The sequence below is a fragment of the Varanus komodoensis genome, unplaced genomic scaffold, assembly GCF_004798865.1.
Source record: "Varanus komodoensis strain SLA01 unplaced genomic scaffold, ASM479886v1 scaffold39, whole genome shotgun sequence".
NCBI lineage: Eukaryota > Metazoa > Chordata > Lepidosauria > Squamata > Varanidae > Varanus > Varanus komodoensis.
In genome coordinates this window covers 5,991,671-6,061,543 of record NW_025335922.1, presented here as the reverse complement: position 1 = coordinate 6,061,543, position 69,873 = coordinate 5,991,671, and the positions used below count along the sequence as shown (strand labels likewise).

The 69,873-nt window shown below is 41.6% G+C and overlaps 5 protein-coding genes across 12 annotated transcripts in view; 3 read left to right on the top strand and 2 right to left on the bottom strand.

The window, feature by feature from the left end:
- Window positions 1-5,220, top strand: part of HSP90B1 (heat shock protein 90 beta family member 1) — a 12,832-nt gene extending 7,612 nt beyond the window's left edge. Inside the window, exons 11-18 of the mRNA XM_044441175.1 lie at window positions 79-144; window positions 605-874; window positions 1,265-1,510; window positions 1,596-1,732; window positions 2,745-2,823; window positions 2,989-3,144; window positions 3,874-3,984; window positions 4,967-5,220. Coding sequence (XP_044297110.1) covers window positions 79-144; window positions 605-874; window positions 1,265-1,510; window positions 1,596-1,732; window positions 2,745-2,823; window positions 2,989-3,144; window positions 3,874-3,984; window positions 4,967-4,996 — 1,095 coding nt within the window. The 3' untranslated portion in view covers window positions 4,997-5,220. The remainder of the gene's footprint in view (window positions 1-78; window positions 145-604; window positions 875-1,264; window positions 1,511-1,595; window positions 1,733-2,744; window positions 2,824-2,988; window positions 3,145-3,873; window positions 3,985-4,966) is intronic.
- A 9,221-nt stretch (window positions 5,221-14,441) lies between these two features.
- CUNH12orf73 (chromosome unknown C12orf73 homolog) lies at window positions 14,442-18,770 on the bottom strand. 2 transcript variants are annotated; one of them, XM_044441326.1, is made up of 3 exons: window positions 18,574-18,770; window positions 15,382-15,508; window positions 14,442-14,642 (listed from the first exon to the last, which is right to left on the bottom strand). In XM_044441326.1, exons 2-3 carry the CDS (start codon window positions 15,487-15,489, stop codon window positions 14,547-14,549), a joined length of 204 nt encoding a protein of 67 aa, XP_044297261.1. In that variant the 5' UTR covers window positions 15,490-15,508; window positions 18,574-18,770; the 3' UTR covers window positions 14,442-14,546. The 2 variants fall into 2 exon arrangements, with proteins under 2 accessions (XP_044297261.1, XP_044297260.1); XM_044441325.1 differs by lacking the exon at window positions 18,574-18,770 and adding an exon at window positions 18,333-18,545.
- Window positions 18,771-19,740: 970 nt separating this feature from the next.
- TDG (thymine DNA glycosylase) lies at window positions 19,741-32,405 on the top strand. 7 transcript variants are annotated; one of them, XM_044441243.1, is made up of 11 exons: window positions 19,894-19,980; window positions 20,549-20,737; window positions 21,718-21,860; window positions 23,816-24,024; window positions 24,920-24,989; window positions 25,549-25,684; window positions 25,789-25,871; window positions 25,963-26,057; window positions 26,252-26,423; window positions 28,497-28,625; window positions 29,316-32,405. In XM_044441243.1, the coding sequence occupies exons 3-11, from the start codon at window positions 21,767-21,769 to the stop codon at window positions 29,453-29,455; spliced, it is 1,128 nt and encodes a 375-aa protein (XP_044297178.1). In that variant the 5' UTR covers window positions 19,894-19,980; window positions 20,549-20,737; window positions 21,718-21,766; the 3' UTR covers window positions 29,456-32,405. The 7 variants fall into 7 exon arrangements, with proteins under 7 accessions (XP_044297176.1, XP_044297179.1, XP_044297174.1 ...); XM_044441241.1 differs by lacking the exons at window positions 19,894-19,980; window positions 20,549-20,737 and adding an exon at window positions 19,741-19,822; XM_044441244.1 differs by lacking the exons at window positions 19,894-19,980; window positions 20,549-20,737 and adding an exon at window positions 19,741-19,822 and having other exon boundaries at window positions 23,816-24,035.
- Window positions 32,406-32,408: 3 nt separating this feature from the next.
- On the bottom strand, window positions 32,409-44,762 carry GLT8D2 (glycosyltransferase 8 domain containing 2). Its single transcript, XM_044441245.1, has 10 exons — window positions 44,513-44,762; window positions 42,002-42,044; window positions 41,313-41,411; window positions 39,417-39,585; window positions 38,480-38,597; window positions 36,747-36,831; window positions 36,412-36,524; window positions 35,673-35,839; window positions 33,771-33,883; window positions 32,409-32,968 (listed from the first exon to the last, which is right to left on the bottom strand). The coding sequence occupies exons 2-10, from the start codon at window positions 42,018-42,020 to the stop codon at window positions 32,796-32,798; spliced, it is 1,056 nt and encodes a 351-aa protein (XP_044297180.1). The 5' UTR covers window positions 42,021-42,044; window positions 44,513-44,762; the 3' UTR covers window positions 32,409-32,795.
- Window positions 44,763-50,289: 5,527 nt separating this feature from the next.
- HCFC2 (host cell factor C2) overlaps window positions 50,290-69,873 on the top strand; it is a 32,986-nt gene continuing 13,402 nt past the window's right edge. Inside the window, exons 1-11 of the mRNA XM_044441101.1 lie at window positions 50,290-50,467; window positions 54,638-54,786; window positions 56,212-56,372; window positions 57,104-57,312; window positions 59,617-59,701; window positions 62,151-62,254; window positions 62,962-63,150; window positions 65,129-65,308; window positions 67,001-67,050; window positions 68,546-68,657; window positions 69,547-69,747. Of these exons, the coding sequence (XP_044297036.1) occupies window positions 50,302-50,467; window positions 54,638-54,786; window positions 56,212-56,372; window positions 57,104-57,312; window positions 59,617-59,701; window positions 62,151-62,254; window positions 62,962-63,150; window positions 65,129-65,308; window positions 67,001-67,050; window positions 68,546-68,657; window positions 69,547-69,747 (1,606 nt within the window). The 5' untranslated portion in view covers window positions 50,290-50,301. The remainder of the gene's footprint in view (window positions 50,468-54,637; window positions 54,787-56,211; window positions 56,373-57,103; window positions 57,313-59,616; window positions 59,702-62,150; window positions 62,255-62,961; window positions 63,151-65,128; window positions 65,309-67,000; window positions 67,051-68,545; window positions 68,658-69,546; window positions 69,748-69,873) is intronic.

The window sequence follows — 69,873 nt, the reverse complement described above, 5'->3', positions numbered from 1 at the left end:
GCTTCAGGGATATCATTCAATGTCTAAATTGCCTTTTTTTTTAAGAATTAAGCCTCAAAGTTATTTTTCTAATTGTAGGTAGATTCAGATGATCTTCCTCTAAATGTATCTCGTGAGACTCTTCAGCAGCACAAACTATTAAAGGTATGTTGGTTACTGTTTAAGCTCAACTTTAACTAGAATTTTCTGGGATTATTTTAGTACAGTTCTCTATAGCATGGGGTTTAGAACAAACAATACCTAAAAATAAGGTGGGAATGTGAAGCCTCTCCCTCAAAGGGTCAAAGACTATCTGAAGGGTAGAGCATTATGTAAGTGAAAGGAACAGAATAAGGGCAGTTCCTCATAATAGTCCAGCTACCAGCTTATTTCAGGTTCTCGTAATGCAGGATTAGCGACAAAGAAGAATATTGATTCTTTTTCAGGCTGGGCAAAGCAGTATATTTTAAGGCCTTTTGACATGCTAGTGTGAGGCAAGTAGGCATGGGAATATATTCATTGTAACTTACACTGTAACTTGTTATCTTAATTTTCTCAGTACTCGGTGTTCTAAATATTGTCAAATGCAATTGTGCTTACTGGCATTTCTCTCTTGTATTTTTAGGTTATCAGAAAGAAACTTGTCCGCAAAACACTTGATATGATTAAAAAGATTGCTGAGGAACAGTACAATGACACATTCTGGAAGGAATTTGGCACAAACATCAAACTTGGAGTAATTGAGGATCATTCAAATCGTACTCGTCTAGCTAAACTGCTTCGTTTTCAGTCTTCCCACCATGAAAGCAACCTTACTAGTCTAGACCAATATGTTGAAAGAATGAAGGAGAAACAAGACAAAATTTATTTCATGGCAGGCTCAAGCAGAAAGGAGGTAAAAAATGGATGTGTTTGAATTCATCTTTTTATTCTGTTTCTGTGAAATTAAAATTATAACTGTTAAAAAAAGCTAGTACCCTGTTGAAGCTGAATACAATTGTGAGTAGTAATACTACTGTATTTTTCCATGTATAAGATGCTACTTTTTCTTAAACATGTACTTAAAAATGAAGTGTCTTCTACATGGGGGGCTGTGGTCGTGCTGGGGGGGGGGGTGGCAAGGCACCGCAGGTGGTGGCATCTGCTTGTTCACTGGAGATGAGTAGGAAAAGTGGGGGACGTCCTATACATGGGGGAATTTTATAGACGGAAAAATATGATACTGCAGGATTCCAAAATACTGACAAGTATTGTGTTGTACTCACGTTTTGAACTTGCTTTCTAGGCTGAATCTTCACCATTTGTAGAACGGCTTCTGAAGAAGGGTTATGAAGTAATCTATTTGACGGAACCTGTGGATGAATATTGCATCCAGGCTCTCCCAGAGTTTGATAACAAGAGATTCCAAAATGTTGCTAAGGAAGGAGTTAAATTTGATGAAAGTGAAAAATCAAAGGAAGCCCGTGAAGCTTTAGAAAAAGAATATGAACCCCTTCTAAATTGGATGAAGGATAAAGCTCTAAAAGATATGGTATGCACATTCTGAGGAACGGAATGTTCTCCAGTACTGCTTATTCCTGTGCTTGACCCTTACAATAGTGTTTTTTCTGTTTTAGATTGAAAAAGCAGTGTTGTCACAGCGGTTAACTCAGTCTCCTTGTGCTCTTGTGGCTAGTCAATATGGGTGGTCAGGCAACATGGAAAGGATCATGAAAGCTCAGGCTTACCAGACTGGCAAAGACATCTCTACAAAGTAAGGCATTAGTTTTTCACAAGTAGCTACTTGAAGTATACTATTACTATTAACATTTTTATTCAAACATTTTAATTGTTAATATTTATTTTATTCTTTGGCCAGGGCAACTTAAATTATACTGTTAAATTATATTTTATATTTATGTATGATTGTGAGCTGCCCCGAGGCTTCAGCGAATGGAGCGGCACAGAAGTTCTCTAAGTTAATAAATATTTAGATTTATGCATGCTTATCTTAAAGGTTTTTTAAAATGTATTGGAAATAGTCTGGTGCTGACTTTACTGGATAAAGAAATATAGTTGGAACCTGTTTCAGTTCCTGTCCTTTCTTAGACTAAAGAATACAAAATACAAGTGTTAACTAGACTAGGCTTTTGTTTATGTAGGCTCATGACACAGGAAAGCAGTCCAAGTACATGTCCCTGGTTGTTCTGCCTACAAAAACATTGATTATTTCTGCACAGAATCAATATGAATGGGGAGTGGGGTTGTCGGAGGTTTTTAATCGAGATATAACCAAATATTACAAAGTAGTTCTACCCGATACAAAATGCTTAGAAACTCTTTGTATTGAAGAATAATTTCAATTTTAATATTAAACTCTATATTTAGAGTTCCATTCAGTGTTGCATGAGTAGAAAAATTGGACTACTTGTTTTGCCTCTGTAACCCTGCAGTCTCCAGAACTGTTTGTGGGTCCTAACTTACTTTAGACTTGACAGTAGCGGGGCTATTAAAGGAGTAAAATCCATTCTGTTAACAGTGTGTATTCTCCTGGTGGACAGACACTGGATATAATTCTATGAAAATTTGGTAATGATGGAACTATACTTTCAAAGTTTTATGCTAAATAGCACTTCACAATATGTCATCCAATTAACTGCAGTTCTGCTTTTGCCTGAAATCAATGACTTGCCAAACTATTGGTCCTCTTTGATGTAGAATATATTGCTGTTGAATGCCATAATGTTTGTTTAGTTGCCTTTAAATATTCATTTTCCCCCTTGTAGTTTCTATGCAAGCCAAAAGAAGACATTTGAAATCAACCCTAGACATCCTATCATAAAAGACATGCTCAGGCGTGTTCAGGTAAGATAATTTCAGACTTAAAACTGTATTAAAACAAGATTGTCTTCTCACAGTACTAAATGCTGAGAACACATTGCTGCAACTTGCTGGACTAATTGTATACCAGTCCAATTGCAATTCTGTAAATATTTTTATTAATTCCTGTGTTTTCTTTTTTTAAAATAGGAAAATGAAGATGATCAAACAGTTGCAGATCTTGCAGTAGTTCTGTTAGAGACTGCTACTCTTAGGTCTGGCTATATTCTTGCAGATACAAAGGAATATGAAAAAAGGATAGAAAGAATGCTTCGTCTGAGTCTGAATATTGACCCAGAGGAAAAGGTTAGTCAAAACATCAGGCATGATGTATTGTCCCTCAAACTAGGACTTGTGCTTAAAGCTTAAGTAGGTCTCTATTCTAAAAGCACTTCGCAGTACTTGAACTTTTTTGCAACTAACTTAACATAAGGATCCCTGGAACATAACTTAATTTGGTCAAATGTTAAAGCTAAGAAAGTGCTATTATAGTAGGCCGCAAGTGTTATAACTCTTTTCCTTACAGAAAGGAAGAGCTGTATTAGAATTGATGAACTGGAAATACTCAGTTCCAGTTAAACTTTGTCTATATTTGCTTTTTCTAACCCTGGAAATGCATTCACTTAGAATACATAAAACAGTACAGCTGCTCCTATCCCGGTAGAATGAGGGGGCGGATCATTGGTCCAGGAAAAATCTTTGTTGCCAGTGATGTTCCTTGAAATCTAGTTGAGTTAGTGCACACATTTGATAACTTGTTCCTTAAAATGACACCATAGCATATAGTTCTGTGCACATCTAGACAGAAAAAAGCATTCAGTTCTTGGTATTCTGCACAGCATGGTTGGCCAGGGAATGCTGCAGTTCTGGGCCTGACTTCCATCTGAATCCTGCGAGTATTTAGATGTCAGTCTAAATTAGGAATCCTGCATTGTCCTCAGTATCTTAATTATACCTAATATTGATGCAAGTTTATCATATGATAAAGAGGTTTTTGGTGTGGAAGTCTTTCACTAAGTACATGATTTCTGAAAGGTGGAAGAGGAGCCTGAAGAACCAGAAGAAACTGTTGAAGAGGTAGAACAAGAAGAAGTTGAAGCTGATGAAGATGTTGAAGATGTTGACGATACAGAAACAGAGAAAAAGGTTTGTACAGTTGAACAGAAGAGTGGGGAAAGTTGCTTAGCATGTCTGAGCACAGATTAAGCTTTTTTGACCACTCTTGAGTCGGCAAACCACAAGATAAACATAACTAAAATCACATTGGACCTCAGATGAACTTAAGGAATCTATTTCTAAAATAGAGGGCAGAAACCGTATTAAAATTGAACTAATTTCTATTGCATCTGCAGTTTTTGACATAAGCTTCCCCCAGATGCTGTGAACTACAATGCCTAGTATTCTTCACTGTTAATGATGCTGGCAAACGGGAGTTGAAGTGAGAAATATCTCGGTGTTGGGTTGGGGAAGGCTCTGATGTAAAGGCCTATTTCACATTGAAATTACTGGAGAAACTTAAATCCTGGTTCTTAGCATTGGTCCAGTATTTTTATTTCTCTGTCGTGGTCTGTGCATCACGCATATGGGGGCTGTACCTGCGGAGTCCCTATTTTCGGGAAGATTCAGCTATAACAGTTTTTGGTGGAAACTCCACTCCCCCTCCCCCTCGTATAAATGGGTGGAGTCTCTTCCCTCCTGCCAGTCTGCTTTTGACCCAGTATTTTTAGCGATTTAGAGAACTGCTTTTAGGAGCAAGATGTAGATTCTAAACACATCAGTGTTTATATTCAAAGGAAACCAGATCTTAACATCCATAAAGATTAGAATTCTCAGCTTTTTTTTCCTTCTATTTTCCCCCTTTCCCCAAAATCATGTGACTCTACCTACAAGAGCAGTTGTCAGTGTAAGATAAAAATCTTTTGGTATAGTTACATTTAGCTGATGAGAACTGTATCCCTTAAGTTGTTCCAGCAAGCAAAAGTAATATAAACATAGTGTCTTATTTTCATCCCTATTCACCATCAAGCATAAAAATATTTGACTTAAGAGTCCTTCCCAGAATTTCTTTGTAGAGAGTTAAATCCTATTGTTACCGGACATTCAGTAATCCTGTCTTTATCTCTTGCAGGAGTCGACAGATGTAAAAGATGAATTGTAAAATGCACTCATAATCTCCTGTGTCTGGGATGAAGCAGGAATGTGAACTAAATTTGTGTTTTTTTCACTGTAAAATGTTTGGGGGGAGGCTTTGGGTTATGGGCAGAAGAGGATTTTTTTAAGTTGCATTTTTTAAACATTCCTCACAATGTAAATTTGTACTATTTAACTGACTATTTGGTGTAAAATCTTGTCATGTGTACAAAATTAAAGTGTTCACACCAATTGCTGTATGAGACATTGAAGTACTTATTTACTTAGAAGTAATCAAATCAGTTTGCTAGCTCAACTAGCTCAATATTTTGTTAGTAGAAGAAACAATTGAAAAACTGAAAAGGGAAATTCTTACTTTACAATAGCTACTTTAAAGCAGCTACCCTTAACTTACATCCCACTCTTTGGTTGACAGTACTCATAGCAACTTGCATGACTGAGTCATGTTTCTATTTAAAATTCCTAGTCGCCTAGAACCTCAAGTTGTCCTCACAGTTTAAAAAAAAACACATTTGGGAATGGAAAGCTATCAATATTTGCTTACAGTTGCGAATTCTTGCTTGCATTAGCCATTTCTGAGTTTATAGAATTTAACATTTATTCTAGTTTTAATCTTGGGAGCAAGTTTGCTGAAAACTTATTTTGTGTTTCTAATTCATGTAAGATGGGTGCATCACTTTCAAGGGCTGTAAGTAATGTTGGATGGAAAGGTAGGAGCCCTGCTCGCATTTCCCCACCCCCAAGAATTGCTGAGAAATTTTAATCTTGCTTTCCTCCTAGTGATCATGAGATGACTGAAATTAGTGCTGTGATGGGGAAGTTTTAACCTCTCCACCTAGCAGTTTTGCTGTGAAACAGGCAGATAGAATGACTTTTCAGAGGCCCTGTATGGCCAGTGTACCAGTGGGGAGATGTGATGCGCAGGGCACACACAGTGGGCCAGTGGTTGCACCCCACCTTATGTAGAAGATTGCCCTTTGTGTCTGAACAAATCTGTTTTGTTAAATTCTAACACACTTTGTTCCCATGCTATTCAATTCAAAGTTAACGCTGGTATTTTCCCTTTGTATGATTAGTGGTGTTAGTAGGGATACCAAGAAGCAGCAATTCTCTGGTAGAACTCTTTGAGATAAATTAAACCATATTTGTTACCAAAGGATAAGCATATGCATACAGTTCTTCCCACACACTATCCTTGGCTGCACACACACATGGAGCATATAAAAGTGTTGCAGTGCAATTTGCATACCTTGCCTTACTAATAGCATGTTATGCTAATCTTAAAGGTACTGAGGCAGAAATGAACTGAAGAGGGACAGGTTCACTGATTTAGCTGTAAGCCAGTTTCTCGCCTTCAGTGTAAACTACTTTAGAAGCTTGTTAAAAAAATACAATTTGGATGGATGCTGGTGTTCTGAGTATCCTGAATGAAACAAGGGTGAGAAAAATATTAAAGCAGGAGAGAAAAATAGGCAAGTGGTGCTGTTCCGCAAATGTCTGCAAGTAATAACTTGACCCACGTCATAATGGACATTTTCCTGTACTAATTCTCATGCCTTTGTCTTGATATCTAGTTTAACTTCCTTATAGCTTGTACAATGCTAGGGCACTACTGCTTGGCTTATGAATAAACAAAACCTGTCTACTTGAAGTTTCAGTACTAAGTTTTACTGCACTTCTGTCTTCCAAGAGCAAACATTTAAATTTCATTGCCAAATTTATAAAAAGCTTTATGCAGGAGGGTAATTTAAAAGGTACTACTACTTTCCCTGGTTCTTGTATGAAAGCGAGCTACAAGTTTAATAAGACTTAAATTACATAGGTGGACTCGAACTTACACAACAGAAGTTTTCTTCCTTTTACTTCTCTGAGCCTTTGAAGCAGATGTTGAGAACACACAGAAAGGAAAATTAAATTTATAGATGGACACTTGAATACAATTCAGCATATTAAAATATGACTAATTGATATGAGATACAATTGGGCAGAAATAGTATTCTAAACAGTTTGAAGCTGTCACAGGAATTTTTCCACAGATAAGGGCAAAATTTTAGCTGGACAAGCATTGATATGAGAAATCAACAAATGTTTGTTTTAGCAGATGTTATATGCAAAGATATGAGAGCCTTTAGATTTTAACTGAGAGGAAGTAAAGTCCATTTTAGATCAAAAAGTACGAAAGTAATACCACCTAATGGCTGACGGTACCTTTGACGAAAAATCACATCAGTAGTAAGTTCAACCAATATGCATTAGAGCAAACTTTCCACATTACAGTTGCTACATTTTGTGTAAGCTATTGTTCTTTGTCGTGCCCTCTGTGCATCACACATGGGTGCTGCGCCTGTGCAGTGCCTAGGCCGGAAGATTAGAAAGCTAACGGTTTTTGGCGGGAAAAAGCTCTGCTCCCCTCCCCCCACAGTATAAATAGAGCGGAGCGTCCGCCATTTTACTCAGTCTTTGTGACCGCCATTCACTGCCTCGTGCCTGTTTGTCTCTCGCTTAGATTTTCGCCTTGTGCTCCTAATGGTTATACCTTGTTCTACTTACCTCGTTCCTTGTTATATTCCCAGTTCTTTCTTTTCTTCCTCATTGTAATTTTTTCTTCTATCCTCTGAAAAAAAAACCAAAAATATTATTCTTACCCTTTGTACTATCATCTCTTTCTTCTTTTTCGCGATGGCACAGTGGGCGGCATTCCGCAAGTGCAGTGAGTGCAGCTCCAAAATGTCTCCCGCCGACCCGCATGACTTATGCCTCCTCTGCCTCTGCAAGGGGCATAGGACCAACAAGTGCAAGCATTACCTGGCCTTTACTAAACAGGCCAGGGAAAATCATCTCTGAAAGTTGCTTTGGGATCAGGTCTTGCTCCAATCAGACCAGTTGGTTCCAAGGCCTACCCCTTCCTCGGTTGTACCACCGCAGCGCTCCACCTCTGCTTCAGCCGCGCCTTCTTAAGTGCCCCGCCTCAACATCGGCCGCGCCACCGCAGCATCCTTCGGACAAAGGCACTGCTTCGACAAGCGCAACAGCTACCTTCTCCAGCTAAACTAAAGGAGAAGCGTAAACATTCAGATAAATCCTCTGGGCACAAGAAGCCGAGGAAAGATAAGGCAGCTAAGGCGGCCCGTAAGGGCAAGAAACTCAACCGCCCCAAACATCAGGGCTCGGTTTCGTCAGGGTTCTCTGTACCGACCGCCGCTACGGTACCAACTCCCTCGGGACCGACCCTGCAATTGGCAATGCAGGTGACTCCGCCGGGATCCCCCAGGCCTGTGGTTCAGCCTGAGAGCGTGTCCCCCACCGGAGCCACCACTTAGGGAGTCCATCTCCGATGGAGAAATCAGAGATTCCCCACCGACGCAATGTGCTCCGACTCTGATGCCTACTGCTGGGCCACCTGAGGGAACATAGTCGCCGCCTAGGCGTAGGAGCCACTCATTGGAATGTCAGGGGGATGATTGGCCTATGCCCGGCTATGGCAGCTTCCCAGGCTGGAGTGAATATCCACCCTATGCTTACTACCCTCGGGACCGTCGTTCGCCATTGATCCCGAGAGAGGTGCCGTCCACGTCCGGCCGTACGGAATGGAGACCTCCACCTTCTCCCGAGACCTCCTCGTCTAGCGAACACTACCGCTACCAACAGGACTCAGACGAGTCGGAAGTAGACTCCACGTCCCCGGATGTGGCCATCACTTCCCAAGACCCCGGATCCCCGGACGAGCCCCATGTTTCCTTCTCGGAACTTGTTTCTCGTCTGGTTCGGTTGCTGGAAATAGAGGCCTACCATTGCCCCGGCCCTAGCACTGACCAATTTTACGATATCGTCTGGGGGGAGCAGTCCACAACCATTGCCTTGCCTCTTATTACCACGCTCCGCCAGGCAATGGTCCAGCCCTGGGACCAACCGGCACAACCGCAAGCGACGTCTTATCACTGCAAGTCTATGTACCAGGTCAGAGAGGAAGATATTCCATTCTTGCTGCGCCACCCTAAGCCCAACTCTATGGTGGTCGAGCCGTCCCAGGGCAGGGAGGCTCGGGGCCATACAACACCCCGAGATAAAGAAGGGAGGAAAGTCGATATGATTGCATGTCAGGTCTAAGCGGCTGCAGGACTCGGCATGCGCATATCAAATTACGAAGCTACTCTGGCACGTTACCAGTGCTTCATAATGCAGAAGCTGGATAACATCACCTCCTCCCTCCCAGACAAACAGACAGACCTACCCAGGGTTTTTATAAAAGAGGCGGTGCAGGTGGCCATACAGCAGTTGTCCACCGCAAGACATCATGTGGACACTGACTCTTGGGCCATGGTCAGTGATATTTCCCTGCGATGACATGCGTGGCTCAGGAATTGTAACTTTCCTGAGGAAATGAAGAGGAGGATAGAGGAAATGCCATTCGATGGCACTGGCCTCTTCCACGCGAAGACCAATCGAAAACTCAAAGCCATCCACGAATCCCGCATGACAGCGCGTCACATGGAACTCCCACAAACCAAATATAAGTGGTCATGGTCCAGGCCTTATGGATGCCAGCAGTATCAACCTCGCCAACAATATCAACAGAGGCAGCAGTGTAGAAGGCAACAGCCCCAACAGCGCTTCTCTCAGGGCCATCGGCGCTTCAACTCCGAAAAACGCCCTCATTGACAGTCCCAGTGAACCAATTCATCTTTCCACCTCCCACCTTCCCCTCTCCCTTTTGGGAGCCGGCTTCAAAGCCGACTCCCCATTTGGGAGTCCATTACATCTGATAGGTGGGTGTTGTCCATCATTCAGCTCGGATATAGAATAGAATTTGACATTGTTCCACCGTCGAACCTTATCCGATTTACGCCACCACCTTCGGTTTTGTGCGATGAGGTCTACCAACTTCTTCATAAAGGTGCGGTTTGACAACTCTCTTGCACCGATGGGCTTCACAGATTCTATTCTCAATATTTTACGGTCCCCAAACGGGACGGTGGTCTTTGACCTATCCTGCATCTGAGGAATGTCAATAGATACATTAAACCAAAAAAGTTCCAGATGACCACCTTACAGAATATCCTTCCGTTGCTGAAAAAGGGATTGGTTCACCTCATTGGACCTGAAGGATGCTTATTTTCATATCTCTATCCATCCTTCCCATAGACACTTCCTGTGTTTTACTGTTGGATCCGATATTTTCGAATTCAATGTACTCCCGTTCAGTCTAGCTATGGCACCAAGAGTTTTTACAAAATGCATGGCCCAGTATGCGCTCACCTACGGCTTCGGGGTATACAAGTCTACCCCTATTTAGATGATTGGCTCATTGTGTCACAGACTAAAGACAACCTCCTTGCGGCTGTCCATACGACTTGTACTTTGCTTGATGACCTTGGACTATGCATTAATTTTAAGAAATCGTCACTTATCCCAACACAGGTCATCGATTTCATCAGGGCACGTATCGACTCCATTCTACAAAGAGCGTTTCTTCCTCCATCCCGTGGAGCCACGCTGTGTGCCCACATCCATCAGAACCGACGACTGAGGACAATGCAAGCCGTCACTATACAAAGACTGCTGGGGCACATGGCGGCCTCAGTGGCCATTGTGCCTCACACAAGACTCAGACTTCGGCCACTTCAATTGTTCTTCAACAAATCGTTTCACCCGCAATGGGATTTACAAACCAAGCTTCTTCAGATCCCATCCTTGATTGTTCACTCCCTGACATGGTGGACTGTTACACGCAACCTATTTACAGGCATTCCGTTCCATCAGCCCCAACCAACTGTGACATTGTACACCGATGTGTCCCTCATCGGATGGGGTGCGGCATGTGCAGGACTTCGGGTCCAAGGGGCTTGGAACTGACAAGAAGTGGGGAGGCACATCAATTTCCTCAAGCTTCTAGCAATTTTCAGCGCTCTCAAATCTTTCGAAACTGTTATACACAGCCAAGTTGTGCAGATTGCGTCCGACAACATAGCTGCTGTCTTCTACGTCAACAACCAAGGCGGAATGAAGTCTCCGCTCTTGGCCCGATTGTCAATGCAGATCTGGGATTGGTGCATCCCAAGGGACATAATGCTACTGGCGGTACACCTTGCGGGGACCAACAAAGTAGAAGCGAATACACTGAGCAGGCGGATGTCAATGACCCATGAGTGGGAGTTGGACTGGATGATTTGCAACGAACTATTCCAGTTGGGGGGGGGGGGTACCCAGACATAGACTTGTTCGCTACCCGAAAAAAAGGGTACGCAAACTGTTTTGCTCCAGAGCGGATATCGGACAGGCCTCTAGGGGAGATGCCCTCATGATTGATTGAAGCAACCTGTTTTTCTACGCATTTCCTCCGATTCCCCTTCTGATGAAGGTGGTATTGAAGATTGTTCAGGACAATGCTACAGGAATTTTGATAGCCCCATGGTGGCCGAGGCAACCCTGGTTCACTGCTCTCCTCATTCAGTCCAAAGGTGTTTTCCGTCGACTTCCACCGGTCCCTCACTTGCTCACACAGTGCAACGGAGCAATCCGGCACCCAGACCTAGCTTTGCTCAAACTGACAATGTGGAGCATTCGCTAGATTTGGTCTATCAGTTCCGTTACCATCTCGATCCACGGAATCCTCTCAACTGCGTACCCGACTGACTCCCCCTTCGGGATCGACAGAAACCGTCTTGAGACTGACGTTTTTACATCCTGATATCCAGACGATTCTCGAATCTGCGCTAAGACCTTCCACACGTCGATCTTACTCAGCAAAATGGAAAAGATTTTCCTCCTTTGCTGGCCGTCATTCTTTTTCCCCAGAATCGGCATCTATTAAGAACATTATACAATTTCTGTTTGAACTTCACCGTTTGGGACTTAAGCCTTCATCTATAAAGGTTTACACAGCTGCCATCTCACATTTCCGTGGTACCATACAAGGCTCATCGGTTTTTTCTCAACCTCTGATTCATCATTTTCTTAAAGGACTACAAAATTTACACCCGTCAATTCGCCTGGTCATGCTGACTTGGAGTCTTTCTGTTGTACTCCAAGCGCTAACAAAGCCACCGTTTGAACCTCTGGCAACGATGGATCTACATCTAGTATCATGGGAAACTGCCTCTTCCGTGTTGCGGTTACTTCAGCCAGAAGGGCCAATGAACTTTGTACTCTACACATAGACCCACCATTTTTGAATTTTCACAAAGAAAAGGTGGTTCTTCAAATGGACTCAGCATTTCTTCCTAAGGTGGCAACATCGTTTCATTTGAATCAGGATATCGTCTTGCCTGCATTCTTCCCGTCTCCATCGACTCCGATTGAACACTCTCTTCACACACTTGATGTTCGGCACTGCCTTGCCTTTTACAGATCTCACACAGAATCCTTTCGGAATTCTAACAGACTTTTCGTTAAATATGCTGATAATGACAAAGGTGCTCCAGTCTCATCTCAGCGATTATCTAAATGGATTGTACAGACCATAGTGTTGGCCTACCAGTTGGCAAGAATGGACTTACCTACACTTCCGAGAGGCCATTCTACGCGAGCAGTAGCGACTTCGTCGGCTTTTGTGGCAGGTGTTCCAATTCAAGATATTTGCAGAGCTGCAACCTGGGCTGCTCCGTGTACTTTCACCAAGCATTATAGGCTTGATGTGCGCACCAGACAGGACTGTTCCTTTGGCAGAGCAGTGCTCTCTGCCATTCTTCAGTGACGACACTTCCCTCCTCCGAGTCTGGTAAGCTTGCTAATCACCCATATGTGTGATGCACAGAGGCCACGACGAAGAAAAGCAGGTTGCTTACCTGTAACTGATGTTCTTCGAGTGGCCATCTGTGCATTCACCCAACCCACCTGCCGGCCCCGAATGGTGTCGGTGAGTGGACTTGTTCTTTTTCTATCGGTTCCGTACTAATCTTGCGGTACTGATGTTGCTTGTTGTGGTACTGTCATTGACTGCTAGGGGGTGAACGTCGGTCTTCCAGACTGAGTAAAATGGCGGACACTCCGCTCTATTTATACTGTGGGGGGAGGGGAGCGGAGCTTTTTCCAGCCAAAAACTGTTGGCTTTCTAATCTTCCAGCCTAGGCACTGCGCAGGCGCAGCACCCATATGTCTGATGCACAGATGGCCACTCAAAGAACACCAGTTACAGGTAAGCAACCTGCTTATTCTGAACCATCTGCAAGGTCAACTGCAGATTCATCAGTGAGGCTGTTACTTCAAGAGACAGATCACTGCTCTGCAGAAAGCAGAAGTTGGTATCAACTCCTATAATGATGCGAGACACTTCTATAAGAATCCAAAAGTGTGTTTAATTGATTCATCTTACACTAACCTAACTATAGAAAGTACCACAAAAATTGCAACTTTCTAGCACGGAAGTTCATGCACTGAGGGTACAATCTAATCACCCCAACTTGTGATGCATGTAAGCCTCCAACCACTGCTGTGCTTCATGCCCTGCATTTCTTTTGCACAGCCATTTTCAACCATCTAAATGAGGTGCCGGCAAGGACGCAAGGGCACAAGCTGTCAGTCCCAACCTCTCTGCCTCCTGGTGTGCCCCATTATGACCTTGAGTGGCAGGCAGCACTTTTCACTTAATGAGTGTTTTTGCAAATCTAGCTGGAATATCTCAGTGACAAGGAAAAGAGACTGGAGAAGGGACAGGATACCTCATATCCTGTTCGCCCTAATTTCTCTGCCCCACAAAATGCTTCCTCTTCCTATTCCCTAGAGCATGGGTCCTCAAACTAAGGCCTGTGGGCTGGATCTGGCCTGCCATGCCCATTTAACCGGCCAGCCCCACAGGTTTTGCACTTGCGCATGCGGCTTGCTCATGAGGAGGTTGTTTTGGACTAACGCAGAGAAAATGATCTCCTTGTGAGCAAGCCAGCGCCTCGCCCCGCATGACCCCCTGCTTCACCTCGCATGCACGCATGCGCGCCCACCACTGGCCCCTGTCCACTGGCCCCTTTTAGAAAAAGTTTGAGGACCCCTGCCCTAGAGAGAGCAGCCAATACTTTTCCGGTACTGGCAACAGTCAGAAGGGGAACAGTTTTAATTCCAAACCTCAAGGTCAGAGTGTGGTCTCCAACCTTGGAGTTGGAAATGAAGGCTCTCTGAAGCATGTTCCCTAAGGGAGCAATCATGTACGTGGTTAGACAGAAGTCCTGCAGTTCCCAGCCATCCCCTGGCACCCAATGAGGAGGCTTCCTGCCTGACCCAGATGGGGTTCTCAGCCAAAAAACAAGTGTAAATAACACATCAGGACAGCACAAACCTTTTAAAGAAAAAGGTGGAAATAGGCAGCCGCTGTTGTCTTGTGCCACATCCTGAAAGCCACCGTAGCAGGTGTATATAGAGCCAAATGAGTCAGAGTTGTGGTGGCAATTGTTTTTGTAAATGGTAAAAGGAACAGACTGTAGAAGTTACATTTTGACCCTTCAGGAAAAAAAATACACAACAGCTGGTAATTTCCCTTGTATTCAAACAACATTGTCCAGTTGTTTAAGTTGAATTATAGATATTAAAGAGCAATTGATGAAGGAATACAAAAACTTTCTTGTGTACAGTCACTGTTGTGAAGGTTGAACTTGTTGATTTTCTTTCTTGAGACCCAAGAGCTCTGTTCTGAGTTCTCCAGGCTTGGGGGGAATTTCAGGTATTGACTACAAAAGAACAGACAGATACATTACATCATTACCGACAGCTACAAACTTAATATTTGGATTTACAACTACATTTCAATGTAACACTTCCTGGAAATTCTTCCAGGTAGTGGATCCATAACTAGACTAGCTACTTCATTCTTTCTTTTCATTTCTATACCACCCCACAAACAAACCTCCATCCAATATGAAATATGTAATTAAGGGCTACAGGACAGGAATTTTTTAACTGAAACATATTGTTTGTCTAAGCTATTTGTACTGTGAACTCTTAATAATAGGATTTTGGGGGGTACCATGTACCTACATGCTAAGTTTAATATCTATAAGATGCTACACTCTTATACACATTTCCATGGAAAGAAACCCCATTCAATTCTGTAGGACTCCCAAATTCTGAATGAAACTATGTCTTCATTCTCTGCCTTTGGATGACAAAGATGTTGAATTCTGGAGGGGAGACAGCACAGAATACTCAGCTGCTCACACAATGGACAATGAAACTGCCATTGTTCAACTGGTCATGTTCAAAGGTTGAACAAGTGACTCCCTGCACCTGGACAGTTAAAAGGCCTGTTATCCCAGAAGGAAAGGGGAATATGCTCCCCAGAGCTATGCCATGTGCCACAAAGGGCTGAAGCAGTTGATTGTTACTGAAGCAAAAAGAAATCAATCTTATCGAAATCCATCTTATCAAAAATAGAATAAGATCTTATCAAAAATACAAGGGGGAACTTACAAGATCAGGTCTATAATATCTGTGAACAATTTCTGCACCAGCGAACATGGCCAACATACTGGCAGTCAGCATTTTCAGGTAGCGAGGCCAAGATACTCCTGCAGGCATGGCCAAGGGGAGTCAGCAGCTGGAGAAAAAAAACAGAGAAAAGGACAAAGTTGTAGTAATGGGAATCTGACCTCCTAGATGGGAAAGATGTCATAACTGAGCTTAGGTGGAAATGTATCTTCTGGTCTTCTGGTGGCCCCATAGCAACTCACATGGAATAGCAAGTGACTGCAAAAGAAAGGCAGTGATGGATTCTGGCAAGCACACCTGCTATACATTGAAAGTTATTTCAGGGGACAACCCTATCACTCCAAATGCATGTACCACGTGCTCTGAACAAGTGCAGCAGCAAAGATATCGAACACCACACCTAGAGCCTTGATTTTTACACAGATGGTCATTTCAGCTGCCTTGGTAAAGCACCAGGCAGAGGGAAGAAAGGAGGCTGGGACATCAATAGGGATCAGCAGAAATTTGCTACCTCACTGCTAGCACACCCACTTTTCCTTCCTTTCCAAGGTGTATTTCCAACCTAGGAGAAGGTGGCCAGGCTGGTTCTTTCTGTGTCAACTGCAAAGTGGGTAGGGTGCAGCCTCAACCTTTAGAGCCCCAGCTCTGAAATCATGGGATCTTAAAACTGGGACTCCAATGTATCAATGTCGGGAGACCGTAAGATTGTGCCCGTAATGAATAACTTGTTATAGCTGTTTTAAATTGTTTAATTCTATCATAAGTTGTATTGAATTGCTTTTTTTTTTTTGAGAAACATGTCTAAGAATTTTAATGAAGAATTATTTTTAAAAGGATGATGATAAACCTCACTGCAGATTTTATAGAAGGGAGATCAAACAAGAAGAACTGCTCCAAATCATACAAGTAATCCCCCTAAAGAAGTAGAATCGCAGCAGTTCTGATTATTGACGATCTTAGGGGCTGGATTACCAATGGAGTCTCCAATCTGACAAAGCAGACTAGCTCAAGAAAGCTTCTACCACAAAAATCTCCCAATTAAAAAAAACTTTATTAAATCACTTAATAATAAAACCAATCAAATTCATAATATACATAAAAATGCGCAATACAAATAAAGAAAATGAGGGGAAAAACACAATTGAAATTATTGTGAACCCATAATAAAAAATGCATTCCACCACATGTTAAATCATTTACACTGTCAAAAGTGTCCATGCCCCTTCCAAAACTACAGTGAATCTTGCAAAGCTTCAAAACTTTTCCCTTTCATTAACACATACTCAATAAACAGTCCCCAATATAATCAAAACTATTCTTATATATCAGACCTTCTTTTACTTTAATATCACAAGTTAACAGCTATATTCCAAACTTCTCTATACCAATCACTCAATTGATAACCTTATTTTACTTTCCAATTATTTGCTATCATTAATCTAACAGCTGTTAATGGATTTATTAATTCTTTAGTATTTCATCTAGATTATTTTCCATCAAATATTGACAATATTGCAATGTCAGGATTTACTTTAATATTTAAACTCAATATTTTAGTAATTCTTTAAAAATCTCTCAGTATATTTTCAGTATATATTTACATTTCCACCACATATGGAAATATATACCCATTCCCCAGCCACATATCCCAACATAAATTTACTATCCATATAATTCAATTTTACTGGGGTTAGGCACCACTTCCATACTAATCTATATAAAAAATCCTTTATTCTTACTGATATACACTTTCATATTATTTTATTCCACATATTTCCCATTCTATATTACTAATACTCCTTAAATTTGTTTCCCATGACACTTTAAAAGAATTGTATTGATCCTCCTCTTCTAACAGTATCTTACATATTTTGCTTATTATCCCTTTCATCCACATGTATTGTCTTGTTTTCCTTTTCTACTATCCTATCTTCAAATTTAGTATAATCTCCACATGCACCTTTTATCTTTAACCATTCTAACTTAATCACATTAAACCAAGTTATCTTTCCCCCTTTAATGCTGCCTTTATCTTCCTTATTATTCATTTCCCCCCAGCCAATCTTTTAATTTAATGATTCATTTATTCTTCAGTATTTTCCCCAAACTTTCTTTCAAATTTACTGGGAATCCTTCTAAATCTTTAATTGGATATAATGGCAAAATTGATGGCATAAATGTTTCCTTATACCTTTGGTATAAATGTTTCCTTATTCCTTTGTACCAAAGTCTTGAGAAAAGGATTTTCTGTCTCTTAAATCTGCCAGTTTTAAGATGCTAAGACTCTTGTTGATGCTGCAGCAGACTAGCATGTGGGGAACTCAAAGATGGAAGGCTATTATCTAGGGAACCTCTTTATTAATCCTGTACCCATGAGTTTGGAACCTGAAATCACTGACAATTAATTCTGAGTAAGCATGTTTCAGATCAAGTAAGAGACTGGGCATGGGTCGACTACCTGTTGTCTCTGGTTAGCAGCTCCCATGCCTTCCAGCCAGGATGGCCCCTGATCAGAGGTTCTGGAAATTCTATAGTTCAAAGCAGTTGGAAGACAACAAGGTTGCCAAGCCCTGAGCTTAAAAATCACTTAATTCCTGAATCGCTCGTTCGCTTGGCCACGTTAGGACGTTTCTACATATTAGAAACATATTAGCAGGTTATGAATTACAACTGCTGCGGCAGAAAAGGGGAGAGTCCACCCGTTCTTAAGCAAATTAGCTTAGGATTCCTGTACCCCGAGATCATACAAGGCAGGGCGAATGAATACGTCCAGTGCGGTAAGCAGGTATCTTACTCAAGGAAGATACGTGTGTCCTTCCACAACTCCAAAAGAGAATCTTAACAGATCCTCCCTACAGAAAAACAAGCCGAGTTTTCTTCCACAAGGCTAGACTGCTTGCTAACGTCATTCAGAGCTGCCACTGCCCACTTACCGCCAGCAGTTTCGGATAGCACAGCATTAAATAGCAGTCCTACAGAAGAGGCCGCTCGCCCCAAGGACGAGCGAGGACGATTCTCTTTGGCCAGACAAGGAACCAGTAGAGGAGGAGGAAAAGAAAAGCGCCTGTGCAATTCGCCCAGCACAGATGACAGAGGTAGGACGTCCTTTCCCTCCATCACACTTTTCAAGAGCGTAAAAACATCATAGAGATATGGAAACATTTAGAGCGATACCTAGACGCAACGAGGGCAAACTCTGAACATCGCTGTTGCTTGTCTTCGTTCCGGCAATACAACTCCTGTACGGAGAAAGTTTCCTCTGTGTTTGGCACTGCCAGTTAAAAATAGAAATCCTGGCTCAATTTAGGTCGTAAGCGCTAGCACGAGGTGTGCCCCTACGGATACGGGCAGCCAAAATGGGTGCGACTCCACTTTTGCTTTATCTATAGTACAACCAAGCGAGGCGGGTTTAGCGAGGATGGGATTGTGCGATCGAGGAAAAGTTAGAGAGATAGGGGACGCCTCGGCACGTCTTTCTCCAGAAGTTGTTGGACACTGCCTCCCATCAACCCCAGCTACGATGGCCAAGAGTATGAGAATTCATGAACATCTAGATGACCACAGACTGCAGCTGCTTTGAGTCCAGTTGTTTCTCTAAAACCTCAGCACTGACTTCAGCAGTCTGTGGACCTCCAGATATTCATGGACCAAGCCTCGCATCATCCCAGGCTTTTGCTCCAGGATAAACTTAGCGAGTACATATTAGATGGTCTCGATTTGAACGTGATCTGTGTGCAGGCTATTCCATGATAGCATTCCCAGTTTTCACCCTCTTCAGTGTTTTCTGCCAAAGGTTCTTCGTTTTGTATTTTGAAGACCAGCCTTACAAGCGTTTTTCTTTAATTATACCTTCACGAATTTAAGAAAATGGATTTTCTAGCAACTAGTTTGTTTGTTTTTAAATTAGCAATCAGGTGCCCTTCGGACGTCTTGAATTTCAACTCCCATCAGCCTCAGCCAGTATAGCCAACCATCAAGGGATAAGAACGTATGACGAACCGTGCAAATCAGACCAAAGGCCTATCTAATTCAGCATCCGGTTACTTACTCTGAACCTACTCTTATGCATGCAAGCAAGCAGGTCCTGACGGCAAGAGCAACTAGAGCATCCCAGTATCTTGCCTCCGAGACTGGAGGTTGCACTTCACCAGGACTAGCAAGCCAATGATAGCGCTCTCTTCCCTGAAGAGAAGCTTTTTTCTCTGACCCGCTTTTGAAACCCTCTAAGTTACTTTCTGGTCCTGCATCCGCGAACCAGATTTGAACACCCCCGCATCCCATGGCCGTGAGGTCCATCCAAGAGGAGGAAGAAAGTAGTTACTGTCGCCGGAGGTTCGTGCTGGATGCCACTCTAGCTCTGCATATCTCTGTCGGCCGGCGTCCCGCTTGCCGTGAGCGAGAGTGAGCGACGAGGCGGCAGAAGGTATTGGGGGAGGGGCCGGGCCGGGGCCGCGAGGGGCGCAGGGCGGGGGCTGGGTCCGCCTCGCTCTGGCTGCTGAGAAGTTCGTGAGGCCTTCGGTGGCGGAGTGAGCGGGGCTCCCGCTGGCAGTTGGGAATGGAGGGCGAGGAGCAGGGCCCCAGGTACCGCGCGGACGGAGGTGGAAGTAGGCCGAGGCTGCGCCGGGAAGGGGCTCGGAATCGCGGGGCGGGCGGGGCAGGAGAGCGCGCGAGGGCCGTCGCGCCCCCTGCGAGGCTCTGGACGGTGATGGAGGCTGCGCCTAGTACAAAAGGCTGCCGCCAAGGGCCGGCGCCTGAGCCCGGCGGGCGTGGGTAGCATGTGTGCGGTTCCCAGTCTTCCGCTTGTGCTTTCTACAAAATAAAATCAGCGTTTTTTATTTAAAAATATAACGCGCTCTGCATCGGAAAAAAAAAAAACCTGAGCGGGGAGCGATGACAGAAGTGTCAAAATACACACACGGAATGGATGGATGGAACAGGACTGCCTTCCTTCGGGGGGGGGGGGGGGGGTGTGTGTTAGCATTCGGGCTTGTGAGGTTGTCATCCCCGTTCAATAAATCTCGTTTACCTGTGAGTCTCATTCAAGCCAGAGTAGTATGCGTAGAGTTGCAGTCTCAATATAGAGTTATTCTAAACTGCGTATAGAGAAGATAATAGTTGTAAAATAAATAGTATTTTTCTGTTTTTTCAGTTTACAGAAGGTGTCATCTTAGAACAGGTGTTGGATCCTCTTTTTTGTACGAGGGAATGCCACTTTTGAAGAGAGATTTGCTGCCTGTGGTTTCTTCATAGGAAACTGCTTTATTCTCAGACAGAGGGTCATTGGTCTGTTGAGCCTAGTTTTGTTGACATTGCCTGGTGCTGGCTTGCAGGGTTGCAGGTAGGATTCCTTCCTAGCTTTACCTGGAGAATTCTCAGGATTTGAACCTGTGACCTGCATGCAAAGCATGTGCTTTACCTGCTGTTACTCTGTAGAGTTAGAAATCAAGGCTTCATATTCAAGATCTTGAAATATGAATGATATGCCACATTTTAGACAGTTTTCTGCAGTTAGACTTGCTTAAGTGACTATGAACCTAGAACTATGAGTACAATAATAGCAGCTTCATTTAGATGCTGTAAAACCTAGATGTGGCATACGTAGAGAACCATGGATAGAAAGTAGCCACCCTTCCCAGCCACAATTTGAAAGCACTTTTCCTTCCTTCCTTCCTTCCTTCCTTCCTTCCTTCATTCCCTCACATCCTAATATGAATTGCCTTTCTGTTCAGTGTTATCAATAGCTCTCTCTGCTCTACATATACCAGGGCACTCTGCTTGAAGAGTTATTACTTTTTTAATGCTGCATCAGGTTGCTGTACCCCTGTGTTTATTTTGTTAAAAGTCAATTGTTGCATCATTTTTGTCCAAATTTATTCATAACTGTATTTAGTCCTCACATGTCATGCAAATAAGAAATGCAGCTATATATAGATCATTTTATTTTGTTTTTTTAAGTGGGCTGTAGGAATCATACCACATTGTGAGAATTATAAATTGTATATAGTCCTCAGAAGTCATGCAAACAAGAAGTGCAGCTTTATAGATCACTTGCTCTTATTTTGCTTTTTAAGTAGGCTGTGAGAATCATACAAAAAGCAAGGTAAATCTGTTGATGGGGAACTGTTGACAATTGACTGTGATCCTACGAGAGCAGGAATGTATATAATATATATTGAATTACATTAGCGTACCACTGTTGCCAAATACCTCTAAGAGAAATCCACCAAATCATTGGTAGAAATTCATGTCAATTAGTACAGGAATCCGTGGCCTGAATTTACAATTTAAAATTGTAATTATTGCATCTTATGTTTAAAGATACTACACTCCTCTTCAGCCAGCATTTTACTCATTTCCATTCCATGAAATGATGACTGCAGCACCAAACATGGAGATGATGAACGAACAGGAAGCTCTCCAGGGAGTTTTGGATCCAGATATTGTTCAGGAACCTGTTCAAGGTATCTCAATTTTTTCCTTGAAACAAGAATGTCTTGCTTGTAGAATTTCTGAAAATACTGTGATAGAATCAGTATTAGAAGTGACAGTATTATTGATCTGAACATGATTTGTTCTGTTGGCACTGTGAAAAAGTAGACTTGATCTACATTCTGGTTAGAGAGGCTTATGTTAGCTCAAGCTAAAAGCATCTATACATTTTTCTGATGTTCTGATAAAGTAGTGATTTATGTGAATATTACTTTTGAATGGTGCATGTTTAGCTCTGTGTTTCTGTGGTATATGATAACAGATTTTTTTTATGGAAACAACTCATATAATCTCTCTACATCATGATGTCTATATACAGTGGTATCTCAACTCACAAACACCTTGGTTCATGACCAAATTGGGTCGTGAACAAAAATTTCGTGAACATTTTGACATGGGTTGCGAACTCTGCATTGGGTGGTGACCAAGATCGCAACCATCTCCCCACCCCCCTGACGGGATGACGGGCGTGTGCAGGGATGACAGGTGCGATCTCTTGTCATGCTGGGGCGGGGAGATGGCAGCAATCTTTGTTGTTCTTTGTCACTTTGCTTCACATTTTTCTGATTTAAAAAACTCGTTACAGAACGGATTAACCTTATTTACATTGAACATTATGGGGAAATTTAACTTGGGTCGCAACCAATTTGGGTCATGACCAGAGTCCTGGAATGGATTACGTTTGTGAGCCAAGGTACCACTATATGTGTTACCTTTGTGTCAGATTATCAAGACAGCCCTGTTTAAGGCAAGTGTTACATAGCTATTTGCCTAGGGAGAATCCCTGTTGAACTCAGTTGAATTTATTTCTCATATGTGCACAGGATTGTGCTGTAAAGGACGCTTACATTTATCCAGTGCTACAGCAGCGATCTCCACTGCCTTGTGTCCTTCATTAGGTGAAATGCTGCATGTGGGGAAGGAGGCTTGGGCACTGTTTGGATATAGCATAAGCCCTTGCCTCCTTCCCTCCATAACCCTCTCTAAATCCTGTTTCTGACCTTGGAAAGGCAGCTGGCTATATTGGGGGTGGGGGTGGGATGGGGGCTCTGTATTTAAAAGACCTCATACTCTGAATAATCCTGTGGTCTCTCAGACAAAGTTGGGAGACCAGATGATTGTGCTTTACATCTGTTAACTTTCTTGCATGCCTCCTGCTTTGTCTTTGTGCTTAGAAAGGACTTTCATAGGTTTTTCATTATGTAACTTATTCCGTCAAACATGGCCCCATTATAATAGTGGATCACCAACTTCCATACAGTTTTTGTAACAATATTGTTATGCATCTCTGAATGATATTTAATTATGCTTTTTGGCATAGGAGGAGGCAGCCTAGTTGGTTTCAGAGAAATTTCTCTTTAGTTTGTAATATAGATATTGTCTTTAGTATTATTGCTGAAGCATCACATAGGGCAATAAACAAGTGTAGTATTACTTAAGTGGTCAAGTAAAATACTTGTGATTTATAGTTAGATGAATTTATTTTGTAAAGATTGCGACTGGAACTAAACTTACATATTTTGTTGTTAGAAAATTAGGCCTAGGCAGGTTCTGGGAGCCAGGTTCAATGCCCTGGGACAAGGCATACCAATAACCTGCTTTTATTAGTGGTTTATATAATAAATAAATATTAGTGGTTGCTATAGCTATAAGTAAATATTAAATGCAAGATTGATCTCACACAGTTACAATAAAGGGCATTACCCTTCATGCAAGGTCACTAACAAGATGAAAAAAATGGTCAGTTGTGGTGGTTAAAAATGATCTCTCAAACTTTGCTAAATATTTATAAATAATCTAGTTGATAGACATTTGCCAAGTTTGAAAAATATTTCCGAATTAAGTTTCACAACAGTGCTAGTTTAATATTCCTCTGCCATTACAATTAGAAACCAATACAATAAAGTCATTTTCTTTTTTCTTTCAGTAGCTGTTAAAGGAAGGAAAAGAAAAAATAAAGCTTCTGAACCTAAAAAACCTGCTGCTAAGTCCGCCAAATCAAAAGGCAAACAAGAGAAAATCACAGATACTTTCAAAGTCAAAAGAAAAGTGGATCGTTTTAATGGTGTATCTGAAGCTGAACTGTTGACCAAAACTCTTCCTGATATACTGACCTTCAATTTGGACATTGTAATTGTAAGTCAAATGTAAGAAACTTTTATCTAACTTTTTTGTAGCCAATTCAGTTAGTGACTTGGTAATACATTTCAGAGGTGTTTTTTATTAGTTCTTTACAGCAAAAACATTCTGTTATTGCCTTGGGCTCTGAACAGAAATGTGACAGGTCTCTGATTCCCTCTGCATTTCAAGGTCTCTTGGCTACACTGTTGAATATTATTTTCCCGCCTTATGCTTAATGTATATACACCAGCCAAGGATGACTTGTGTCATCTGATCAAGTGGGTGCTAGCCTATGAAAGATTATGTGTGTTATATCAAACCTGTTATTTGTTAAGGTTTGTTTAAGATTGATGCTACTGGCATCTTAATACAAAATCTAGAATTCTTTTTCCTTTACTAGCAATTGTTGTAACAAATGCACAAGGTGCAGCCATAATTCCATTTAAGCAAATGAAAAGTCTATAATTTTTGTGAAGATAGCATTGCAAGACTAATTCATTAGAGGAAAAATTAGAAGATAATCACTTGTTCTTCCATGTGGTTCATCTTTTAGATTGATTGAGAACTGCAAGTGACCATCTTTTCATCTCTCCTTATAATCAGCAAAGAATTAAGTTCTGTTTACACTTCCACTTTTTCCTTACTATTTTCAAGTATTTCCTCTGTTTTAGAACCAAGTACTTACAAGATTTGACAAATCATTAACTTCGTAACTCCTGGAAATTGACTTCTCATTTCCTGAGTTTTTTATTTCAAATTTTAGATCAGTATCCTGCATTACTTCAGCAACTTCTACTGGTAAACTGATAGTTATGTAATAGTGTATTTTGCTCTTTTTTATTAATCTGACATGTTGTTTGCCTTATATAGTAAAAATTACAATTGGTCTTTATAAATAATTGCTTTCTAGATTGGTATAAACCCAGGTTTAATGGCAGCCTACAAAGGTCATCATTATCCAGGACCTGGAAACCACTTCTGTAAGTACATCCTTTCACGATCAGTTGAAATGTAAGAATTTAGTTTTAACTTGGAATTTTCTGATTATAGACATGGTGCGGGTAAGGGGAGGTAGTTCTCAAGATGGGATCACTGCTACAAGCTATCTTCTGCTGGAAGAAACTTCATTTGCAGATGCGTGTATGAAACTATGTCTGTGTGAAATGCTGCAAGTTTAGTTTTCATTCCTCAAAATCAAACACAGCAGTGACAGATGACAGGATGAACCAATGTCATTCTCTTTCATGAACATTGGCAGCAAATTGTGTGGCAAAGGGCTCTCAGTAGATAGAGGGCAAATCCATGCCACTTTAAAGTACTGGTGTTTTGGCAGTGATAGAGAGTTGACTACAGTGTAATGTAAGTTACCATCAGCATTCTGATAATTTATGTGTATAGTTATAGTATGTATATTTTATAGCCTTAGCAACAAGACTCTTGTGGAAAATAAGAAAATGTGTTACAAAACTCTTGTGGAAAATGTGTTACAATATATGCATTTTGAAGAATGAAAGTTATATGTATTTTCTGACTCCACAGGGAAGTGCCTTTTTCTGTCTGGACTAAGTGAAGAACAGTTGAATCATATGGATGACCATACTTTGCCACATAAATATGGGATTGGATTTACAAACATGGTGGAAAGGACAACACCAGGTAGCAAAGACCTTTCCAGGTATAGTGAAGTTCAAATACATTACAGTACATCAGTGTAGTTGTGCTCCTATTTTTATTTGTGTTCTTTCTCTCTTTCTTTCTCCTTCTCTCTCTCTCTCTTAGCAAAGAGTTTCGGGAAGGAGGACGTATTCTGGTGCAGAAATTGCAGAAGTATCAACCTAAAATAGCAGTTTTTAATGGAAAATGTGAGGGTTTATTTAAATCCATTCTGTTTCTGTATTTTTGTTACATTGATCTTGTATCATGACTAACAATTTATCTCTCATATCACTCTAGGTATTTATGACATTTTTAGCAAAGAGGTTTTTGGAGTAAAGGTTAAGAAGTTGGAATTTGGACTACAGCCAAATAAGGTCCCTGACACGGAAACGGTAAGTCCCTGTCAGGATTAGGAATGTAACCACAGAGCCTTCCAAGTTGTGGAATGGTGCCGTATATGTTCTGTTCATTTTAAATAACTAGCAGCCGATAAATTATTAAGATTTTGAAACAAATGAAGTTAATATGTTAGAAATGCTTACTGATTTGGTGACTTACTCCTTCTTTTTTGGTATTTCTTGTATAGCTTTGCTATGTTATGCCCTCATCCAGTGCAAGATGTGCTCAATTTCCTCGTGCACAAGATAAAGTTCATTACTACATAAAGCTCAAAGAACTGAGGGATCAGCTGAAAGGCATTGCATTAAACACAGAGGTTCAGGAAGTGCGGTACACCTTTGACTTGCAACTTGCACAAGGTATGGCACATAAAATGAAAATATCTCTGATTTGCTCAAAATATCTAATCCACAAAAGTAAAGTAGGTCTGGACAAATGTTCAGTGTCATGAAATGGAAGACTGCATTTATTACGTATTTTAAATACAGTTGCCATGGAAATAAGCAGAATATGGTCTATTCGAGTCCATTGATTTCTTCTGTTAAGTTATTCTTACAACTCTTACTGAAAGAACCAGTAGCAACATACAGCATACTTCAGAAATGATCACTGACTGAAAAGCTTCAGTGTTCATAAGTCTAACCTTTCTAGGTTGGTAGGTTCAGTTGGAATTTTGAAAGGAAGTTGTTGACCTCTCATAAAATTGTTTTGTGGGAGGACTTACCCATTCATAAAATGGCTGCTGTGTAAGACAGTCACACACTTTTCCCAGAAGGCAACATAGTGAAACTAAAAGTAAGTTGTTCAAGAACATAAATAGAAGGTGAGAGCATGAGCTTCAAAATACAAAGCTGTTCATTTGAACTAAAATAAAGTTGGTGTTGAGGGAGAGTATTTTGCTTTACAGTGTGCCAGCCTCCTAGGTAAAGATCAGAAGTGGGAAGGAGCCTACAGGCACCAAGTTGGAGACCCCAGAGTGCTGACCTGGTTCTCATAGCTCTTCGATTATTCAATCCAGAAATTGCCAGGAGTGAATGCACATGTTGCTTATGTCCCCGTTGTCACTTCTGTTTTTATAAATAACCTACAATTGTTCCATTTGTAGTTTGTGCACATGATGACTGAAGAACAAAGTTGTAGGTTAACTCAAGATGGCTTCACATCGAAACAACTCAGAGACTGGGATCACATGCTTCAAAGTCACAGTGGCTTAGTGTGTTATCTGAACCTGACATGTGTGCCCATACACACACCCTTGGCATAGCTTCTTTGTGGCTAGAAAGCCAATCCAGCAAACCATGGCTAGTTGTAGGGCTTTGCTGGGCTTGCTGTGTCATCTGAATTTGGATGACATGGCAAGCTCAGGTGAAGTCCCAAAGCCTAACGAGCCACTTAGCAAGAATAGCAGAAAGTCATGCTTCTCTAGCCAGAAAGCTTTAATGATAGCCACCTAAGCGCTCAGGCAGTAGATTGGGCAGTTGTCATTGGCTTCCCTGTTTCCGCACACCACTGGTGCCTTCCCAAGCCCCACTTGAGGCAGTGGAGTCTGCCCATGTGACCTGAAGGACCGGCATGCAGCAGGCACCGCTTATGTCCATCCCTGCCCCCCAGCTGAATGTTGCCACTACAGCTGCTGTGGAAAGCCACAGGTGTATTGTGGCCTTCTGGCAGAATGTGCCTTGCTTCCCTTACTGGAGTAAGTGATGAGGTGATTAACCATGTTCTACTGGTCTCCCCTGCAGGAGGTCCAGTAGAATGTGACTTGGATCCTGGCAGGGAGAATTTGCCAACAAGCATCCCCTCTCTGCCAGGATCATCCTCCTTGGCCCCACCTGTTTCAGACTGGTGGTAACAAAGAAGGTGCTCCTCCCTCTGCTGGCTGCCACCTCCAGTTTTTTCTGCTGGGCTCCATGGTGGGCTGAAGTGATGGGCGCTCCCCCATTGCTGCTCCCCATACACCAGTGTCAAGTGCCAGCACAGTGTGAGGGAGCCCTTGATGCTCCTGTGGTGCACTCTGGGATACCTGCAGAAGGATTGAGGAGGAAGGCTGGCATGGCTCCAGAGCCATAATGTGCTGGATCATCTGTTAGGTTTATCACAAACATTAGGACAAACAAGCCACACTGTGTGGCTTTCTACAGTGTGGTGTGGCTAGTTTTTATTTTCCAAGCCTCCCCAGAATGTCCAGGGTTGGATCTCACACTTGCAACCTACAAACAGAGCACCCACAGCTTGTTTCTGGAAAAGAAGTGAGCAAAACTCCTGACTCAGCACAGCACGCCCATGGTCACCCGCTCATGCCCAGCAACCTATGAGATAACAATCATTTCTTGTTACAATGTGGATCCATCTCTTGCAGTAATTGCAATGTTTTTGATAAGTTCAAGAATTCAAAAAAGAACTGATTTTATTTTGTGGGTTTGCTTCTTCAGAGGAGGCTAAGAAGATGGCTGTGAAAGAAGAAAAATATGATCCAGGTTATGAAGCCGCTTATGGAGGTGCTTATGGTGAGAAAATGGTCATGGAGAGTGAACAATGTAACTTCCTTTCAAATGGAATAGGTAGAGTATGGGGATTTTTTTATTTCTCTTAATGTTGTTCCTTGTCCTCCAATATGTACTTTTGCTTCCTTTTTGTTCAAAACCAGTGTAGCAGTATATTTGGAAATTGGTGCAAATCAACCAACCAGTATGAGAGTCGTGGAATTTTTTTCTCTTTAAATATGATTACACCCTTATGCTTGTAAGAGGAAGTATTCTAATGATGGAATGCCAATGTAAAGAAGGTCCTTTCTTGGGTCACCACTTGTCTCTTCTGCAATGGCAAAGGGAGTGGCAAAACAGGCCTCTGAGGAAGATGTCAGCACCAGTGCAACTTCCCATGGGTCTTTGTTAATCCTCCCCAGTAAATTTTATAGATATTGTAGAATGCTAGAAGCAATTTCTAAAATATTTATTTCATTCCTTCAGCACCCAGTAGCCAAGCTTATCTCTTGGCTTCTCAAAGAGAACTTGGCTGCCTTTAAACATCTTATTTTCAGAAGTGAAAATGTTGGGAGTCAGGAGAGGGCTAGTATTTCCCTAAAGGTGTATGTGTTATGCTTTTCCTTCTTCTCCCCAACCACAGCCTACTTTCCTGATAAACAGGAGGAGGGAAAGATGCTGTAAATGGTATCTCTGACAAGTGAAATGTGTAATTAACCTGTACTATAATACAAACAAACTATTAAGGTTGTTGTTGTTCTTTTAAAGCATCAACCAATACAGAGTACAGCAGTGGCTCATCCTTTGGAGATGTACCCAATGGACAGTGGATGACACAGTCTTTCACAGACCAAATTCCAGAGTTCAGCAACTCAAGACCACAAGAGGAAGAAGGAAGCAATGCTTAAATCCTGCCTTTTAAGTCAAGCCAAGGTGCTGCAGAGGTTTTTTAATTAAGCAGTTGTCAAGAATGGTACCTCAGTTCCCCAACTGAAGCATTTTTAATAGTGTTTTATCTCTTAATTTTCTTATAACCCTTTCTCTTTGTAGACTTAAAACCTATGAATTAGGTCACCTTAAGAAAATCTTCAAGTTTTTAAAGAGAAAAGATATCCTTTTTTGTATGAAGCTTTTGTATTTTAAATTGTTCCATGGTTGCAATTTTAGCAAACTGCTTTCTCATTTGTGATGACCCATCTCTTGGTTTTAAACTAGTATTTTGTAGTGTAATCTGTAAACTATCCTGTCATGCATTGGGATATTTTATGTGTTTTAGTATATCTGAAGAGAGGGAAAGCCCTTGTAGATTTAATGTTGGTACTGGACACTGGCATAGCAAATTGTTGTCCAACAAATCTGTTACACAGTAGTATATATTCAAGCCTACCTATGGTAAGAGACCCTTACAGCAGAAGTTTTTTTTTTTTCTTCTAAGAAAGGAATCAAATCCTTAACCCAGTTCCAGTTCATGCATGTGTGGACATTAATTACTGGCACTTCAGTGTGTGAATCACCTCCATTGAAAAGCACTAGTGTTGAGCCAAGTGATCTCAGGTTCATCCTCTAGTTCGAAAATAATTATTTTGCAGGAGCCAAGCTTTTCTATTTTGAGCTGCTTGCTAGTGCTTCAGCTGCCGTTTTTCTTTTCCCTCTCTATCCTTTGTGATCCCAGTCAATCAGGAATTATGTTGGATGTAGTAACATTATAGAGCTGTATAACTATTTTGATTTAACTATATGCTGACATCATTAAGAGCAAGTGACGCCCATGTAGAACAAGGCTACGAGCCAGTGGGGGGTTCCAGAACAGTACTTTCACAATGATCCTTGCAAAATCAGTGATCCAGGCAGGCCACTCCAGTTCTGAGAAAATACACTGTAGTTCGTTCTCCACGTTTTGGCTTAGCCCTAAAAAGCGTTCTTTGTGAGGAAAATTGAAGTGCTGCCTCCGGTGTATTATCTGTGATGGCTTCTTTTTGATGCTGCGGTTATCACATGATAAACACAAATGTATGAGCCGCTCCTTAGTGAAATAGTTTGTGAAATATGAGTGCAGTGGGGAGTGTGTCCAGAGAATGGTATGGGGAAGGAGTGTACGTGTTATCTCAGGAACATGTGGGAGCCCCTGCAACAAACATTTTGCTTATTCCTTTCTGCGTGCTGTCTGCATGTTCAGCGATGGAGGTGTGTGTGATTCGTATGCTAGTTCTAGGAATGGATGGATTTCTGGCTAGAATAGAGAGCCATCTTGAGAAGGAAGCAGAAAAATCTGTATAAGCCTCTTAAATATACATATGCCACCAAAATGTGGTTCAGGGAATTGAAAAAAGAATCAGGGAGATGGATTGCATTTCAGTTCTATTCCAGAATTTAGTATTTTTCCTTTCTAGGAAATGTTGCTTTCCACATCTCACTGGCCAAAATATTTAGTAGCGATTTCAAGATATTCAAATGCTAGGAAGCTACAAGCAAATGCACCAGACTGCACATTGTTAACCCTTTATGAAACACTTCCATAAGGCTTTGGGTGCAACTTACCTGCACAGGATTTTAATAGGGATTATCTTGTCTTTCTTCTTCCTCACCTCTCTGTGGGCAGTGCAGTGCTGCAGAAATAGCAAATCTGTGTGGACCCTTAATATGCTTTATCAGTCCCTAATTTTTGCCTTGTAAGGCTTGGAGAGGAAAAGTCCAGTGTTAGGGAAACTCTACCTCTTGCATGTAGAAATGGAGGAAGGCAGAAACAGGCTGCATGCAGGTATTGAACCCACAACATAAATAGAACATGCTGGTGGCTTATAAAGTTAAATTCATGACAAAACTGGTTGTCTTGCTTAATAATTTGCTTTCTTCTGTTCTCCTGTAGCTCCCTTTTCATCACAATGGGAGGAACTAATTTAAAAGTAAAAGCAGTAAGAGGATTAAACAGATGTTTTGATAATCTGTTGATTTAGGTGTTTTGGATACTTGAATTATGCACAAGAACTGTCTCTCCATATTGTATACATAGTTTAGATCAATATTTAACTACACCACAGACAGCTGAATTTATTTAAAACATTTTGTATGTATTGGTGTTCAGAATGATGGGTTTAATGGATCACTTTAAAGTAAATCCTTGGCCTGCTGAGCAACTTTGGAACTTTTCTGGAGTCCTTTTGAGTTGCTGCTGAATAAGATATAAGCATATATAAGGGTTCCCTCCAAAATCAGGTGCTTGAATCTTCCAACACAATGACTTTTTTTAACAAAAATAAATGTATGTTCTAGTTCTGATCATGTTAGTATCTTGGAAACTGTTCATTGTGGTCAACAATCTATAAGATTTGCTTGTAATATAATCCTATCCCTATTTACTCAGAAGCAAGCCCTTTATTTACAATGGGGTTCACTTCCTAGTAGGTGTGTTTAGGATTACAGCCTCAGTTTATTTTTTATGTATTGCTGTTTACATGGACACTTTCTTGCAAGTGCTTGAAGTGCCTTGCATCAGGGATCTGGAACAATTTTTATTTTTAACAAAACTCTATTACCGCAGGTGATGGATGGCTTAGTAGGAACTATTAAACATGAAAAGGAAACATCTTCCTTTGAACAAAACATCCATTAGATTACTTAGAAATAAAATGTACAACAGCAGGTTAATGAAATGTGAATGCATGTCTGTCCTCAAACATGGTGCTTTAAAATTTAACACTTCTGATCTGCCAGTTTCTTGCAAAAAAAAAAAAAGGAATTGTTGCAGTATCTTCTGGTGCTTAACTGTGGCATTGTTTAGAAGTCTTAATGCTGAATTGCTTTGTGTTGAAAAGAAGCAGTGATAAATTATTTGAAATGAATAAAAGTATTGATGTTTAATCTTAGTTTTACTTTAATGTTAACTACAGGAGGTAAACTTTAAGGCAAAGCACTTTGAATTCAAAGTGCTGCAAATGGTATCTCAGTAAGAAACAGAGCATGGAGATTCTGGTTTTATAAAGACTAGTGTCTCCTTAACAATGTAGTCTTCATAGCAGATCTTGACATTGAAGCATCTTTGAACTGTGCATACTGCATCATGGACCTAATGCGCTCCTCAGTAGATTTCATTTTGAGTTGTCTCTTCAACACTTAGGTTGGCTTTGTAAAAGTCAGTATCATACAGCCACTCTTACGTACAACAAAGGAGGTAAATCACATCATGACATACTAAGTACCTTGTGCATGCTGGAAATGACTAATCCTGTTGCCTTAAAAGCATAAATGATATCAGCTATTAGGACGAACCAGTTTAAAAGTCCCTGAAGGGTCAGGAACAAACCACTTTTCCCACAGGTCAGTATGAACACTAGGATAATCCCAAGGCTTGTATCTTCCATTCCAGTGAAGTAACTTGGCTTCTTGAAGGAAATGCTCTGAGTACCTGGTATCAGGACTCCATCCTATGTGAATTGAAAAGAAAAGTTGTTTTTACAAAGTTCTTACTAGAAAATTCTTTCATTTAGTGTGAGTATAATTCAGTCTATTGTAAGCACTTGCTAAATCTGCCTACTGAAATTTACAATGCAAAGTCCTACCTCTCTGTTGAACCTTTTCCATTGGGCCTACCTTCAGATATGCGTGCATAGGATTGCAGCCTTCAGTATTTAATTATGGGAAGGTAATATCACATGGTTTTATTCAAATTATATTACAAGGCTTGCAATTTGCTTCAACTTGCTAAGGAAGACAATTTGGCCTTACAATACTGAAACTTTGAGAAACTGCTGTACCAAATAATTTGAGTGCAAAACCATGATCCAAAGGAAGTCTGATGTGCTTTGATTCTATGGAAATGAGTTTCAGTTGTCAAAGGAACTTAAAAGTAAGCTATGCTGGAGTGGGGCTCAAATGCTTGCATTTACAATGATATGCCAAAGCAACATGAAGTAGGGCGCAAATGAGCTCAGCTGCAGTTGACGGCCCGGGTAGGAAACTTGCAATATATTTTTTTAACTTAATTTGGTTATACAGTAGAATGAAGCCTAAATATTTAGTTGGTTTTCTGTGTGTTTACTTTTTAAAAATGTTGTAACGTTGCATTTTGTATAAGAGAGGAATTATGATAATGCTGTTTCTTACACTCCGCCGGATTTCAAAGTACATAGGCAGAATAACATGAAAATCTTGACAAAAGCTTTCCAGTGGCTCCTTGAGGATATTTTGCCTCTGTTTAGCCATACAACCTCAGCATCTGAAGCTTACCTAGATGTCGAATATGCCATAAAGGATTAATCGGTGAATATTTTCCATGGAATACAAGGAGCATTGGGGAAGTGGCCACCCCACCAGCAAGAGTGCTACTGTACAGATTCTCTCTGAAAAAGAATTTTTTAAACAGTCAAGTTTTCAGAAGGGTTGCTTTTTTAAGCTAGCCCTTTCAATGACAGTGTGGAAAAACTGAGTAACAAGGTAGTATAATTCAGCTGGAATTAGAAAATAGGACAACAGCATTTGGAGTAGTTATATCATTGAAGCTTAGATTAGAAGGTGTATTTTGCATTTAATATGGACTATCTGAAAATTCATAGCCCTTTAGTTTTATCACTACCAGTTGATACATAGCAATCTCCAAGTATACCTTTTCTCCCTCCAAAATGATGCTACAAAAACAAAGGAAGCTGCTTTTGAAAGTAATATTGCCTGGATTTGCACAACAAGTTAAGCTGTATTGAAAAACTATGGTGGTTTAGCATGTTGCTGTCCTTCCTGCAGAGTGGCTTATAAACTACTGAAACTAGCCATAGCTTGTAGTGAAGTTTAACAAACCTACCGTGGCTTATTGTGTTATCGGAATCGAGATAACCAAATAAGCCATGATCAAGTAAAAAAAAATCCTTGGCAAGAGCAGCAAACAGGCTTGGTACTCCAGCCAAGAAGCTGGAAGATGGCTGTCTTTCCCAGGCAGCCCGGAAAGTCAAAGCAGCATTTAGGGACACCTGGGAAGAGCATCCCTTCTCTCTGCTCACAGTGGGGAGGGATCAATTCTAAATTTGGGGAAACCCCACACAGGGAGGCAAGCTTGCCACTTTGAATCACAAGACTTATGCCCTCCCTCCACAGGGGTTTCTGAGGAGCAGTTGGAGCTTCCTTGCACCCCCCCCCCCAAATTCCTGGAGAATATCTGATTGGTAGAAAGGACTGAGTTGTATCCGCCAAAACACTTTTTAATAGGCTCTTGGTGTGTGCGGGGGTCACCAGTGTTATCCACACTTGGACAGACTAGGGCCACATGAGCACCCCACCAGCAAAACCCCTGGAGATTCCACAGCAAATGCTACTTTCCACATACCCCCATTTTTAAAAAAGTTCAAAACTGTGTGCATACCAAATGGCAAACTTTTAGCTCAGTGCTATTTTTTTAAAGCTGGTGTGTGTTGAAAGCACACTTTTGAATAAGATTGGTGGGGGGAGATTGGGGGGAACTTCTTGTAGCCTTGGGCTGCCCTCACGTTCCAAAGTGATAACAGGCACATTAACAAAAAAAAACTAAAGCCAGCACAAAATGGCTGGTTACGCCTTAAGGGGCATTTCTGTACTCCTGTAGTGTTCCCTGGGACTTAGTTGGGGAGGAAGGGAAAAGAGGGAGGATGAAGCACCCAACTGCTACACCTGATCAGCTGGCAAGCACAGCAGGATTTTAACCACAATTATGGTTAAAATGTCCAAGGGAGTTAATAGGTTGTGTGAACCCAGCCACTTTGTACTTTTTAGATCACTTGTACTTCAGCTTCTTGAAACAAAAGTCAAGCTACTGGCTTGAAACAATAGCTTTTTGTTGTTTTTGAATCAGAGCACAATTTACCACATTAAGCAGAGTTGAGGCTTCCCAGTGCTGCAAAGAAAATGTATCATCTTCACTACCCTTGAGGATTTGTTCAGATGCTCAGTGCATTGCTTGAACATGCATAAGATATGAACTTATAGACAACAAAGAGTCTGTGTGTTAATCTGGTGTTTTAAGAAGTGGATACTTGGAAGGTACAGCAAGACACAAAAAGTAAAGGGAAGAGTGTTGTTTAAAAATCTAAATATTCTACGCATCTATTAGATACAGTAAACTGGACAACCAGTTAAGGATACCACAAATGGGATGTTTCTACATACTCTACATTTTTCTGCATCCATTTTTCTAACTGCTTCGTGATTCGTTGGTGCTTCCATTCTGTCATGTTGGCAACAATGACACCAGGATTAAAGGAGCAGGTGCTGGGACTTATGCCAAGATCTCGGATTGTTTGTTTTCGGTAGTCCAGAAACCCCATATAGGTATTCTAAGTGGGATAAAGCAAAGTGTGAGTACACTCAATTCAGATGTTCTTAAGAGCTTGTCTAATCACATTTCCTTTTCTCATGTCCAAGACCGGAATGAAAAAAGTGTGAGTATATGTGCATAACATGATACATAATCCACAAGGAAGGGACTGGGTGGCAGGAGTAAGTAATTTAGGGACTGCATGCTGCTTCAGTTACTTCTTACAAACAGTAAACAGGAACACATGCTATGCTGCCTGAAGCATCCTGATGGCCCTTCCTATTAACCATTTAACTGAGCCTAAGAATCTCTGTTACCTTTAACTGTGGGTGTGTCCCTGATTTGTAAGCCTGGAAATCATGCAACATTCCACAAAGACCATGTGGTTGCTTTTGGAGCTCTCCCTTAAGGCCTGAAGTGTCTTAATCTACTTCCCCTACACAAGTGGGGCATGAGAAAACAAAAGTATTACTTGATCTAATGCCATCACCTTCCCCAAAATTACTGTGAAGAAGTTAGGCAAAATGTGAAACTTTGAAGAATGAGGTAGAAAACTACATCAGGAATTTTTATGTTGCAAGAACTACTTACCTGCATTCCTACGCTTCTAACCATTTCATGAGTTGACGGCAGGTCACAGTCATTTGAAAAAGCTGCAGCATGGCCATGAGATAACTTTGTGTCATACAGGTCTTGGATATCACCTAAAGAAAATGCGAGTTTTTCAAAAGCGGCATTTGTCTATGCTTATTACTGTCTTTACATAGTATTCTTCTGTTGCAACATGTTACTTTATTTCAGTGTAAGATTGCTACTTTTTTTTTCAAATATTCTAGCATGCAGAGTAGAGCAAAGTAAAAATGTGCAGAATATAGATTTCTGAATCTTCAACCATTTAGGGAGAATTTTTTGGACATGCTGCTTACCTTGCACAATCACGTCATCATCAAGATATATTACTTTTTCATGTTCGTGGATAAGTAGAGGGAGATAAAATCGTACAAAGTTGAGCTGTTGAAATTTAAAATATATAGATGAATGAAGTAGAAGACTGAAATTTTTCAAGTAATAAAATGTCCGGTAGGGGGTGGGGAGGCAAAAACATAATGCATATGAGAGATCTTTTATTTGGAGATTTCCATGCTGTTTAGTTTAATTTATTACAAATGCTGGTGTTGATGGAAAACCATGAATTGACAAATCATAGATACAGGACAAATTAGAGATGGAAAGTATTCTTGTCATATTTGTATTATTTTTTGATTTCATTTCTACATTGCCCATTAGCTGAAGTACTCTGGGCAGTTCACAACAATTCATAAGGAAATACAAATATAACTAATCACTAACTGCTTTTTGGGTATTGAAAAACAAGTTAGAGCTTTATCCCACTTCAGCTTGTTTATATGTGAATATAAGTCATCAGTATGAAGTGGGTGGAAAAAGGCAAATGAAGTTTGAGGTTGCATCAACAGAAGTGTAGTTTCAAAACCAGGGGAAGTAATAATTCCTACTCCACTTCGTGCTGATCAGACCTCACCTGGAATACTGTGTCCAGTTCTAGACACCACTCTTTAGACCAACAATGGAACCAACTATCTAGGGAGGTAGTAGGGTCTCTGTCATGAGGTATTCAAGCAAAGACTGGACAGCCATCTGTCCAGGCTCTTTAAACTGGATTCCTGCACTTAGCAGAGTGTTGGACCTGATAGCCTAAGTGGCCCCTTCCAATTCTAGGCTTCCTAGAACAACAAATCAAAATTAAGCACTGAAATGTTTCTTCTGCTATGTTGCTATGCAAACCTGGCCATATGTTCCTGATAGGAGGAAATTTATACCATCTCTAGGTAAAGCTGCTCTCATGCAACCTTGAAACCAATTCCCTGCTGCAGCAGAGGGTGATGAGGTAGCCCTGGCTTCTCCTGCTCATTTACCCCTTTGCTCTACTCTGCTGTTGTTGCCCACAGCTGGCTCCTGCATGGGGAGACTTTGTTCCCACTGGCTGAACAAGATGGCAGGACATGGAATGGAATGGCTAGAGACAGCCACACCGGCTCCATCTCCTCCTGTGTCAGAGAAGTTAAGGAGCAATATTGATGCATTCATATGCAATGCAACCTGATGGTCCTACTTAAAGGTAGAATTATTTATTCCAGGTTATGAGTGAGTCTTTTGCACCAGGGAATGGGACAATGTAGTATAAATTTCTGGGTTGCAATCATTCAAGCCTACTACTACATGAGGACCAATATGTAGAGAATCTAGTCCTGGAAATCATGGTCTTATCTTTTTTTCATTTTTTTTAACAGTACTCAAGTGTTAATATATTATAGAGTTCAGCAGTCACAATACTCAAAGAAGGTTTTGGGCTGATTTCTCCTGGCTTAATTCAGTTTTGTTGTTTCCCTTTCTCTCTGGCTGCCTTTATTGGGCCATTTCAGCCAAATAACGTTCATGCATCTCCCCTAGTTTTTGAGAGGCTTATTGTAGAAATATGTATGACTTTTACCAAGAAAAATTTGGGGGGCTTTTATAAATGCAAGCTACCCTGAGACTATCTGCAATCTGGGCAGGGTAGAACTATGACTGAAATTCAAGGATTATGTTAAAAAACATCTTGAAAACATCTTTCGCTGCCCCGTGGTATGTATAAACTCACAGGCTGAAGTAATTCAGGGCGTGCTGCATCTGGTCTGATTTTCCCTTTTAGTACCATGGGATTGAATTCCACAATTTTAAACTTTATATCTTTCAGTCTGGAATTTTCAATCCACTTTCTGAAATGTAAACAGAAGCATATTAGGAAGCATATGAATGAAAACATGTAGTAGTATTTCACGTATCACTCATTCCTTCCCCTATCCCTAATCTTTACAGCTTTCCCCTGCAGGGTGCACTTTTCACCATACACTATAAAGAATAAGCAACTGAAAAAAAATACAATGAACAATTTCTGAGCCCTCCTAAATACCATGTTTTAAAAGACATTAATTGGATATCTGAGTTCAGTTTACTGATAACATCTTTCAAATGGAATGCAAATGGATCACACAGTAAAGCAGAAGTTTAATTATTCAGCCACTCAGCTTGCTCATCCTCGCACAAAGATTTGGATATTACTTTGCATTCTTTCTTCACACGCAAATGTGTGCACTGATGCAATTCTTACACTAAGAGAGATCCTGACTGTCGTGTCCCTTTGGTTCATGCAGGTGGCCAAGTAAAAAGATCAATCATTTCTGCTAACAATTTAGCCCACCCTTTCTCAACCTTGTGCCCTCCATATATTTGGAACATCAACTCTCATAAGCCCCAGTCAGTACAGACAGGAGCACCCGGTATTGCAGACCAAGAGGGCAACAATCCGGAGAATGGTGGTTAGATACCACCCCCAGCAGGACTTTCTGCCTTTCTGCATCCTCACCTCCATCCTTCCTTCCTCCCTCAATTCTGTCCCATCATGATTTAATCCTGGCAATTCTACCACCATTTCTAGGGTTTTCTGTTGCTGTATCTGTCCCCGTGGCAGTATATCTTGCAGTCCACCTATGTAGCGGTTTAGCCAGTAAATGTCACCACTCCATCAATTACTTCACCTGATATGTGGAATGCCGTTCCTCAGCCCAACTACATAGAACAATACATTTGAGTCAGTGTTGCTATAAATGCTGCTGATTGCGGCAACTGCTGCACCCATCCTGCCTGGAGCAGCACAAATCACCACAGGAATTTCTTCTTCCATTTCCTCGGGGCTCTCCAAATCAACTAAGATGAAGAGGAAGCCATTTAATACCGGGGTGTGCACAAATCACAATATACAGTTGGACTCCAGTTTGGCCCTTCAGAAAACAACCCAGTTTGACTCAGGCTGATTTGGAGGATGCCCACTTCTACTCAAAGCAGAATCAAAGTCATATTTGAGAATTTAAATGTCATGTTTCCCACTGACACTCACTGGATTTTTTTAACATTTTGATTGGCCAGATTTGGATGGAATGTGAAGCCACTGTAGTTCCTGATGAGGAAATTACACTTTTCCAAATTAAGAAAATTGGTGTGTGGGGAGTTTAGTGCTATGCAACTTTAACATCTGTTTTTTTAAATCTGCTTTTTGTTTTAAAGTTGCTGATACATTTTTAATTCCTTGGCAAAATAGGGTGCATTTGCAGGGATAGTTGCCCCCTTTGACAGGATTAAATCTGCTGTGTTTCAGATGAACAGGTATAGGCACAAGCATCCTTCAAGCTCTGGGGATTTTTTTTAAAGGACATGCTTATTCCTCTAAGTTCCCTATGAGCAATTGTTTTTCTTGTGAGTAAATGACATACAACATAGAAGTGGCCCTAATTAAGAATCCTGCAGTATTTCAGAAAAATAAGTTTAGTCACTTTTTGTGGAAAGGGAGCATTCATTTTGGAGGGAAAGTGTTCACTTTTTCTTATCCACATGCATGCTTTAAAAATGATATAAAAATGGCATACTCCATAGAGGTATCCCTAGGCAAGAAAGCTACATAAATTCAGAAGTATATACTTGTGGTAGACAGTTATAATAAAGGGGGGAAATGAACTCTCTTAAATTTTCTGCTCAGTTAGCATCAGTCACAGGAACTGCAAAAGGAGCAGGTAACAGGTGTGGAGGATGCATTGGAAGGTGCAGAAGGAGAAGTAGCAAGCACCCAGTGAGCCAGGTGCCAGACGCCACCAAATGTATCCAAACATTCCTGTTCCGGAGAGAGTGAACTAGCAAACAGCACTGAACACTGGATGTGATACATTTCTTTAACATCCCTCCCTGAAAGCACTCAGATTGGAAAGCCCTGGTAAGACATTCATTGTGATTAGAAGCTAGGCCTGCCAGTCAGAATGCTACAACCCCTCCTCTCCACATTGGTGTTCTCCTTATTTGGAGAACCTGGTGAAAAAATTTCCAGCTTTTGAAGACACACTAGCTCTGTGTTCCTTTGAATCTTCAGGAGTATTTGGATTTTGTCAGCTGTAGAGGAGTTCTATTTCAATTCAGACATCTTCTAAATCCATCCAAATCAGCCCAATTCAGTTCTGGACTTCACTGAAGCTAATGTACAACCCTAATTATTACACACAATCTATATAGTATGGTTGTATGTAGTATTTTACAAAAAGTCCCTTGTCTCTAACACAGCATTAATCACATTAAATTGCTAGGCATCCTGTAACATCCTACCTGTATCTGTCACATGTTCCACACACTGTCTTGGCTGCCATATTTCCTCATGATGCTGAATCAATGTTTCTGTGCTTGTTTATATGCCGTGGTCCTTTAGTTACACTGGGTGTGAACATCCTTATAAGGGGATATGGGGGCTGACATAATGCCAGCTACTAAAGCAGGAGTGCAGAATCTGTGACTGATGGGTCAAATCAGGCCATCCTGGTTTCCCCAGATTATCACACCCCCTTCCACTAGCTCCACCCACCAATTGTTTTCCACTTTTAACTAGAGGTGCCTACCTGGTTCATTCCTTAGGTCAGCAGATGGCAATTTGTGAACTTTATTATACAGAATGACACAGACAGTCAAAACAAGAAGGAACAGTAGGATCTGATTAACTGTAAAACAAAGGAGAACTAGCCAACAATCAATACTGAATGCACCATTAACAGCACAATTTAAAGCATTTTTATCCAGTAGTATGTCCCATTGAGTTCAGCAGGATCTGTTCCCTCATCAGTATGTTTAGCAGTTTTCCCCAGTGTGATACCTGCCAGATGTTTCAGACTGCAGCTCCCACCCCTGACCACTGGCTATGCTGGCTTGGACTGATGAGAGATGTACACCAAAACTGATGATTCCTCCTGGAAATTCCCCTGGCTCTGGCATCCATGGTCCCACACAGTCCCTATAGGCCACAGAAGATGTAGTGTGTAAGCAGGCCTTTGAAACATAATCTGGGACTTTTCACTGCCAGAAGGAAAGCCCTTTAGTGGGTTTCCAACCAGTGTTCAAGCTATTCTTTGGCCTGTGCCCCACTGATCAGCCTTCATGTTGCCTCCAGCTCGCTCAGGTTCCCTCTCAGTTTCTGTTGCTGACCCAGCATTGGGTGCCCTTTACTATTTCCTTTTGGCCAAGCTTTTCAGTGAAACTGCAGCTACTGAACAACCTCTTCTAATTTCTCCCCACACCCCTGGAGGTGACTTACTTTTTCGTAACAGAGCCATCTGGTTCTTTCATTTGGTTGCAGTCTGCAGATAAAAGGTAAAACTGAATGAGATGGGGAAATTAAATACACATTTTGTCTGTGCTTAGTGACCTCCTGCAGACCCATGTTTAACCTTTAGATTTTGCTTTCCATTTGAATGGAAAGGATCCCCAAATTATCCAACACAGATCTGAAATTAAAATGTATTTCTTCAAAGAATGCCATAAAATTCTAATATAATAATTTACTTCTACAGTCCCAGGGGCAAAGTATGAAACTGGCTTGTAGACATAGATATAGACATAGCTGAACACACGAGAGAGAGAGAGAGAGAGAGAGAGAGAGAGAGAGAGAGAGAGAGAGAGACCTTATATAAAAATATATATGCCACATTAGAATAGGCATTAAAGGGAACCAAAGGAAGGAAAATCAAATGCAAGAGTAGGACTTACAGTGCATTTGAGATTGATTTAAACAAAAATAAAGATGTAAGGCTGAAGATACCAGATTATCACTGACACGAACTGATTAACAAATTGATGTTAAGATCATATTCATGGGTATCTGAGAGGATATATCAGCATGCTCCATTCATATCATTGTTATTTATTTATTTAAAACATTTTTCAGCTGTGTGACTCCAAAGAAAACAAAGCGTGTGTTCTTTTTTATATTACTGTTGATTCCAGCATTGCATAGGGGTTAGAATATTGGACCAAGACTTGGGAAATGTGGATTCTAGTCTCCACTCAGTCATGAAGCACACTGAGAGTCTTTGGGTCAGCCACTAACTCTCGGCCTTACCTAATTCTCGGGTGCTGTAGTGAGCATAAAATGAAAGGAGGAAGACCAGGTAAGCCATGTTTAGGATCTTGCAAGAGGAAAAATGATGGGATATAAAAATAAACATAGAAACAAAGTGAGTGAGAAGGGTGCTCCTGGGCCATCTAGTCTGACACCTCACCCCCACAGCTCCAGCTGGTTCCACTCATGTAATCCCCAACATGTGGTTGTCCAATCTTTCCTTGAACACCCTCACTGATGGGGCTTCATGCCCCTCCCTTAGAAACGCATTCCATATCCAAGTAATAATAAATTAAACAAACAAACATCAAATATTTTTGGTGGCACAATTTCCCTTTACATATCAAAGAACATTTCTGTTACTATTGTAACTGTTACAATAGTAACAGTTACTATTGTACTATTGTACTATTGTACTGTTACTATTGTTGTAAGCCGCCCCGAGGCTTGGGCGAATGGGGCGGCATAAAAATGTTTTAATAAATAAATAAATAAATAAATATTTTTATTTTACTTAGAGTCATAGGGTGCAGTAAGCATGGTCATACGTTCAATAAATTACACAGCTGTTTGACTTTATTTCTAAAATTGAAAAATCACATAGGAACAAACACACGCTTTCTTGTTTTAAATTGGGTATATGCATCTGAATAATTATTTTTCCCCTGGATACCATGTGCAACATGAAAATGAACAGTTTGCAACAGACAGACACATAACCCACAGTGTTGATTCAAGGCACAGGATGTTCATTCTGAATACATATTGAGTCAGTTCATACCTCATAACAACAATGGTTTAATTAATCCATGAACTGCTGAAATCTAGAGTGAGCAAGTATATACACTGTCTGTGGCACTTCCACTTTCAATTAACAACCTAAAATTGTCCCATAGCCGTTAGCATGATATTTAAACCATTAGGTGTAAAGCACCTCACATTTAATTCAACAACAAACCATGGGATAGCTCTGGAATGTTTAGGGACTAAACTGTCTGCGTGTCTGTGTTTAGAAGGCAAGTTAGCAAACTACAAACTGGGTGACCATGACTCGTTAATTGAAATTGGAGCCCCTATCATGCTAGTTTGCTCCCTCTACATTTCAGCAATTCCTGGATTAATTCATCTACAATTCTGTGAGCATGGGTTCCGTGTCCCACATACTCTGCTGCCTTCAAGACTTTAGAAGCCCCAGGGGCAGTACTTTTGACTTAAGATGCCTTTTGTTGAGCGCACACTGAGACCTAAAGACACATATGTACTTGCAAATATATAAACACAACCTAAAGGACAAATGATCATGCCTACAAGGCACCAAGATTTCTCGTACAGCAACATGGCCATCTGTAATGCATCAAGGCTATAAGTACCTGGAGCTTGCCTGAAAAACAATCATATCTGTGTAACTTGCACCAGATTTTTAAGCCTAGAGTTCAGAGCTTGAGAGACTTATATTAAAAACACACTGCTTTTTAAAATTAATATGTGAAAACCATCAAGGCCACAAAATCTTAAGTTTTCATTTTTGGAAAATGAAGTCATTTTCCAGCTCTGCAGCCATTGACTGAAGCACTTGGAAATTCGTTACTGTATACTGACAATCTCCAGACACAATTGCAAGACCATACAGCAAAGCAAAAGACTGAAGCAGGGGAGCAGAAAAGGAAATTATGACTGAGATATTTCCTGCAGAATTAAATATTTTACCTTTCAAAGGCAGCACAACAACTGAGAATTCTTTCTCCAGAAAAATAACTGCAGGGCAGCGGCTCTTGGTAAGAAGAAGGTCCAGTGCTGTAAACATTCATGCCAGAACTGCCTTTCTCGTGGGATCACTGTTAGAATTCTGCAAGTGAGACTTTACGTTTGTAATTCCTCTAAAATACTTTCAGGGAGACAGTCTTTTAAAAATTCCTTTGTGTGTTTAGTTGGAGCTATTTTTCCTTCCTTTCTCAGTGACTATGGAACTGCACAGAATCCAGACATTGCCTTGCTGGAGCAAGAGAGCCCCATAAACTGCTTCCAGATGTGCCGAATGCTGCAGCTCCACCACTGGCAAACTTTCCTCCTCCTGCTCCACTTAATCTTGGATGGACAGAAAATTCCAGAGAGAGGGGGAAATGAAGGAAGTTCAGTAACTGCTCTGAACTCAGATTGCATTTGTGCTTAATGCTTTTTTCTGATTTTCACAAACAGGGCAATATTGGTTTATGCATATGAAAAAGAAACAATTGTAGGATAGTGGATCTTATTCTTACAAAATAATAATCTAAATATGTGCTCTTTTTGGGAAACACAAACAAATTTTGTGTGTGTTTTGGAAGCTATATCTCAAGTGTATAATGTACAAGTTATAAGATAAAATGAAATACAGGGAAAAATATTTTATCTGCTCTGCACAATAAATAGTGCTGGAGGCAAGCAAACCCTTCAAAGGACCAGGTAGGATGCAATCAAAGAACAAGCATCATTTATGAATGCCAAGAAGGTCAGAGGGAAAGAGAAGGGGAGTGATAAAGGTTCTCCCAAATGAGCCACTAAAATGACTTTCTGTATCATGAAAATGTATACATATTCTGGCAGCCCAGAGAAGGGATAACTTTGCTTGTAGTATTTTATTTATTTATTTATTTATTTATTTATTTATTTATGACATTTTTATGCCGCACCCATCGCCGAAGTCTCGGGGCGGCTTACAAAAAAAATAAATAAAGAATAGAATAACATTAAAAATTTGGAGTTTCTCGGCCATAATTTAATACCACAAATAAAACAACCGATTAACAATTAAAATATCGTTTAAATAAAAAGGTCTTGGCCTGGCCAACAAATAATGACGGCGCCAGGCGGACCTCTCTGGGGAGCACATTCCATAGGTGGGGTGCCACCGCAGAGAAGGCCCTCCTCCGGGTACTCACCTTCGTAATATCCTTCACAGAGGGCTCCCGGAGAAGGGCCTCCCGCGCCGATCTCAGAAGGCAGAAGGGCATATATGGATGCAAGCGCTCCTTTAGATAACTTGTATATGTATAGTACTGTATATGATATGTATTGTACTGACCTTACTGTATGTGCAGTGAAAGAAACCCATCCCCTTAAAAAGTTCCTCAGGCATTCTCTCTGCCCCATTTTAGGCATAAAGCAAGATGCCATTATTTCAGTGGACTTTTCGCTTAGATGACTGAGCCAAAGTATTTCAATTTCAATCCTTAAAGTTGTGCAATTCTTCTGTAGCTCTCTTTGTTTACTCATTGTTCAGCTGCAATCCTGCTTTTGCACTTCCTTTTTTCAATTTCCTCTGGAGTCATTTCAATTTGTTGCTGCTTTCTGCCAGTTCTTAAATTATGGTTGTATCTTCCACCAATTTTCACTGCTTCCTCTGATGCTAATCCAGTTTGCTTTGTATGTTCTGCATACAGATTGAACAGATAAGGGATACAATACTGCCTTGTCTGACACCTTTGCCTATAGAGAACCATTTTGTTGTCCTAATGGTAGAATCTTGTCCACAATGCAGGTTAATTAGGACAGTCAGTGCCCAGGCACCCTCATTTCTTACAGGACCACCTATAGCTTCTTGTGATCCACACCATCAAAGGCATTGTTGTAAATCTGTAAATCACAGACCTATTCTCTTTTGAAGTTCCTTGGTGTGTTCCAATAGCCACCATATATTTGTGATATGATCTCAAGAGACTTTTTCTTCCAGAAATCCAGCATGAACATCAGACATTTCTTGCTCCACGTAGGGCAAGCTTCTTTGCTGCAGCACCTTGAGGATCACTTTGCTTGCTTGGGGAAATTAGTGCAATGCTCATATAGCAATTCCATTCTTGAGGACTGGAATGTATATTGAACATTTCCAATCTGTGGACCATTCTGTTGGTTTCCATATTTGTTAGCATGTTCTTGTTAAGGATTTTGACTGATTCATTCCCTGCAGCTTGGAATAGTTATAGTGGTAGCTTAGCTACTTCAGGTGTGACTTTTTCCAAGTGCTTTCAGAGCAGCTTTCACTTTACTTTCTAATATTGCAGGTTCTTCCTCATAAGATTCCTCTTCAAAGGAGGCTGGCATCCCTTTACCTGTTCTGCATAGTATTTCCTGCAGGCCCACTCAGCCTGGTCTTTCTCTCTGTATAGCCAATCCGCTTGTACATTGCATGTCCCCTGTATGTACTCTGCTGTGACTGAACATAGATTCTTTTCTGTCCAGGATAGTGGTCAGCTGCTTTTTGTAAATTGCTGGATCTCATCCTACCTTGCTTTATTTATATATTTATTTAGATGTTTATTTCCTGTTCATTGGCATGGAGCGCTCTCTCTTATGCATCATGCAGACTTTTGCAGTCATGCAGACTTTGTGTATTAGGACATGTTTCTGGCTTACTAATTTTGAAAAAGTTAGGGAGGCAATCCATATAGCTTTTACGTCCAGCCAATGATGGGATATGTTTCCTTTTCTGTGACTAGGAGCCCTGTGACAACTGTGGGAGCCAGTCTGCTTCCCAACCCATCATGCTGGCATCTATCATCACCTGGATTCTGGTGTGACTACCAAAGGCTGGAGCTGATGGCCTTATGAAGGCCTTAATGTGCTTTCTCAACAGTATTTGGACCTGAAATTTGAGGAGATACCAGTACAGGCTTCTGGTGTGGAACTTTGTCCATCAGTCTCTGGAGGTATTCCAAGTTCTTGAGGATAGAGCTTCCTTAGAAGCCACAGATTCCAAAATGTTTGTCATCCATTCCTGTGACCTTCTTGTGTTGAGGGTCCCAACACACACCTAAGTGTCGCAGATGATGCACACCTTGGACATGCTCCCTATGGAACCATGGTCTGAGAGACAGGTCAAAGTTTTCCTCAGAGGCTCCTCTGCCCTCCGGTGAGTAGGTCATCTATGTAACATTAAGAATGAATTAGCTGGATTCTGAAATGCACAAAATTTGCAAAAAATACCTGTGGAACAGAAGATGAAAAGGAAGAGCCTTATGCTGATACTAGTTTGTGCTGTGCCTGAAATGTAGATCGTACCTGTGGACTGGCCTGTCTGACAAGTGCAGATATGCCACCGCCAGGCCAATGGATGTCAAGAAGTAGCAGGGGAGGTAGAAGAAGAAGTGGAAGCATGGCATCTATCTCACATTCGTTTGCAGCCACATAACCTCCTCGCCAACTGTGTGGCTAGTGCTGCAGCTGTCCCACAGACCACCTGTGTGTTTCAGTGCAAGACAACCACGCGTTCTAGTCCAGCCTGAACAGCCTGCCCTGCAGCCTGGGAAGGGCCTAAAAAGAATGGAACGACTTCCCCCATAGGGCTTTGCTGAGCCAGACACGGTTGTTGCTGTTGTCACCAGCATAAGGATTTCCCACATGTGGGAGACCTCTCTCCTCCTGTGTGAGATATTACCCTCCTCCACCTGTAGCATGCCTTACCTGCACGGTGGTCATCACCAGCTCTATGGAGGTAAGGCATCTAGAGTGGCTGCAGAGGCAGCCTTGTCTGGCTGGAGTCCTGTGCACACTAGTAGAATTAATAATTTAGGGGGATGGCCCTTCTTTGAGGGAAAATGCTGAGAGAGAGGGGGGACCAAAGTTATCAAGTGCTCCCTAAGCCTGCAAACGTTTTGTGGGTAGGGTTCTGTGGGAGAGAACAGCACTGAAAAAACAACCCCTCTGTTGCCATAGAAAGTTCCTCCTTTGAAATAGGTAATGTATGCAATGAAAGGCAGAGAAACTGCTTGCACATCTGTTTGCTGTGAGGATAATGTCTGACTCAGACAGGAGGACAATGTCCAGTGATGCACACTGTATTGCCACATGGATTCCGCCCCTTAACAAAAGACATATGGAAGGCAACTGGCATCATTTTGCAGAGTGCATTGTTTAGGCGCGGCTGCACAGAGGTATGTGTGTTGGCACTGCAGCTGCCAGAGTGCAGATAAGTCAGACGGTTTGGAGCACAGTTCAAGTCGTCCTCCCTCAAGCTATGGCTTATTGCCATCTCAGCCCACAGCAAATGTGGAACTGCTGCTGCCTTGGGAGGCAGGCACTGAGAATAAGACAGAAGCATCCTGTCTTTAAACAGACCAAGGCCAAACTGTTTTCCGTGCTTATTTTGTAGAAATTATCCTGAGGTTCCATCAATCTAAAAATGCCATTTCTCCCAGTTTGTCACATGCAGCGATCTCTGCACTCACACAATGGACAAAATAGCACTCTGCATGTTCTCAGGGGCCTTTTCAACAAATTTTATGAATGATTGTGAGAGTTTTTAAGTCTCTTTTGTGTAGGTGACCTACAACTCACAGTTGTAACCATTGTGAGTTATTTATTTATAACATTTTTATGCCGCACCCATCGCAGAAAGCCTCGGGGCGGCTTACACGGCAGATAAAATATAGAATAGGATAACATTAAAAATTCGGAGTATCTCGGCCACCATTTAAAACCAATAAATAAGAACACTAAATTAACAATTAAAATATTGTTTAAATAAAAAGGTCTTGGCCTGGTGCCGAAAAACAAATAACAATGGTGCCAGGCGGACCTCTCTGGGAAGCGCATTCCATAGGTGGGGTGCCACCACAGAGAAGGCCCTCCTCTGAGTACTTACCCTCCTAATATCCTTCACGGAGGGTTCCTGGAGAAGGGCCTCCTCCACCGAACTTAAGGGGCAGGAGGGCATATATGGACGCATGCACTCCTTTAGATAACCAGGTCCCAAGCCGTTGAGGGCTTTATAGGTAATAATCAACACCTTGAATTGGGCCCAGACTTCAATGGGGAGCCAGTGAAGCTGACGGAGGACTGGGGTTATATGAGAACAACACCCAGTCCCCGTCAGCAACCTGGCGGCTCTATTTTGCACCAATTGAAGTATCCAGCCCGTCTTCAAGGGCAGCCCCACGTAGAGCGCGTTACGGAAGTCTAATCGGGAAGTTACCAATGCATGTGTCACAGTCGCCAGGCAGTTACAACACAGAAGCCAGGGAGTTAAAAAGAGGCTCAATAAGGCATTTCAAAAAAAATTTGTTCTAGAACTGTGCCCTCAACAGATGCTGAGGCTGCACAGTGGCACAAAATAAGCCTCTTTTGCAAGGGAAAAGCACTTTCCCCATAACTAAGGCGCTTTGGCCTTGTCATTAAAAAAAAAAAATCACTTTGCTCACTTCGAGAAATAGTTTATGAGAGCTCTGTATGTGCTCAGTAGCACTGGGACTCAAGGCACAGACATTTTGTTTTGTTAACAATGCCCCAGCTCCAGGCTGACCGGTCTACTCAGAAGACAGCCGTGGCGCTCCGGGGGACCAATGCCCGGGAAGTGCCTTGGCAGCCTTGCCTCCTTCGCGAGACTCTCCTGCAGCAGCTCAGCGAACACACACCAGGCAGAGGAGCCGCCGCCGCCGCCCGGCTCTCCCGTTCCCCTCGCCAAGCCCGTCCCCAGAAGCCGCCTTGGATGCCGCCGCGGTGCATTGTGGTCGTGGGGGGATAAGATGGCGGCGGGCGCCGCTGCCCTTAACTGGAGGCGGGTTTCTTCCTTCACGGGGCCGGTGCCTCGATCGCGGCACGGGCATCGGGCCGTGGCGATCCGCGAGCTGGTCATCATCTTCGGGGGCGGCAACGAAGGCATCGCCGATGAGCTGCATGTGTACAACACCGGTACGGGGCTGGCTGGGTGCGAAGAAGGGAGGGAAAAGCGGGCGGGCGGGCGCGCAGCTTCGGGCGGCTGCGCTGGGGCGCTGCCCGTTCCGAGCGGCTGTCGGCACCTGGGGCTGCCCCGCCGTCCGCAGCGGCATCCTCGGGCGGCCCGGGCGGGCGAGCGTGGCTCTCGGACCTGGCCAGCGAGCGTCCGTTCGGGTTGCTGCGCCGTCCGTATGCCGAGAGGGAGCCCCGAGTGGCATCTCGGAGAGGACAGCGGCAGAGGGCGGCGTGCGAGCGCGGGGGCACGAGCGGCTTCGCCCGCCGCCGGAGCTGCTCCCGCCACGGCGACACGCAGCCCGGTGGCTTGGAGACTTGGGCCCCGCAGCTGTGCAAGGGGCGGTGTTAAGATGGCATATGTCGGAAAGAAGAGGCGCCGAAGCGCTCGGAACACGAGGGCATCCGGGCCGATGCCCCGGGCCAGGGTAGCACCGAGGAAGGTTGCTCATTCGAGTTCTTGCTTTGAATGCTCTGCATCTCTGATGTTTTTATTGCTGGACTTGCGTTTCTGACTGGAAAGGCAGGTCACCCTGGGAATGGTGTTTTGGCCATGGATAAGGATGGGATAAAGTGTTAGGAAATGGATAAAGGAATGCCTTTTTGTTCTCCTGTTAACTTTTCCAGCTTGACCTTTTCACAAGCAAGAAGACAGCCTTAGAAAGTGTTGCACTGGATATCAGGAGAGAACATGTGTTTGAGGCTGTGTGTTTTTGTCTTGGCATGTTTTTGTTAATCAGTATAAATGACACTTTATATTGTGGACTTTGTGGAAGATGCACGCAAGGTCAAGGAAGATTATTTTTACTTTTTCTTTCATTCCAACCTTTCCCATACAATCATAAACTTTCTGAGGAAGAATGGAGTATCCTCAGTGTCTTATAGTTTGGTGTGACCTGGGTAGTGCTGATGTGATGTCAAATTGTCATAGTTGTGGACTTGAATGAAGCGTTATCTACACACAGAATAATATTGACCTCAGTGTGTTTACCTAGGGTGTTTAAGCAGGGGTGTGTGTGGAGTGGGATTTTCATAAGGCTAGGAATAATAAAGAGTAATATTACTATTGAAGGAAAAATAAAGAGAACATACATTGTAGGTGTGAAGAGGAGATGTTTCAGATCTGTGGATGAAAAGAATACAGTGCTGACAACTGGGAAAGCATCAGAACATCATAGAGTCCTGTCAAACATTTCCCGAGTGCTAACATTTATCACTAAGCTTAGTTACAACATATGTGGGAGTTCTGTAAAATACCTGTAATTCACTTCTCTCACCAGGGGACTGTGTATTGTGTACAAAACTGCCAATTGTATTTCTGGTAAAAATTGCCAATGTGATGGAGTAGAGGATACACATAAAAGGATTTTATAAATATGTAACAAAACATGAAATGATACAGCAAAATATGAATGTGGTGAGGTATGACAGTAGAAGGTTAGAGATGGTATGGTGTGGAGAAAGTGGATAGGGGGACATTTTTCTTTCTCTCCCATAATACTAGAACCCAGTGGGGTCACCCATGAAGCTGGTTGGTGGGAGATTCAGGGAAAAGGAAGGACTTCATCACACAGCACAAAATTAAACTATGGAATTCACTTCCGTGAGATGACATGATGGCCACCAAAGGGGATTGGACAATTTCATGGAGGAGAAGACTATCAACGGATGTCAGTCTCGATGCCTGTGTGCACCGTTACCAGTTGCTGGGGAGCTTGAGCAGCAGGGAGGTGTGGTACTCATAGTCTGCCTGAGAGATCCTATGGGCATCTGGTTTGCCGCTGCATGGAAAAAACATGCTTTTTCTTATGTTATTAGATTATTTGGAAAGGGTATGATGTGCATGTATTTGAGATTTGGTTAGAAGACTTGGGGAACCTGAGATAAAAGTCAGACCTGTGTAAGTGCTACATGTGGAGCAGGTGTGCACGTACAGTAAATTATGCATGGAGAATTACACTGTGGTGATGTTTCTTAAACTGTAGAATGAGGGCTTGGCAGGTGAGTAGGGGGCCAAACCATTTTGCGTGGATTATTGGTTATTGATCACTAAACAGGTAGGGCAGAAAGTTATCCATGGTGTGGGTTATAAGGCTACAGCTGAGACTGCTGAAAGGAAGAGGGGTATGTTCTGATGTTGCGGGCCTAGATAATTCAGGGTGAAGATATGAGTAATATGAAGAGTGTTCAGTTTTGAAGGCAGTGGATAGGTGGGCAGGAAGGGAAAGAGGGTCTTACATGGCTGCTGTGCTTGGGAGAGAGGTGCAGTTTTGTGTGGTTTGATAAACCCTCAGATCTTCTTTGGCAAGGCTGAGCGCAGCAGAAGATAACATGTTGGCACAGGAAACAAATATGTGTTGGGCAAGCTTAGTTTTTCAGAGAGCATTTGTGAGCATGCCATGAGTGCTTGTGTTGAGGGAGCAGAAAGGGGTCTCTGCTAGGGTTGGGTATCTAAAGAAGTCAGAGGGCAGGAGTTTCCACAAAGGAGATTGCCTGTGGAAAAATGCCTGCCTAGGAACAGGTGAGGGCACAGAGCCTTTGTTAAGTTTTTGTTTTATATGTTTTAATTTTCAAAATAAACTAGTGCATGGTTTAAACTCTACAATGAACTGAGTGACTGGATGCTAATGAGCAGTTGCATCTTTGTTCCCTAATGGAGGTTCTTTTAACTTGTATATTGAAAGTGTGGAATGCTTTGTGGGGGAATTAAGTCATAGTTCAATGCATCAAAACCTTCAAGCAAATTTACGCAGCTGCCCATGTTGGATCCATTCCATCTGAATTAAGTCATGTCCCTGGCACAGCCTCTGCTGTTGTGCAGCCCTATAGCCTCTTAAGGGAGGGATTTGGCTGTTCCTTTGTCTGGAGGGGGCTGCCCCAAAGTCTGGTTGGGGAAGGGGTCAGGCCAAACAGATCACAAACAGAGGTGATGTTAGGCGATGGCCCACCATGGCTGGAGCCCCAAAACTTTCATTTGGAGTCCTGAGTATCTGGGAGGACATCTGCTCTATCATGCTATTTTCTATGGGCATTTGATGGAAAAAAAGGTACAGGGGCCTTGATCACTCTTGCATCTGATCCTTTAGCAGGCTTTTTGTCCCCGTGTGCTTCAGCGCCTGCTGCTCCTTCCCCAGTAACCTTTCTGGCTGATGCTTTTTTTCTGAAATCAATGGCCTCCTCTCCTTCTCCATATGGCCCTTTTTACAAACAGAGCTATCCTGAGAAAACAGGGTCCTTTAAAGACACGCACGCACACGCACACACACACACTTTAAAGTTCATATAAATTAGTATGTGCAAATTTGTGCTTTCCCCCTCTGTGTCCTGTGGTCCTGAACCCTGGATATTTTCAGTAACAGCATTACCCCTGAACACAAGACTATTGCTGGTTAGGGAAACCTGCTCCTAAAGGTAGATCTCAGGCTTTAGGTGTCAACCACATGGAGACAATTAAGAGACTATTGCTATGCTGCCAGGCTGTGCATCCCAGCGACCATAGGAGTGTTCAGATTCCCAGTTCTAAGGTCAAAAATAACACTCTGACTTTAGAAGAGGGAGTTAGCATTCTCCTCCTCCTGCGCTGTCCCCTTGCAGTCAGAAAAACTACCTCAGAGGAGGAGGAAAAGGTGCATTCTGGTGGGTGGGAACAGGGGGAGGCTAGAGGAACCATGATATGAGTTAGCCTGAATCCTCTCTAGCCTTCTTCCATCCCCTTCAGAAGCATCCTTGTGAGATGTGTCAAAAAAGCCCATCCAGCAATGTCTGCAGGATGAAGACATGGAGGTGAAGATTGCCTCCAGCAGCCCATGTTGGATGCTTGGACACTTTTGAATTTAGGAGTTTCCAGTCACTGAGGGTGCAGTTGGCAGGACTGTACCCTAATTAATCAGAGAGTAATCATGTGTCTCTTTAGACAGAAAAATCCTACACCTTTTTTGCATACAGTTTTGCCTTGAGACACAAAATCAAAATTAATGAAATATCAATTTCGTCTTGTTGAACAGTGAGGCTTATTCATTTTATTGTGGGTTTTGTTTTCTTGTTCAGAAATGCAAATGCCAGGCTTTAGTTCTCCGGTTACCAGGTTTGTTCAAGAATCAACAGCATTTAAAATGTTATTTCTGTTTTCATCAGCTACGAATCAATGGTTTCTACCTGCTGTTAGAGGAGATATTCCACCAGGCTGTGCCGCCCATGGATTTGTCTGTGATGGTACCAGAATACTGGTATTTGGAGGAATGGTTGAATATGGAAGATATAGTAATGACTTATATGAATTACAGGTATGGGTTTTGCTCACAATTACTTATTTAGCAAAGAGGAAATGAATGCAGTGTTTTATTTGGTGAATAGGCTACAAATCCTGACATTTAATTTATTCCCTTTCTATACCGCCCAATAGCCAAAGCTATTTTTAAAATTTAAAAAACTGAATACAGCATCATAAAAACATAACCTAGAATCTTAATATGTTTTTAGCCCAGTGCCTGTATTGTGCATACTAAAAGTAGGGTACACAGTGCTTAAAAATGTATCCTCCCAGCAGAATGGATCTATTGTGGGGCTTCATGTGAAGTGGCCATTACCAAATGTATGGGGAGAGTCACAGTTTTGTTGAAAATAAAATAAGTAAAACCTTTGATCATATGAAGAGAGAGGCACCAATTGGTGTAAAAGTACTTTTTACAGCGGGCGAAATCGATAAAATGCATAATGACTAGAGTTACTTAATGGTGAATGTGTATATATTTGACTTTACTAACATGTGAATTAAATTAGCAAGACATGTTAAATGATTCCTTTGTGGAGCAGTAGATAAACTTGATGATAAAATTTCAGCTGGAAAACATTATTCTACTCCCTTCCCATTTTCGGTTAATATGGCAATATCAAGCTGGAACATTCTACAGCATGCAATTCTACATTATCAACATTTTTAAGGTTCCAAAAAGGATGTAGTCTAAACCTCTTTTCCATGGTAATATATTTGAATAACATAAGTAAGACTTACTTCCATGTATTCTTTACCAGTTCAACACAGGCAGGAGTGCCAAACTACAGACCAAAGCTGGCCTGGCTAGGAACTTCTGGGGTTTCCATGGGAGTCACATCCTTGCCCCTTTCCCCAGGCGCTTTTCCCCGATAGTTGAGCAGTGTTCTGTTCTGTTGACAGTTTTTTCCCATTCTCTCTCCTAAAATGTAACTGCTGTAAATAGATCTTTAAGCCAAAATATCCTAGTATTTTTCATATTCAGCCCTGCCCCCTTTACCTTTGTCCTGCTCCTGACGGGAAAACAGTCCACGAGAACTTAACCAAGACTGAATCCATCCCTCAGGCTGAAAGAGGCTCAATGCTGCCTCCCTAAAGCAAAGTATTCCACTGATGGAAGATGCCTCTGCTTGATTTTGGGCAATTTCTCCTGATTCTGAACCTGACCCTTTTTAGAGACTTTTTGGGAAGTTCAGAGGACCATTGGGAATGGGAGATTCTCCTGAAAACTCCCTTCCACAAGGGCCTGTTAGCCCCCAAGCCACTTAGGGCATAACTCTATGCATAGTTAGACACCCAACAAGGTTGCCACTCGCACGCTGTCTGGGGCATTTGGCAGATGTAGGCCTTTTCCCTTTCTAAACATCCATAGGATTGTGGCTTTCATATAATTCATACACAGCTAGGTTTTTGAACATGTTCCTCTTCTGTCTTCAAGGCAAGTCGATGGCTGTGGAAAAAAATGAGACCTCAGCACCCGGCAGTGGGCTTACCACCTTGTCCTCGCCTTGGCCACAGCTTTTCTCTGTATGGTAACAAGTGCTATTTATTTGGTGGACTGGCAAATGAGAGTGAAGACTCAAACAATAACATTCCCAGGTATGCTGATGATATTGGAACTTGCTAGGGTCTTTGGGTATTTAAACAGCTGATAGCAATAGGACGTAGAAAATCTATTGTGTACCTGTTGCATGATGCAAGGTTGCTTTGCGTTGGCTTCATCCAAACTGATGGGGATGATTGGCAACTGGCTCTTAGAATGTGGTCACCCCGAACTCCAGACGGGGAAACCTAACAAAAATTTGCTGTTCATACCATTTGTCAATACTTAGTAACACTTGTCAATATACTGTCAGGATTGATGATGAAAAGTGGTGTGTTGTGCCTTTGGAAGGTTGTGCTAATAGACTAAAACTTTAATGCTGCAGAAATCCTTCCAGTCTTTATTAGCAAAGTTTGAAAAACCATTGCTTTTTCTTTAGTACCTCAAGCTGCTGCATTTGTATACATTTAGTTTTGAAAGTTAATTGGACTGATAGCCAGTCCTAGCCTAAGCATTAAGGGTGGGTATTTCTATTGCATTGGCCACGTAGAACCTGCCTTCTGGAACTTCACGGAGGTGCATAAGCTCTGAGTTGGCAAGTCTCCAGGAGAAGAGCACTCCCAAGTAATGTGATATATCTCTCAAATCTGACTGGTCTTACAAAAATGCATATACTGTTGGCAGCAGACAGTGTTGTAGATGTATATATATTGATAGGAAAGTTTCCTTAGAGTCATTCTATATAAAGTCCAATGATCCTTTTTTGTATTTCTTAATTATCTACCAGATATTTAAATGATTTCTATGAACTGGAGCTACAGCATGGTTCAGGAGTCATGGGCTGGAGCATTCCAGTGACCAAAGGTGTTCTGCCTTCACCCCGAGAATCTCACACAGCCATTATATACTGTAGAAAAGACTCGGGCAACCCAAAGATGTTTATTTTTGGAGGGATGTCTGGCTGTCGACTTAATGACCTTTGGGAGCTTGACATAGGTGAGTGCACTCATATAGCAGGCGAAGTTTTGCTGTGTTTTTTACACATGGAGCAATGGCTAATACTGAAGGATCTGTAATTTTCTTGCTGTGTGAAAGTGGTGGGGAACTTCTTTCAGCCTGATGGACCAATTCAGTTTAGGGAAAGCTCTCAAGGCTGCATTCTAGTAGTTAGTAGGAGCAAAGAGGACAGGGTCAAAATAAAAAGTGCTGGGGGCAAAAAATACCAACATATTTTAGATTAAAGCTCTTCTTGCTAATGGCTAAGCCCTGGGAGAGACATTTCAGCCTTTGGGGAAAAAACTGCACAAAAGCCAGGAAGCCACCAAACAATTAATGGTCAGGGTAAGGGGATGGGGCTTGGGGAAGGGGTATGGCCATCTTGGTTGCCCACTCTTGCCCTGTGGAAGCTTAGAGCTCATTATGCAGCCTGCACATCACCTGGGCGCTCTTTAACACATAGCAGAGCAAAGCACCCAGCTTTTCCACCTTGTGTTTCCAAACACAGAGCTGCAACCAGTTCTGGGTCTCTCTCAGATGTACGTGTATGGTACTGCATTTTTAAAATGCTTGCTGCATTCACGCCTAATTTTAGGTGTACACTTTAAAAATTAGCGCAGGGGGGCACTCTCCTTACCATTCAGAAAGGTGCGTTTGTCTTTTGCTTGTGATAACTATTCAGTAGTTATCTGATCATGTACAACAGCACAGTGTCTTTGTTCACCTGGGTCACTAAAACAGAATAATCTTGATTCAAGCTTTAGCAGAGGCTGTTATGGGTTTGTTAATTTTTATTTGTTTATTTATTTATTGCATTTATGTACCACCCCAATGGCCCAGAGGGCTCTCTGGGTGGTTTACAAACATTAAAACTCCAACCAATCCTAAACAAATAAATAAATTGGCTACACCACAACTGAGTATAAAATGACATGGTTAAAATGAATTAAATAAATAAATGTACAATTAAAATTAATTAACTTTGAAATATTGGTTAAATAAAAAGGTCTTGACCTGGCGCCGAAAAGCATGTAATGACGGTGCCAGGCGGACCTCTCTAGGGAGCACATTCCATAGTTGGGGCGCCACCACAGAGAAGGCCCTCCTCCAAGTACTTTGTCTCCTAACCTATTTCAAAGAGGGTTCCCGTAGGAGGGCCTCTGCTGCCGATCTTAGGGGGTGGGAGGGCATATAAGGAAAGAGGCATTCCTTTAGGTATCCTGGTCCCAAGCCGTTTAGGGCTTTATAGGTAATTTTAGTTTGTTCTAAAATGTTTTTCCAAGTACAGCATTCCTTAGAATCTACCTCATCAACAACCATAAGCCATTCCTCCAGAACTGTAGACAGATGATTATGGTGCATATATTTAGGTTAATGTGCTGTCCTTATATTACATGAGCAGAGACCCTGTGAAAATCAGTAGAACCTATACCTGAAAATCCATTTCAATAGAAGATGAGCAAGTACCAAATTTACAGGGCATTTTGACTGTAATCTTCCATAAACTGCCTTGGAGCAAGATCTGCTGCTCTCTATTATAACTATGAATAATATATTATTCTATTTATACTCCACTTATCTTCCTCTTGAGAGTGGCTTACAAAGTTCTCCTCTGCATTTTATCCGTACAGCAACAATCCTGTTAGGTAGGTCAGACTGAGAGTTTGTGACTCTGCCCCAGGAGTTGCTTGGCAGAGTGAGGATGGGAACTCAGATCTCCTGAGTCCCAGTCCAGCACTCTTCAGACCTGAAAAGTTTGTGAAAGATTGTATTCTTCCATAGCACATAACAGTGGAAAGGAATTTCAGTGTTTAAGATGACATTCTATTAAGTAGGTATAAATACTGACATGTTTATCTGTATATACTTACCTAGCATACTGTTGGCAGAAGAGATTGCTGTGCTATGCAGAGCTCTGCTCCTTTTTCCCATTGCTCAAAAATTTGCACAAGTGCTACTGGCTCACCTTGCAAAGCTAAGATCTGTGTGCACCTGTGCAACACCTTTGTGCAAGCAGTTGTACAAGGGGAGGGGGGCTTCAGCTGCATTCCATAGTTCAGAAAATGCTTTCCAGTGCTGCAATGTCATTTGCAATAAATTGAATGGCGCTGCTGGAAACAACCCGTATCACATGTTTTATAATATGCAAATATGTATTTCAAAGGGCTCCTCCCATCTATGCATGTTCAGTTTTCTGAAATCTAAGAAATGACACTTAACAATAGTTTGCTGGGGGGGGGGAGTTGGTAAATGTGCAAGGAAATAATTCCTTCTATATTCTTTCTCTGTTTTTTTTCTTAATAGAAACAATGACTTGGTCGAAACCAGAAACTAAAGGGACACTGCCACTTCCCCGTAGTCTCCATACAGCCAGTGTAATAGGAAACAAGTATGTCTGTTGTTAAAAGCTCACCTATAGAAAGGTACACCTAGTAGGAGACTGTTACTCTAGTGCTTGTATTTAGGGAACCTGACTGTGTCAAATGCAAACACTTTCAGCCTTCTAAAAAGCTCTCTCACAGACTAAAGGACTTAAATGTGGGACTCCAGGAAGTTGAAATATACTGCCTAAATGTTGTGAATATCTAGAAACACTTTCTTTGGAGACAGTGAATCCTCTGCTTTGCCTTTGGAGATAGTTAATTATTACACTCTAAAATTAAGTAGAAAGCGTAGGGCATCTATTAGGAGGGGGAAGGCAAAACCTTAATATTGAGAGCTGTAGCATTCTACCTTTGAGAACAAGGCTTCCTTTGAATTAATCTTAATATCTGTGACTTCATTAGAAAATAATAATTCTAGAGCACTTTCTGCGTATAGTACGCCAATAAATTAGAAGAGAGAATCCTACAATATTACTAATAATTTGTGATTCCAAAATAAAAAAATAGCTAAAATCAGTTTGTTTGAGGTGTGTAAGAAGAGCTGCGTACTGTAGAGGAGAACTTGAATAAGTACCTTTAATTGCTACAGATGCTATCACTGCTAACCAAACCTTGTATGTTACAGATGTAGTCCTATGCAGACTTTTGATCCAATGCAGGGTTATGATCAGGATTGTGGCAGGAGATTTTGTTGCCACTCCCCACTGTGTCCACCTGATCATCATCTCTCAAACATCCACACATTGGATGTCACATTTGCATAAGTGCCTGTGTGTGTAGGCTTGAACCGTGTGATTTGTATGCCACTTATGCATGCATCAGAAATGAATTCTGATATTTAGACATCAGATACTGGATGGACAAGCTTCCAACTTCCTTATTACTGTGATAAATTGAAGATGAGCCAAGGGCTTCTGTTAGGCAAGGTCATATCCTTATAAATTCCTGAAATGCTTATATAGGTTTGTGTCCAGACTTAATCGTACTTAAAGCATATCCACTGGAATCAGCGGACAACTTAGTCATGGCTTACTCAAGTCCTGCTGATTTCTAAGCTTCACTAAGGCTCAAGATGATGGGTTGGATCTGAGGGGTGGATTAGCTGATGCCCTCATGCCTTTCACTGAGTCCCGGTATCTTGTCTTGTGGATTACAGTCCCATCTCATTTTGCTACGCTAACTCAACAACTTTGTCCTGTGGGAATGTATATGGTGATTCTTTCTAATGCCTCATAATCGATGGCTTCAGGAAACCTCTTTATTTGTGTTTACTTGCTGTGATGCCACCTGGTGGGAGAAGTTCTACAATTCTTTGTTGCTTTGGTTCACTTGTCTTACTGTGTGGTTGGCTGCTATGAAAGATCAGCTTCCAAATATGATTCAGTATTCATAACAGTTACTGGCAATATAATAAATGTCTGTCTATACTTATCCCTTGTTCCTGAGAAAATTTTCAGATTGTGTTTATACAAAATGCAGATAATTCTGATAGTTGGCAACCACTTTTTAAATTTTGGGATAGCTTGTCACTGGAGCCCTATGTAAATGGAGTTTTTTTAATTCTGTGTGGAAAATGGGTTCTCATTTGGTCAGTGAAATCTGATTTTCCTACTGCTGGTCGTACAACACAATCCTCTTGGATACTATGGATAGACCCAGCATATCTTTTTGCCAGTATGAAAGAAAACTGGAAAGATTTGCAGCTGTTTAAACTTCTCCTCCATTTCAAGAGGCTGCTCTAAGTTCTGAATGCCAGAGCAATTTGGAGAACCCCTTTCTTTCCTTCAGTAAGTGCAGGGAAGTCCATGCAAGGCCAGGGGCTGGGACAGCATCTGCCTCATTTTTTTTCTGAAGCAAAAGTGATGTGGAAAGATCATTCACAATGAGCCATTAAGAAATGTGTGAAGTCTCAGGCACAGCTATCCTAACCAGAGTCTATTAAACCTTTCCCTCCAACCATTATAGTGCTTTTAATTTGTTTGTGAAAGCTATTTGTAGCTTATGTAACTGTTAATATTCAGCATATGAAATTGGCAGAAAATCCCTTGGTGGGGATAAGATAAGATATTTTCTTTTCAGGATTAACCCATTGACATTTAGATAAATAATCTTAAAATATTAAGGGACTTCAATGTAGCCTGTAAAGCAACTGTTGTTGTTATTTGTAATAATATTACATGTTAGATATAATGTTGTGGTCTAACAAGGAAACAATATTCACCAATATTGCAGGTTGTTACCAGAGCGCCTTCAAAAACAGCTTGCAATATGGCATGAGAGGGTTGGAAGGGGAAAACAAGGAAGAAAGTGCGAGTTTTAGTAAAAGTAAGGGAAACACAGTTTCCTTTACTGGAAAACTAGCATGGCAAAATAACCCCCAGAAAATAATTTGCTTGTCTCTTTCCCACATTCTTTCCCTAACTTCCCTCCCCTGCTGTTCCCTCATATTTGCAGAATGTACATTTTTGGTGGATGGGTCCCACAGAACACAGACAATAACCTGCCTTCTCAAGATGGAGAATGGAAATGTACCGGCTCATTTTCTTACTTAAATTTAGGTTAGTTATGCCTACAGTTTTGTTGTTAACTTAGAGCAATCCTGTATACCAGTTACACTGCAGGTTTGGGCATCAGTGGGGGTGGAGAGGTATGCTGCCTGCCACTGTGCCAAGTGTCGCACCCATGTCTCCGGGGTGTTTTACCAGCATCTCTGTCACTGCAGTGGACATTTCACACCCCATTCAAGTAAAGGAGCTTTGACCAACTCCTATAGCTCCTTGTTCTGAGGATCCCAAACATGAGATGGCACCATTAAATGCTCAGGTTTTCAGTGGGGAGAAATGAGCACATTTCAAAGAGATACTGGGAAGTTGCAACCAATTTTAGATCAGTAACTATACTTTGGAACTTTTGGTTTTATAATATATGGGTGTGACTACAATATTTTGCCATACAGTTAGCTAGGACATCTAACTCCTGCCAGATCCAGAGCTGTCTATGCAGTATCCATGAACAATGCAGTTAGAGAGAAGCCATATGGGTTCCTCGACTTGTAGTAGGTTATCTCTGATTCATGCTTCAAATTCAAAGGAATTTACTGATTCGTGGATTCTGAACCATCTCTGTTCAGTGTGGAGACTTGTACATGAAGTTTATATCATACCTATGTTTAATCATGTGGAATTTAAGTAATGGTAATGTTTTTAAATTTTGAAAACCATCATGTGTTCAAACAATGATTTTGCTGATGCATTCGACTTATTAGATACTGCAGAATGGGTCAGTCTGATCTCAGATTGCCAAGAAGACAAAAATAACTTGTTGCCGGGCCCAAGGGCAGGCCACTGTGCCGTAATAGTGGGCACTCGCTTGTATATATGGAGTGGCAGAGATGGCTACCGAAAAGCTTGGAACAATCAAGTTTGCTGTAAAGATCTTTGGTACCTAGATACTGGTGAGCGAGCACATAATGTTTTTGATAACATTATAGATGTCCACTGTGAAGTATATAAATCTTGTATGCACTTATTTTTTAAAAAATCTCTATGTTTATGCATTTGAAATGTGTAAGGATCACTTTTGTTCTGGGTCTACCCATTTACATCTGATTCAGATGCAGCATTCCCAGAATTCCAGCCCATATTTTGAAGGATTGGGAGCATGTTACAGGCTTGTGCACTGCTTTCTCCCCTCTGATTCTATCCTTCCTTTTTTTCTGGCAAATCATTATTTGCTATCACATCCCATCAGGTCAACCTAGGCGTCAAACTCTACCAAATCAGAGTTTGCTAGATTTGAGACGTATTTCCTTGTATCGTTGATTTGGAGGCAAACCACAGCTTGCACAAACAAAGAAGGGAGAGAGGGAAAGCATCTGACCAGATGAGAGGAGAGCATAGGATGGAGCACTCAGTTTGGAGAAGCAGGAACATTACCTTCCACTGACTCTGAGAGTGATATGTGTTCTTAATTGTGTGAAGCAGAGCACTCTGAACAAGGTTCTGAGGAAGCTGTGTACACACAAGTCAAGTAACACAATCAGGCAGTTGTGTAGATGAAAAGCGTTTTCCCTCCCAACATTAAACATCAGTGGATAGTAGTATCTTCATGGGTTTTGAGCTATGTTGGCCTCTAAAAAGCCTATTACAGCATAGCTCTTGAGTTATCGGGTAGCCAATTTAAACATACCTTTATCTCAAGGGTTCTGTGAGGATTCAGAGACAAATTTTCCAGTCTCCTGAGTCTTGTAATGTCATCTGTTTTTGACCTTGTTCATTCACATGACTGAAAATATGCACACTACCATGACCTAGTGGAGAAAAGAAGTGGTTTTGCGCACAGTAAGGGTGCAATCTTATGCATGCTTCGACAGAAAAAATCCTACAGTTCTGAGCCAGTTAGGAATTGCATGACTTTTTTCTGTTTAAATATGCACAGGATTGTGCCTTAAGTACATTTTATAAATCTAGTAAAAGGCAAGCATAACTGACTTGCGGAAGGATCTGCTTGTAAACCAATGAAACTTAAAACCATGTCCAGTTAGGTTGTCTTTAAAATACATTAAAAAGTTTATCTGATTTCAGCTAGTGATGATCCATTTTGGTTTTAAGAATTGCTCTGGTACAGAGTAATACATAGCAGCCTAAAGGGATAGGTGGTCTGCTGCCCTCCTCATGATTTGGACTACAACTCCCATAAGCCCCAGTCCATATGTCCAAGTGGTCAGTGACTGAGGGAGTTGTGGTCCAAAGTAGATGAAGGGCCTTAGGTCACCTGTCTCATTCATAGAATATATCTATGCAGAGCAGTGATAAGCAGTTAAAATGGATAGTCATCTAGGCAGACCTCAGGAGCAAAACAAAGTCCATTCCCCCTTTAATCACTTGCCACTCTCAGAGCAGCTCCAGATGACACAGGTACAAATCTTAGACTGCTGTGTTTTCTGCCTGGGGGCAGGGATCTGGAGATTGTAGGAAATGTGTAGGAAATGTGTGAATCATGAAGCCCTGGGTGTCCCTGGCAGTCCTGATACCAGATCTGCAGAGACCAGCTGGAACAGAATATACCATGTTGTGGGCCAACCTGTGGCTGTTCGTGGGCTGGATGACAGGTGGACCATTGCTGTTTGCTTGCTTGGAGAATCTGGCTCCTATGCACTGCGCAGTTGTCCTCTTTCATTATTATTATTGGGTCAGCTGGCCAGGGAAGCCACTTCAATCCAACACATGAAATCCTGCAAGTGCTTTTCTTTTTGTGGGGTGCATGGGGGAGCAGTAATGTGTAAATTTGGAGAAACCATTAGAACTGTTGCAGGAATGTACTTTTGCTTCTTTTAATGACTTTTTAGAGCAAATACATCATTTATGCAAAAAACTACAGAAAAAATAGTTCGGAAATCACAAAGCCAATAGAGCTCACTGTTCTCCTTTCAGAGAAACCCCCAGCACCATCACAGGTGCAGCTGATCCGAGCTACTACTAATTCATTTCAAGTGAAATGGGATGAAGTTCCTACAGTTGAAGGTTATCTTCTTCAGTTAAGTTTGGATATGCCAGCACCAGCTGAAGTACCCAGTACTGTGCTACCTGAGGCATCATCACCAAATGTGCAAGGTAAGATAGCCACATTTAAAAAAAATGTTTTTGTTTTAAGAAGATAGGCAAATTAGTTCCTAGAATGTTCGTTCTCTCTCCCTCTCCCTCTCCCTCTCCCTCTCCCTCTCTCACACTCCACTCTAGAGAGAGAGAGAGAGAGAATGTTAAATTGAAGGCAATGAGAAAGTAAAGTCACTTTTCTTAAAGTCCTGCAAGCACACTGAGAGCAGAACTTTCCCCATGAAATCAGATTCTAAGGACAGTACAACTGGGAAAAAATGACTAACCACCATGTCACCCTTGCTTAGTTTCATTTCATGCTAGCTGAGCAAGAAACTGCATATTCCTTGGACACTTCTGTGGTGAACAGCAGTGTTAAATCTGCTTATTTTTGAATGTTTGGGAAGAGCCCACAGCACCACAAAAATGAAGGAAAGATCACAAGGATTCAAGGAAAAATTCAATAAAGTATTGCATTTATAGCCTAACCCTACCAGTTTTGAGCAATAGCCAAGTAAACCTTGAGAGGGGACCACAGTTAACACACTTAAGAACTTTTGTAAGCATTTGCTTGTTTTCTTTGGAAAATGGCTTTGAAACTCAATTTACACTGTCTTTCACAAGGGCAAAAAGAGTACTTTCATAATCAGTTCTGTCCCTATTAGCCATTCCATTCTCTTTCTCTCCTCCCTTTTTTGCCTGTGAACTTTTTAACCAGAATATGGAAATACATCACTTAATCCAAATAAAATAGAAGTACTATTGATGGGGTAGCAATTAATCCACATTTAAGTGTCCAGTCTGTGATGGATAGAGTTGTGTTCTTTTGTTAAGTGCAGATTCACAGGTTGTGTGGTCTCCTTGATCCATCACTACTGTCAGATGCCCAGGTGATGTGGAATGTTTTTTTCTCAGCTTTGGGTGGTACAACAGTTTACACCCTTCTAAAAAGACTGATCAGGCCTCATTGTTCAAGCTTTACTAACCTCTTGATTCAATGATTCTCACACATTTTATGTAGGACTGCTATTGAAAAGCACCCAAAGTTTTCATTTCATTATGTCACCATAACTAGACCTACATTTCACACAACCAATCTTTTATTCCTCCTAGAATTCCAGATTTTGGATTCCCTTTCCTAAAGTATTAGTAAACTCTGAATTGTTACAATTGCACCTTTACTAACTCTAATGCACATGAAGAAGTATGCTAGGAAAAGTTGGGTGAGGGCAAACCTTGAGATGAAAATACTAGTCTCCTGAACAAGCTCATTATGAAAATGTCATCACAATATTGTTGTGCTTTAGTTCTTGGCTTCACTGAATCCTGTTTGAATCCTACTTGTTCAATAGGTGCTGTTGTTGTCTAGTATATAATTGACTCTGGGATGTAAATGTGCCTGACCCAAGATAAGCTGATCATCCAGTTTGAAATAGGTGTGGAACCTCTCCATTACTTACAATATATTTTATTTTTCAATATATTGTTGTCTTGAGAAATTGGGCCGTTTTCAGTAGACTTGTGTCTCGTGTCTTTCTGATAGCAATATGGAAAGAAACTAATTTTGTGTGACATCTAAAAGGCATAATAGATATCAGAGTATCTAAATGCTCTGTGTGAACTTCTATTGTTAATTGTGTTTACATTGACATGAAAGATGGTTCTTCTCGCAGCAAAACCTACAATTAATGAATATCATCCTTCCTCCAGGAATCAAGCTAGATCTTCAAAGCCAAACTCCAAGTAAAGTCCCAAACAATGTAAGTGGTTAAGAAAGATGTTTGTTTGTTTGTTTATTAAAAGCTTTTGTATGCTCTGTTATACAAGCTCTCAGGATTAATATGATTTTTGTAATTATTTATACAGAAGGAATAAAATATTCAAAGTGCTCTGTGTGATTATCAGCTAACAAACATTACTTATTACAAGTTAGTTCTTCTAAGATTTTGGTCAGCAGGTAATATTTTTTCAAGTACATCCAAGAATACTGATATAAGACGCTAACACTGGGTAAACTAAGTCATGACTGTTTATTAAAGAAGAGTCCTTACATGTCTACTTTATCATAATTAGTAAAGATTAACTAGTGCTGAGCTGAGACATGGAGAAAGTCCCTGTTATCACCCAAGTGTGAGAGAACTCACCCTGGGTGAAAGCTTCAGCTTGTGCTCAGCATATTGGTCACTTTTCCTTGCTAACATCTTAAGATGTGTCAAGACGGACCTGGCCAAGGAGGATGCAGGACCTGGCTCCCGCCCCAGCTGATCAAGCCTTGGGTACTAGTGAAGCTGCTAGGCCACAAAGGTTTTCCACATTCCACTTCCTCCATGGCCGGAGAACCTTGAGAGGTTACTTTGGGAATTCCTGCTCTCCTTCGTTTGGCTTCTTGAGATGCTCATCAGTCTACCCTGTGCTTTTCTACCTTGCTGCACTGTCCCTGCTGCTGCCATCTAGTTAAGACCTAGCCAGTGACCAGGCTGAATCATGGCAGTTTCCCTACACTTGCATGACAGAGCAGGCAAAAGAAAGAAAGAACTCCCATCTTCAAAGCCAATCAGTGATTTCAGTCCCCTGCAGCATGACTGCTTTATCCCAAAGGCAACTGGTTTTCCTAACATGAAGGTAGAAGGATGGAGGGAAGATGCTGCAGGGAACAAGCACAGAGGTGGTGCAAACTCACTCTCTCCCTCTGGGTTGCATAATGGTTGGGGAACCAATAAGTCTCTGACCTCTAGCCCCTGTCATCCCTGACCACTAGCCATGCTAGCTATAGCTGATGGGTGTTGGAATCCAAAGCCTCTTTAGGGCTGCAGATTCTCTATCCCTGCTGTAGCTCTGCCTTTTTGCCTCATGCACCTGAACAAGCAAATTCACCCCACAAATGCAGCATGTGGGAGAATGCAGTAACGTGAGCCTTAGATTCCATGTGGGCATTGGCCAAAGTGGAAGAGCGCTGACCCCAGTCATGGATTTATTGTTTTGCAGTGTCAATGAAAAGGCCTTCCTCCTTACTTTGGACAGCAACAGGGCTTTGGTAGTGCTTTCCCCTTATGTATCTTAGCTGCTGTGTGAGATACAGAGGGAGTAAAGTGGTCAGAAATAAATTGAAATGAGGAATGGCACCTTAACTGTTGCTGTTGTCTGCTCTGGAAAGGACGTCTTTTGGCTGTGTCTTGAATGGCTGAGGCCGTAATGCTGAAAGCAAGATGGAAAACCATAATTGCAAACTAATACTTGCATTTTCCTACTGTCTAGGTGCAAATTTCCATTTCAGAGACTAAATCAAAGGAACTTGAGAATACAAAGAAAAACCATTCCATTTCCAAAGAGTCCAATGCCCCTGCATGTTTGCCTGCTAGCACTTTAGGTAAGAAGAATGCATGTCTCAGATGCAAATGGAAACATGACTGTGAGATGCACTCGCAGGTATATATAGGGCAAGAGCAAGTGCTTGTGCTTTCTGATTAGTCAATGAATGTAAACCAAGTCTGAGCTGAGTGAAAACACTATTGACACAAAGTGAGATGGCTCTTTGGCCGATGGGTTTTCAATAGCTATGAGGAGTAAAATAGCCCATCAGCCAGGGAAATGGGGGACATTTCCATCACAGGGCTGTAGGTTCAAAATAAGGTTTCTCTTTAGAGTTCTTTGGTTAGACAAAATGAGAGAGTATCAAAGAACTTGACTGGAACTTACCTGTCTTATAAATACCTGGCTGGGAACAGTTGCTGTGACATGATGACCTAGTAGAGCTGGCTTACCTTGTCTTGAGCAGAATTCATTCTCCTTCCCCTTGTTCCTGTTATACATGGACAAGTCCTTATAGAAGGCCTGGTCAGTAGTTGCAGTAGACTGAGGTGGTAGAATGGATTGTACCCCTTGAAGCTGCAGCTGCAGGGACCGCATTCTTTCAAATGTTCCCCTGCATTGTAGAAACACAAAACCTCTTTCCAACTGAATAACTAACATCATAGGAATAGGGTAGAAGTAGTCACTGTCTTTTTACTCTATGACTCTTTGGGAGGTTGTTACTGTTTTTAAAAAGATTTCAGATTGAGTTGGTATCTAAAAAGGCATCAGTTGCCTCCTGAGGTGATCTAGTCCATGCTGCCACCTCAGTCTGCTGCTCATGTAGATCAGGCTGTGATCTGAAAGAGAAAAGGGAGCCACAATTCATTGCTATCCCTTGTAGACGTCACTGTGCTCAAGGGCGTTCTTCTGATATGTGGTGTGATTTTTCCTTCCCCTGTTTTTAGGTCCACAAATCTCAGCAAATGTAAATGACTTACTCGACTTCGATACAAGAACTTCAAAACTTGACACTTCTGCATCCAGTATTGTCTCCACCACGCAAAATGCAGGAACCCAGCAGGCTGTTAAAACTGAGTCATCAAGTACAAATGGGGCAGTTGTAAAAGATGAAGCATCATTAACAACAGTCAGTTCAAATCCTGAAGGTTTGAAATGTTTCACATACTGTATTTTGAGCCCTGCCTGCCTGCCTGCCTGCCAGTCAGTCTTTCTGTCTTTTCATTGTGACCGTAGACTTCTCATTCTTGCACAGAATCCGAAACAGATAGTCA

What these genes read in the sequence shown, in the direction of transcription:
- CUNH12orf73 (XM_044441326.1), bottom strand. Translation starts at nt 15,489, where the DNA reads ATGCCTGCAGGAGTATCTTGGCCTCGCTACCTGAAAATGCTGACTGCC. An exon ending in GATATTATAGACCTGATCTT is followed by an intron (nt 14,643 to 15,381) that starts GTAAGTTCCCCC and finishes GTTCTTTTGTAG; the next exon opens with TCAATACCTGAAATTCCCCC.
- TDG (XM_044441238.1), top strand. Translation starts at nt 19,955, where the DNA reads ATGGAGGGCGAGGAGCAGGGCCCCAG. An exon ending in AGGACCTGGAAACCACTTCT is followed by an intron (nt 24,990 to 25,548) that starts GTAAGTACATCC and finishes CTGACTCCACAG; the next exon opens with GGAAGTGCCTTTTTCTGTCT. An exon ending in CTTCCTTTCAAATGGAATAG is followed by an intron (nt 28,626 to 29,315) that starts GTAGAGTATGGG and finishes GTTCTTTTAAAG; the next exon opens with CATCAACCAATACAGAGTAC.
- GLT8D2 (XM_044441245.1), bottom strand. An exon ending in GCCCTGAATTACTTCAGCCT is followed by an intron (nt 36,832 to 38,479) that starts GTGAGTTTATAC and finishes AAATTTCAACAG; the next exon opens with CTCAACTTTGTACGATTTTA. An exon ending in TTAGAAGCGTAGGAATGCAG is followed by an intron (nt 35,840 to 36,411) that starts GTAAGTAGTTCT and finishes TATCCCACTTAG; the next exon opens with AATACCTATATGGGGTTTCT.